Source organism: Mytilus trossulus, chromosome 5 (assembly GCF_036588685.1).
Source record: "Mytilus trossulus isolate FHL-02 chromosome 5, PNRI_Mtr1.1.1.hap1, whole genome shotgun sequence".
Lineage (NCBI taxonomy): Eukaryota > Metazoa > Mollusca > Bivalvia > Mytilida > Mytilidae > Mytilus > Mytilus trossulus.
In genome coordinates this window covers 21735240-21807328 of record NC_086377.1, presented here as the reverse complement: position 1 = coordinate 21807328, position 72089 = coordinate 21735240, and the positions used below count along the sequence as shown (strand labels likewise).

The following is a 72089-nucleotide window of genomic DNA, read 5'->3' as shown; positions in this document are numbered from 1 at the left end:
AAACATAATATATTGACATCTTTGTTTTATTGGGAGATATCCGTTTGCGCCAAAAATGCGTCCTTTTGCGCCACATCATTTTTTCTCCAATGCCACGTTTGCGCCACCTGTTTTTTAAATTGCACGGTATCATTTGCGCCAAAAATAAAACATACGATTGCACCAAGTACAAGAAAAATGACTTCCCTCTCCTTTATTCGGACTTGGAACCAGTAGTTAACACGGCAACTAATTGTTTCTTTTTCTGAAACATACTTTCTTCTTTCTGCTGTTGCATGGTTTTTTTCAAATTTAATGTATTTAGTAGCTTGTAACTTCATTTTATTGCCAAAAAGACAAAAATTGAAGGATAAAATGCATTTGGCTTCGTTACTGCTACGTCTTGTGGTAGATAGAGTTTCAGCCCATACGGATGGTGGAACAAAGCACTGTGTCAACATATGTGGATAATATATAATCAGCAAAAGCTTCTTTTTTCTTCTCTTATGGTATATCTTGTAATAAATATTCTGCAAAGCAATAAGTTTTCTTCGCTGTCTGTACATGGATTGTCTAATTAATTTCAAGTCATTTCATTTCTCCCCAGATGCTCATCTTCATATCTCCGAACATATGACACTTTTTAAGCCAAAGATAAAAATAAACATTAATATTTATGGTAGATATGTGTACAGGTAAATTGGCGCAAATGAGTTCCGAATATTGGCGCAATTGATACATTTTGGAAAACAAAATTTGGCGCAAATGATACCCATAAAAAACAGTAATTGGCGCAAAAGGACTGCTGCCGTTTTATTCACCAGGTTCGTAAACTTATAAATTTTGTTTAATGAAAAGTTAAATAATAAAAGTCTTTCTTGAATAAAGCTCCATAACTATTATGATGAGATGAGAAATAAAATATTTATAGTTAACTGAATAGAAAATACAAAAATATAGAAAGTACGAAAAAGTAACTTAGAGTAACTATATTGAAATGTAATATGTCTTAGAAGTTATAATTTTCAGGCGGTTCAAATTCATTAACGTAAAAGAGTAGAAAGAAATACCCTTGTTTATATGAGAATCGTAAAATAATGCCTTAAATGTTAACCTTCAAAAGATAAAAGTACAAAAAATCTGTAAGAAGAGGTTGGTTGTTTAAAGACTTAAGATAAAAAAAGAAGCAGAAAATGCCGAGGTAAGGCACAGTGTCCTATAAGGAATAAAAATAGAGAAATAAATAAAGAGAAATTTAAAGAGAAATGCACGTGTAAAAATGAATAAAATGTTGGTAAATTGTGTAAGTTTTTAATGGTTCTATAGCGATTACGATAAATGTTGAGTAAAACATGTGTTTTAAGGTTCACGTATGTAAGAATTTAATGTGAGTTTAATCATAAGAATTAGGACGGTACAAACCTAATTTAGTGCTAAATGTGTTGACCTAGCTAGTCATCATGTAAAACCTTGATTATAGCAAACATAATGTATTCTAGCATAAGCAAATCATTAACCATAATGTAAAATCTGAACTGTAATCAAATGTTTTAGAAACTATCCATTGTAAAACAAACAACAAATCCGACTAAAGTAATATAATAGAAAATGAGGGTATGACTTGCGGTAGTTCTGGAGTCGGAGCAAAGTACCCAGGAAATGAGCATACTCCAGCGAGAGGAAATGACTCGGGTATGTTTGGAGTTCGAGCAGACTACCAAGAAAAGCGGGCTTACCACATATTAGAAATAGCGAGACGATAATAATAATGATAATAATATAAAAAAAAACAAACACCAACGCTTCTTAAAAACAGAATAAAGAGATCGAAAAATGTCAAATATTAAAGAATAAAATTGTTTTATTACAAGAATAATCAGGAGAAAACGCAATAAGTCATCTTGGTCATAACAACTTGTATTTAACCAAAACATCTAATATAAAATGATCATAAGTCACAAAGTCAAATAGTCAAATCCAGTAAAGAGAATATTAAAAAAAAAAAAAGATTTTAAAATTTAAACAAGTTTTAAAAGAAATTAATTCATTTGTAAAATTGTGGAGCAATTTCTTCGAACAACAGGGATATATAATGAAGGTAAAATGAGGTAAAATATTTAAAGAAATAAATTTTGATAGTTCATATAAAACTAAATAAATCTTCTATGTAATTGTAGAAATTAACTAATTCTTGTATAAAGCTTTGTGTATAAAAAGATATAATTAGAAAGTCTATAATGTTATGTAACTTTTAATATATAAGTATCAGATGTGAAATTCTTCTTATTTGACACTTAGCATATCCAGAAATCAACGCCACTTTGCTTATTTGAATATTATACTAAAGAAATCGGATACGGGTCACGGAAATTACTAAAAATGATAGGGAATTTTGAAAAAAATGCCTTTTTTAATTTTAATTTAAGTGATAGACAGGTTGCCGGGGCAGAAAATGAATATACACAACAATATACACCATTTAAACGAAACATTATGACTGTTGTTGCAAAAATACAGGTTCCTGAGCTATTTTAAATATCGAAGCGAGAGGCCTTTATCATTGCAGTGTAAAATACAGGCTAAAATGGCTGAAACGTCAAATTTGCCAACTTCGTGTTGAAAATTGGCTAATAGGGCAATACAAAAACATGTTGCCGGGGTGGACTTTGAAACTTGAATTTCCAAAGAATAAGCAAGTCCAAACCTTGTATGTGTAGTCTTAAAACTCTAGGTTCCCACGTAAAATTAAAATGTCACTATTTCAAGAAGAATAAACTCACGAAAGCACGAAAAAATCACTAAATTCACGTTCATTGTTTTGATTTTGACCGCCTGACAACTTTACGGAAATATCAAAGTGATTGTAAATAAGGACTCTGTGACGGGCAACTTATAATATCCGTGTTTTAAAGATTTTAATGATATCAAGCCTATCAAGCCAGTCCATTTCAAACTACTATCACGTGGTACAATTCTCATTTACATATTATGAATATTAATTAGCAAAACCACTACTCATTTCTGGCTATGGCGACATAAATAAGGTTTGACAGCTTAAACTCTTAGAAGTATTTCCTTTAACAAATATATCTAATTCTTTTCTATTGTTCACTTAGAATTCTATCTAACCAAAATAATCGGATTCCCCTAATGGTCGTAAAAACAAAGTATTAAGTAATTAAAAATAGTAACCCCAAAAAGGTGAATAAGGTAAAAGAGATCTAACCAATAGAAACTGTCCTTATAAAAATAAGTATTCTAAAAGTCATTTTGATTGGTGAATAAAACAAGTCCAACCAGCACGTGTTCTTAGGGTTTAAAAAAGGAAACCCTAAGGAATGAAACATTAATTTACTCGTATGGTTGGACTCCAAATAAACATATATTGACATCTTTGTTTTATTCACCAGGTTCGTAAACTTATAAATTTTGTTTAATGAAAAGTTAAATAATAAAAGTCTTTCTTGAATAAAGCTCCATAACTATTATGATACACTATTTTAATTAATTGATAAAGTATTTTGATAATTGTTATTTCAATTTCATTTAAGAATCAAAACTCTTTTATTACATATTAATGTATTTGATTAATTTACTCGTATGGTTGGACTCCAAATAAACATATATTGACATCTTTGTTTTATTCACCAGGAAGCCTCGAAAGAACGCAAACGATAGTCCCCCCATTATCGTAGATAAAGTAAAGAACACAAACATGTAAAAAAAACAGCAGACCAACAACACACTAACCTTTCAATGGGAAAGGGGAGGCAACTGCCTTAGTCAGCGCGTTCCCCCTCTTTCCCGCATAACAATTGCATGAGGCGAATGTCATTTTGATGTTTTAATTTTATATTATCCTCTACTTTGAAAGCATTTATATGTAGCCTTTGGATGTTGTCTGCTCCATTGGCGGGTTGTTTTCGTTAGACACATACCCGAATTCAATTCCCAATTTTATCTGTAGACACATCTATCCTGGATATCCTCTTATGTCTTTCAGTGTCAACTAGAATAAAAGTATTTTACACTCACGATTATAATTTATCAAATAAAGATATGTTCATAGATAATCATCATAAGACCTGTCCTAAGATATATATCTTAAGACAGGTCTTACCGGGAATGCTTCGTACTACCGACCCCTGGACATTAACTGTATCAAAAATGGACAAAACACACTAACATGAAGGAATAATAAAAAAGTTATGAAAATGTTATTGAGGTCAATATCATCTGTTGCGATAATAGAAAAATATCCTTATTTATAGATTTTGTACAAGTTAAAACATTTTTAAGCAATATGTTGTACAGGTTATAACATGTATGAGGTACTTTTGTACATGTTATAACTTGTATTTTTGCATCATACAAGTTATAACATGTACAATATTTTTGTACATGTTATAACCTGTACAAAATCGCAACTTGTACACGACATATATATACAAGAAGATCTCGTATGAATGCCAATTTGACAACTCTCATCCAAGTCACAATTTACAAAAGTAAACCATATAGGTCAAGGTACGGTCTTCATAGTCCGCATTTGCTCACACCAAATCTATAAAGGGCCAGTAAATAATTGGTATAAAACAATTCAAACAGGAAAACCAACGGTAAAATCTATATAAAAAAACACATCAACAAACGACAACCACTGAACATTGGGTTCCTGGTTTAGCAAGGTGCAAACAAATGCAGCAGGTTTAAACGTTTTATTAGGTACCAAAATTCACACATCACAACATATAGATAGACACACTATAACATATATCAATTGGAATGGCCTTACTTATGTATCAAAAGACATACATGCATATTAACAAAATTAACTAAACATGCACTAAACGAATAAATTGCATTTAAAAAAATTAAGAAGCGGAGTTACTTGCGCAAGTCTACAAAGAATCATCAGTGACGCTCGAACGAAAAATTTAAAAAATGTCAATTAAAGTACGAAGTGAAGATATCTATTCCTTGGGTAGAAAATTCTAAGCATTATAAAAATTTCAAAATTCATAATAGGACGTAACTATTTTTTTTTAAACCCAGCTAAAGATCAGAATACCATAAGTAATAATGTCCGTGCTTAAAAGTCACATGTCAAGCTATCTCTGTTGTGTTATGAATTTAGATTAAGTAAAGCGAAAATTCGCATTCACGAGAAAAATTAATATTTATGCATACACGTGAAATTTTGCGCAAGACATAGTATATAAAAATATACGCACTATGACATAGTTGTTGATTAAATCGTAATTATTTGAAACTTTAAATATCATAATTTATGTCGATTTTTTTCAAACAAATGTGATCAAACTTGATCTACAATCACAAACAATATAAAAAAAGAAGATGTGGTATGATTCCCAATGAGACAACTTTACACAAGAGACCAAAATAACACAGATATTAACAATTATAGGTAAAGGTACAGCCTTCAACAATGAACAAAGCCCATTTTTTTCTCCTTACAATATCAGTATGGTATATATGATGAGCAACGTGATTGTACCAAGCCGTGGTGGACACAGAGCTTATGGCGGTCCGGTATCTGGACCCCCTTTTTTGACGATCAATGCATTTGAATGGGGACAAATGGTCGGACCCCCTTTTATCCTGGGTTTGGAATTCCTCGTTTTAAAATGCCAGGATCAGCCCATGCACGGCAAGGTCATTGCTTGTTCAAGTCAAATTATATGAGAAGTTTTTGTTTTCAGGTAGTCAACTGTTTACCCCTTCTACAAAATGTAAAGATAGTCTTAGTAAGTAAGTATTACTTTATTTTGACCTGCGTATTGACAATAAAATTGAGAATGGAAATGGGAAATGTGTCAAAGAGACAACAACCCGACCATAGAACAGACAACAGCAGAAGGTCACCAACAGGTCTTCGATGCAGCGAGAAATTCCCGCACCCGGAGGCATCATTTAGCTGGCCCCTAAAAGAAAATATACTAGTTCAGTGATAATGAACGCCATACTAAACTCCAAATTGTACACAAGAAACTAAAAATAAAACATAAACTAACAAAGGACAGAGGCTCATGAATTGGGACAGGCGCAAACATTCGGCGGGGTTAAAGTAGGGTTAATTCGTGTTGTTTGTTCATTAGTTTTCTATGTTGTGGCATGTGTACTATTGTTTTTCTGTTTGTCTTTTTCATTTTTAGCCATGGCGTTGTCAGTTTGTTTTAGATTTATGAGTTTGACTGTCCCTTTGGTATCTTTCGTCCCTCTTTTAAACATGTTTATGAGATCTCAATGCTCCCCCTATATCTAGCCAATGAAGAAAAGTATAAAACGCATAACAATTCGCTCATTAAAATTCAGTTCAAAAGAATTTCGAGTCTAATGTTACACGATGTAACCAAACATATTACAACGTACGCTCTAATGAGCTTTTCACCGAATATAAAAAAAATATGCAGTAACAAACAAAACAAGACATGCAGCAAGCACATCAAACGATTTCTTCCCATATGAGGTAGTTATTACTTGTGGTATTTCAAAGATGATACTGTATCTAAAATATTTAATAAAATTGAGAAAGGAAATGGTGAATATGTCAAAGCGACAACCACCCGACCATAGAGCAAACAACAACCGAAGGCAACCAATGGGTCTTCAATGTAGCAGTCTGTTTCAGAATTTGAAGTAAACATAAAGGAGCCAAATTAATAAAATTGTCTAAGTCTAGTGTCATTGTCCTGGTGCGTCTCACTTGTATGGTTGGAACCGTTGCGTTGTTGTACAAGTCTAGTGTCATTGTCCTGTTTTCTACTTCAATGTCTCGTCTGTCTGTTACATCATTAATTATAGGTGTATTTTCTTCATGCTGTCCATAATCTGCAAGTGAGTCAAGAGCCCGTTGGTCCCGTATATTATTTTTCCCCTTCGAAATATGTTTATGGTGAAATTCAGGGTGTTTTCGTTTCGATCAGATTCGCTCCCACTTAACAACTGTTGGGGGCATTTTTTTAACTAGGGTCCACTCTACATGTAAGCTACAGCTGCATTCCTGTGTTTTCTAGGTGGAAAGAAAGGACGAAAACCCGTTAAAATTGACGCTTTTTGCCATGATGACGTATTTCGGGGCAAATTCCCGCACAACCAACCCCGCTTTCTCGCCGACCCTATCATCACCTACCTTATAGATTTAAAGGAATGAATATTCTATAGCAACAGGGCTAAGCTCATTTCCATATAATTTGCATATTTTTGCAAATAAACGAAAATTATTCATTTTCTGAAAACAATTCAGCATGGTAAGGGTAAAGGCCCTTGGTGGTACAAACCAATTTTTTTCCAGTTTTATCTCAAATTTGGATGGTTTTATTTTATTTTTTTGGGGGGTCAGCATTTAAAAAGCAGTTAAACTATGGAGTGATATTGTAGATTGTAGATTCAATTACAATTTTAAAGCTGCGCTAGATTATATAAAAATGTAGATTACCCAATAACATTGAGAATGGAAATAAGGAATGTACATTTATCATCAGAATCAGATCTTATAATACAATAAATTTCATGTTATATAGATTTCTACAAACCTTAGTTCGAAGTTTTTTTCTTTAATTTCTGTATAGGACAATGATCACAAAGTATCAGAAATATATGTTACATGAATAATGTTGGCAAAATGTGTTTTCATGTAATTGTATGTTTTATGCAGTCCATCATGGTTTAAATAAGTGTGAAACTGTTTACTAAAAGCTTGTATTCCCTCAATGACAATTACATTAGATACTAGTAACTAAATTCTTCCAAAAATTTAAGAACGATTCTTAATAATTTTGGGAAATACTCCTTCATCTCGTTTTTATAGCATGCAAAGACAAAAACAATGTCTTATATGCTTACTCTGTTAAAGCAAGAGAGAGAGAGCTGAAATAGTTTTCATTGGACCACGCTTCATAATCTATATCTTTGGATCTACTCTTCAACATTTTTGGCCTTCAGCATGACTTAATATGTAAATTTATAACTCACTTTTTGTTTATAAGCTATAAGATCATTGCATGAGGCGAATGTCATTTTGATGTTTTAATTTTATATTATCCTCTACTTTGAAAGCATTTATATGTAGCCTTTGAATGTTGTCTGCTCCATTGGCGGGTCTGTTGTCGTTAGACACATACCCGAATTCAATTCCCAATTTTATCTGTAGATACATCTATCCTGGATATCCTCTTATGTCTTTTAGTGTCAACTAGAATAAAAGTATTTTACACTCACGATTATAATTCATCAAATAAAGATATGTTCATAGATAATCATCATAAGACATGTCCTAAGATATATATCTTATAACAGGTCTTACCGGGAATGCTTCGTACTACCGACCCCTGGACATTAACTGCATCAAAAATGGACAAAACACACTAACATGAAGGAATAATAAAAAAGTTATGAAAATGTTATTGAGGTCAATATCATCTGTTGCGATAATAGAAAAATATCCTTATTTATAGATTTTGTACAAGTTAAAACCATTTTTAAGCAATATTTTGTACAATTTATAACATGTATGAGGTACTTTTGTACATGTTATAACTTGTATTTTTGCATCATACAAGTTATAACATGTACAATATTTTTGTACATGTTATAACCTGTACAAAATCGCAACTTGTACACGACATATATATACAAGAAGATCTCGTATGAATGCCAATTTGACAACTCTCATCCAAGTCACAATTTACAAAAGTAAACCATACTAGAACACACCCGCCGGTATATCGCGGGTCCGTGACTGAATTAAAGTATATAACTATGCGCAAGCCTTATTTTAGTATAAGTATTTTTATCTGATAAAGTTATGCCGATTATACGATACACAGTTTTCTCTGCTTTCAAATCTTTCTGTTTGAACCCGTCGAACTGGAACTTATCAATTATTGGTAATATTAATTATTTGAAAAACAAAAGGTCCTGGAATGGAGTATTTTTTAATCAACAGCATTGTCATATATTAGATAGTTTATTCACGTCATGCCGGCTAACAAATTGAAAACTGTACCTATACGCCTTAATTTTAGTCCAGATTTTAGGCGTATTGTTATCTTAGAAAGTCTAAACTGATTAAAATTTGACAATTTAGTAGTTTCAACCCTGTGGATACGACCCGTGTATATAGCATATTAATCCTGAATACCCCGTTTGGTGGTGCGCCTGTCAGATGCGGAACGTACAAATAAGGTAATCGGTAACAGATGAATTTACTATTGGTATCGGTATCGGACTCGATCCGGAACTTCTTAATTATTGGCAATATTAATTACGTGGAAAACAAAAGGGCCTGGAGTTGTGTAATTTTTAATCTACACCTTTGTACTATATTAGCTATATATAAAGTCGAATTCTTTGATTCGTGGTTTTTACGTGATGACGGCTGACAAATTGGACCTCGTAATTTTAGTATTATAGATAGGTCAAGGTACGGTCTTCATAGTCCGCATTTGCTCACACCAAATCTATAAAGGGTCAGTAAATAATTGGTATAAAACAATTCAAACAGGAAAACCAACGGTAAAATCTATATAAAAAAACACATCAACAAACGACAACCACTGAACATTGGGTTCCTGGTTTAGCAAGGTGCAAACAAATGCAGCAGGTTTAAACGTTTTATTAGGTACCAAAATTTCCACACCACAACATATAGATAGACACACTATAACATATATCAATTGGAATGGCCTTACTTATGTATCAAAAGACATACATGTATATTAACAAAATTAACTAAACATGCACTAAACGAATAAATTGCATTTAAAAAAATTAAGAAGCGGAGTTACTTGCGCAAGTCTACAAAGAATCATCAGTGACGCTCGAACGAAAAATTTAAAAAATGTCAATTAAAGTACGAAGTGAAGATATCTATTCCTTGGGTAGAAAATTCTAAGCATTATAAAAATTTCAAAATTCATAATAGGACGTAACTATTTTTTTTTAAACCTAGCTAAAGATCAGAATACCATAAGTAATAATGTCCGTGCTTAAAAGTCACATGTTAAGCTATCTCTGTTGTGTTATGAATTTAGATTAAGTAAAGCGAAAATTCGCATTCACGAGAAAAATTAATATTTATGCATACACGTGAAATTTTGCGCAAGACATAGTATATAAAAATATACGCACTATGACATAGTTGTTGATTAAATCGTAATTATTTGAAACTTTAAATATCATAATTTATGTCGATTTTTTTCAAACAAATGTGATCAAACTTGATCTACAATCACAAACAATATAAAAAAAGAAGATGTGGTATGATTCCCAATGAGACAACTTTACACAAGAGACCAAAAAAACACATATATTAACAATTATAGGTAAAGGTACAGCCTTCAACAATGAGCAAAGTCCATTTTTTCTCCTTACGATATCAGTATGGTATATATGATGAGCAACGTGATTGTACCAAGCCGTGGTGGACACAGAGCTTATGGCGGTCCGGTATCTGGACCCCCTTTTTTGACGATCAATGCATTTGAATGGGGACAAATGGTCGGACCCCCTTTTATCCTGGGTTTGGAATTCCTCGTTTTAAAATGCCAGGATCAGCCCATGCACGGCAAGGTCATTGCTTGTTCAAGTCAAATTATATGAGAAGTTTTTGTTTTCAGGTAGTCAACTGTTTACCCCTTCTACAAAATGTAAAGATAGTCTTAGTAAGTAAGTATTACTTTATTTTGACCTGCGTATTGACAATAAAATTGAGAATGGAAATGGGAAATGTGTCAAAGAGACAACAACCCGACCATAGAACAGACAACAGCAGAAGGTCACCAACAGGTCTTCGATGCAGCGAGAAATTCCCGCACCCGGAGGCATCATTTAGCTGGCCCCTAAAAGAAAATATACTAGTTCAGTGATAATGAACGCCATACTAAACTCCAAATTGTACACAAGAAACTAAAAATAAAACATAAACTAACAAAGGACAGAGGCTCGTGAATTGGGACAGGCGCAAACATTCGGCGGGGTTAAAGTAGGGTTAATTCGTGTTGTTTGTTCATTAGTTTTCTATGTTGTGGCATGTGTACTATTGTTTTTCTGTATGTCTTTTTCATTTTTAGCCATGGCGTTGTCAGTTTGTTTTAGATTTATGAGTTTGACTGTCCCTTTGGTATCTTTCGTTCCTCTTTTAAACATGTTTATGAGATCTCAATGCTCCCCCTATATCTAGCGAATGAAGAAAAGTATAAAACGCATAACAATTCGCTCATTAAAATTCAGTTCAAAAGAATTTCGAGTCTAATGTCACACGATGTAACCAAACATATTACAATGTACGCTCTTTTCACCGAATATAAAAAAATATGCAGTAACAAACAAAACAAGACATGCAGCAAGCACATCAAACGATTTCTTCCCATATGAGGTAGTTATTACTTGTGGTATTTCAAAGATGATACTGTATCTAAAAAAATATTTAATAAAATTGAGAAAGGAAATGGTGAATATGTCAAAGCGACAACCACCCGACCATAGAGCAAACAACAACCGAAGGCAACCAATGGGTCTTCAATGTAGCAGTATGTTTCAGAATTTGAAGTAAACATAAAGGAGCCAAATTAATAAAATTGTCTAAGTCTAGTGTCATTGTCCTGGTGCGTCTCACTTGTATGGTTGGAACCGTTGCGTTGTTGTACAAGTCTAGTGTCATTGTCCTGGTGCGTCTCATTTGTATGTTGGAACCGTTGCGTTGTTGTATGAGTCTAGTGTCATTGTCCTGGTGCGTCTCACTTGTATGGTTGGAACCGTTGCGTTGTTGTACAAGTCTAGTACGTGTCATTGTCCTGGTGGGTATCACTTGTATGGTTGGAATCGTTGCGTTGTTGTACAAGTCTAGTGTCATTGTCCTGGTGCGTCTCACTTGTATGTTTGGAACCGTTGCGTTGTTGTACAAGTCTAGTGTCATTGTCCTGGTGCGTCTCACTTGTATGGTTGGAACCGTTGCATTGTTGTACAAGTCGAGTGTCATTTTCCTGGTGCGTCTCACTTGTATGGTTGGAACTTTTGCGTTGTTAAAAAGTTTTTCAGAGGATATGATAGATAATCGTCATTAACAAATTGTAGTGCTCTTTTGTTTTTTCGAGAGTTTTTTTTTGAATTTTTCTCTGTACTAAAATGCCCAGTTTATTCTAGTCTGGTTAAAAAGGACCCAATTCTCTTATAAACATTTAGCTGTTGTGATGTCCTTCTACAAAAGTTAATTATATGGGCATCAAATTTTAGCAGGTAATCAATATCAATTCAAGTATAAACTTCACGGCATCTTCACTTGTAAAATATTTTGCGTCAGTTGGGATAGACGTATGTTTTGCAACTTAGGTTCTTTTACCTACATCAATAACTTGAAATATCAGGATTTGCCTGCATCTTATTTATTTTGAACCTATTAATCAGCACTTGAGACTCACATTCTAATATAGATATGAAATTCAAATGGTCATAATCCATACCACTAAAAGATAGAGTATTGTCGTCAGCATAGTTGTATAATGTACTATGTTTAACAAAATAAAAATATCGTTTATGAAGACATTAAACAAAAGAACTTTGGGGGTACTACCCTTTTTGATGGCAGTTCAGCTACTCAGAACACTGTTGACTTTAATTTGCTATCTTTTCTGTCTGAAAGTTATGACTTCTATAAAGATACAGAGTGTGGAGGAACACCATATGCTAATAATGTATCTAATAAAACATCATGGGATAAGCAGTCAAAAGCTTTTGAAAAATCCATAAGAACTGTAGCTGTATAAAAAAATATGTCTTGGACTTTACGCCAGTTTTCCAGTAATATGCATAGCGAAGTCTGACATCTTCTACGGAAAGCACATAGATAAGGATTAAAAATGGAATCAAGGAAGTCATATAACTGTAAATCAAATATCTTTCGTAAAAGTATGAAAAAATAGGTAACACTCTGACTGGTCTGTAGTTAGATTTCAGCAGTGGGTCGATCTTTTATGTAAGGGTGTAACTTGGGCTTCTGAAAGACGATATGGAAATACGCACATGTCTACAGTCAAATTTATAAGACTGGTTTAGTTTAAACAATATTTATTCAGATAAATCAACATTATTATAAACGATAGTATACAAATGAAATAATATTAAGGATTCAGAAACAAGCAATTTGTTTAATTTTACCAGAGACATATATATGTCTCTGATTTTACAAATCTGTCTCCTTTTACAAAATAATACACTTATTGAACAATACATACATATAAATACTGGCATGCTCTGTAATAAATCAAGGAATTGTATATTTAAAAGGAATGGAAACGCGACCGACTTCAAAGAAAATATTATGATGCATCTCTTGCTTTGACCGGGTGTTAATTACACCCCCTCGCTCTAACTGGCTGTTTCGTATGGTAATTTGCGACAACGCTAAAATAATGGCAAACTGCATTATCAAACAACGATTTAGTATCTAAAGCAGCATTTGAAAAAAAAAATGCATATCATATTACATGATGGTATATAAAAAGGCACGATAAATCCCAATCGTGTGTCTTTTATATATTTCTTGTCTGTTATTTCAAACAAAATGGCGTCAATGTGAACTATAAACATGCCGGATTTTATAAAATCATAGCTAATTCGTTTTTATCACCATTTTCATAAAACCAACACTATGCGATAGAAAAAAGACTAAGCTTTTAAATTATATGTCAATGTCACATCTATTTCAAGTAGTTATTTAACTTATATCAAAATACAAAGTGTTGATGTATTTGTTGACAAACAACTTCAAATTTTCAACATGTTTCGAAATAAAATCATATATATTGTACCAATTACATTTAGTATTCGTAATTACGACCTAACTGTAGGAAAATATTCATTCTTTAAAATGATATCTCATTTTCTCACTTTTTTCTTTCTACTTTCAAATATAATAAAGAAATCGTAGTGCACTCCCAGATTGATAGACATATTTTGACAGAATATTGAAACTCAAAACTGAAATTTCGAAAAATCGTAGAAAATTCTTAAAAGTTACAAGAAACTTTAAAAAGAGCGTAGTTGATAGAATTAGGTTTCAGCTTCATAATGATATCAACTGTTTTGTTTTGCACTTCGTTGTTTTCAAGTTTTTAGAAAAAAATCAAAACACAGTATTTTTTGTTTTGTAATCCGGATGAAACTCCCTCAATTTTCAAGACCGAGGTCTATTCTAATGAGAATTTACTCAATACAATATTACAAACGTATGTTTGATGAGGCATTAAAATGATACCTAAGGCCTTACTTTTTGCTGGGAATAAAAGTTTATTCTTGATTTCGGGTTTCTTTCTCATTTATATCGTCTCAAGCAAGATGACCCCGTGAATTAAAAGACCGATTTATATGACAGGAAATGGAACTCCGTCATGATTTTTATATTATTCATCATACTTCCGCCTGAGCCAGACATGGTTTATAGCTCTGCGGGTGCGCTGCGGGTATCCCGATTGATCTCGAAGCGCGTTTCCATTCCTTTTAAATATACAATTCCTTGAATAAATATATGAATATGAAAAAGGTGAAAGAAGAAGACTGGTTTGCTGAGGTGCAACGAAAGATTTATTTGCTAACTATTTTTGCGGGTATCCCATATTCGGACCTGTTGATCATCCCGTTTCTTAGTCTCAGTTTAAATAAAGAGAATTAAAAAAAATCCTGATATACTCTAATGAATGATGCAGCAGCAAATATATACACTTTTGCATATTCGAATTATTATTTATACAAAAGCAATATTAAATGAACTCTTTGAATATATATTTATTCAGAATGACCGTAAGACTTATTATTTTTATTTTTTTTTATACTTTATACTCGCTTGTATATTCTTTGGTTACTTTACAAAATTACTCTTTTTCTTGCGCCCACCGGAAGCGTTGAGTATTGGTCAAGTTTGACAGATCAACGTAGAATGTAGATGTAGACTAAACAATCGAGAAGACCTAAAACTAAAATTGTAAATAAAAAAAAATAAAGAAATACTTCATTTTTTCAACGGATTATAATTTTGAAAATATATCTTATAATATTCACTAAGCATCACTATAGCCTATGCAGAGACATAAATTGAAAAATCTAGAATTCTCATGGCTGTTAAAGGGTCCATTCTGGTCTACGTGTAGTGGTGTTGTGCATGGGAGCTAGGATCAATTATTTATAGAAAACGGCGCGAATCAAACAAACCGATGCAGTTATGATAGTTTCGAGTTAGAAAGTGTTAGAAAGTCTGTTCACGAGTTTAATCAATCATATACAACACTCAACAATACTGAATCTGGTAAGATAAGAACACAAACACGGAAAAAAATGATAATACAATCGCTAACATTTATCCCAAAGGCAGAGCGTAGAAAAAAGTCGAGAACTTCTGAATCAAAAGAATCTAAACATGCTAGAATAGAGTTCATAGAAGATTCTTATTTTCCAAATTACAGGGCCCTAGTCCAAATAATAACTTGTCACAACCCCACATTACATGTACAGTATAACACATTTTTATCATTAAATATGTTTTAAGTTTCAGTTCAGATAAATGATTTCTTGCTTCAAAATAAGTTTGAAAAATTTTAATCAAGGTGACACCTTACTGCTAATCATGGCTGACGGGGCACTTGAAATTTTGACATCAACAATCACTTTTCCATTGTGGCGTCACATATTTTGTTTTATGACGTCATAATTTTACGTGAACCTGTGCGATATCCAGTAATGGCGGACAAATAACAATAAGGTGTATCATACAGCCTGTGTTGACTTCTTTGTTAAAACTCTATAAAACTGCAATGGGACCATTTTGTTTATTTATTGTTATGTAATGTAATTATGACTGGAATAGTTGCATATGATTTTATTTATTTTTTCTGGGACGCCTTTCTACGTCGTAGGAAGTTCTAGGAAGGCGTCCCAGAAAAAATAAATAAAAAGCCTTAGTAGAAAGATGTCATAATTATTTTGATTAACAGGGCCCATAAACTAATTTTAATGGTTCAGTTGTCAAAGTTTTTGAGTTTTGGTCTTATTTATAATACTATATATGCAATAGGTCAACTATACTTCATGTACTTGGTGTATGGAAATATTTTATGAACTATATGTTAGTCGCACAGGTTTTATTTGACCTTGACCTCATTTTAATAGTTCAATGCTCAGTGTTAAATTTAATTGCAGAAAGAGACGGTGGCTGCTTTAGCTAACTACTTAAAACCTTTTACATTTAAGACAGTGGAAGACCTGGATGCTTCAATTACTTAAATTAAAATTGTCCAAATTTATGGAAAAAGGAACAACTTTTTCCAAAGAACTATATATAGATATTTTATTATGGAACATACATGTGAAAAAGTAAGGAGTCTTAATAATTGATATTTTTTTGTTAAGTTTTCAAAGGCTTGTTACTTCTCCCCACCTGTTAAAGTTAGCTAGTCCTGTAGTCCAAATAATTATGTTTTTTATACCCCGCTTTAAAAAGGGGGGGTATACTGTTTTACCTCTGTCTGTCCTTTAGTCAGTCTGTCAGTCAGTCCGTCCGTCCCTTGAATATTTTCGTCGCATTTTTCTCAGGAACTACAATACAAGGATTTCTGAAATTTGGTTTCAGGGTTTATCTAAGTCAGCTATACCCTGAGATACTTTTTCAGATTGATCACTTGACAACTTCCTGTTTATCGAACACTTGTATGATTTTACACATGATAGCCAAGTTGAAAATTTTCGTCACATTTTTCTCAGGAACTACAATACAAGGAACTCTGAAATTTGGTTTTAGGATTTATATTAGTCAGCTATACCGTGTGATGCGTTTTCAGATTCATCACTCGACAACTTCCTGTTTACCGAACACTTGCATATTTTTACACTATTAGTATTATCCACTTGCGGCAGGGGTATCATCAGTGAGCAGTAGCTCGCAGTTTCACTTGTTATTTATTACGTCTTATATTTCAGATTGTAAAGATGGTTGACTCCGTTATGGCAGATTACTTCGGTAACCCTGGATCACCATTGTTACATCTTAACCACAGATACATGCATGCTATAGGTAATTCCAGGTGAGAACTAGTTTAATAACATTTCTGAACAACTTCATAGATATATAATAAGAAGATGTGGTATGATCAGTGTTGAATAGATAACTCTTTATCCAATCACAATTTATAAAAGTAAACCATTTTTGGTCAAGATAAGGTGACTTCAACACAGACCCTTGTGAAGTTGTCTCGCACTGAACAGCAAGCTATAAAGGGTCCCAAAAATAAGTATTAATGTACATGTAGTATAAAATTTATATAAGATAAGAACGAGGTATTTGATACATTTTAATCTCAGCAAACACACATGGCATTGGTAATTCCAGTTCAGTATTAAGGTAATTTCAGACAACAATAACTTTTATGTTGAACCTTGATCTAGGCTATGTACATGTTGTCTGTCATAATACATGTTATCTCCCCTTTTCAATGCATTTTTCAGTGCTTTCTATGTATTTTGGTTTTATTTGTTGCAGTTAATATAGAAACACAATTTAAATTTTAGAAAGAATGGATTTGGGATATGAAATAGATGAAAACATTTTGAAAACAAAATATGTCATGTGCCATCCACTGCCTGGTTTTTCCATGGACACCCTCATAATTCTATGTATTGTAAATTTAAAAATTACTGCATGCATGGATGTTATGGTTAAACAAAGGACAAAAATATTAAACAAAAACTAATGAACTATGAAGATTTGAAATTCCATTTTTGCTACACTTATCCTGTCAAAATATGAACAATATTTAAATCATTTACATTTTTAGCTCACCTGGCCCAAAGGGCCAAATGAGCTTTTCTCATCACTTGGGGTCCGGCGTCCGGCGTCGTCGTCCGTCGTCGTCGTCCTGCGTTAACTTTTACAAAAATCTTCTCCTCTGAAACTACTAAGCCAAATTTAACCAAACTTGGCCACAATCATCATTGGGGTATCTAGTTTAAAAATTGTGTCGGGTGACCCCGCCAACTAACCAAGATGGCCGCCATGGCTATAAATAGAACATAGGGGTAAAATGCAGTTTTTGGCTTATAACTCAAAAACCAAAGCATTTAGGGCAAATCTGACGTGGGGGTAAAATTGTTAATCAAGATAAGATCTATCTGCCTTGAAATTTTCAGATGAATCTGACATTCCGTTGTTAGGTTGCTGCCCCTGAATTGGTAATTTTAAGGAAATTTTGTTGTTTTTGGTTATTATCTTGAATATTATTTCAGATAGAGATAAACTGTAAAAAGCAATAATGTTCAGCAAAGTAAGATCTACAAATAAGTCAACATGACCAAAATGATCAGTTGACCACTTTAGGAGTTATTGCCCTTTATAGTCAATTTTTAACCATTTTTCGTAAATCTTAGTAATCTTTTAGAAAAATCTTCTCCTCTGAAACTGCTGGGCCAAATTATTTGAAACTTGGCCACAATCATCATTGGGGTATCTAGTTTAAAAATTGTGTCCGGTGACCCCGCCAACTAACCAAAATGACCGCCATGGCTATAAATAGAACATAGGGGTAAAATGCAGTTTTTGGCTTATAACTCAAAAACCAAATAATTTAGAGAAAATCTGACATGAAGTAAAATTGTTAATCAGGTCAAGATCTATCTGCTCTGAAATTTTCAGATGAATTGGACAACCTGTTTTTGGGTTGCGGCCCCTGAATTGGTAATTTTAAGGAAATTTGCTGTTTTTGGTTATTATATTGAATATTATTATAGATATAGGTAAACTGTAAACAGCAATAATGTTCAGCAAAGTAAGATCTACAAATAAGTCAACATGAACGAAATGGTCAATTGACCCCTGTTAGGAGTTATTGACCTTTGTAGTCAATTTTCAATCTGCTTCCTTTGTTTAATATTCACATAGACCAAGGTGAGCGACACAGGCTCTTTAGAGCCTCTAGTTTTTTAAATTTAGTATATACAATGTATATGGTTTTTTTAAGTTTAGGAATCTTCAAAATTATTTTGATTCTTGAATATAAGATAATTTTAATTCTAATATGATGTCCTTATTACGCTTTGTTAACAAAGCCGTGTTCTAATGAGCACAAAAAATATGCTTGACACATGGGCAAGGACTTACTGCTTATATTAACGTTATTTCCATCGTTATCCTTTAAAATATATACATTTAGGCAGCTAACATGAACTTTTATTATATATTTTTATGAAACAACATATATTTATCCTGCTAGTAGTTTTTAAACTTATTAAATACGAAATGCAATGCACAGATTCCTCGAGGAGGAATGGGAACAGCCAAACATTTTAGGCATTATATTTGACCACATTTGACACCTCGCTAACGCTCAGTGTAAAATATCGACAAATATAATGCCTACCCATGTTAAAATGAGCACAGAGCATGACATGAAGGAATTATTTCTTAAGTTTAATTATAGCCTATTATCATCTTAACTTGTATACTTATTTACAGAGCGAGGGATTTATCAGAAGAATGTAAGATTCCTGACAAACCAGAGTTTCTAGTCCTTGGAGGAGGTGACATCAGACATGTTCTATACACTGTATCACAAATGTCACAGTTACAGAAGCCACCATCATCCATCTCAATGTATCTAAATGATTCTGATGATGTTGTATTAGCCAGGAATATATTATTATTAAAAGTGAGGCCAAAATATGATAGATTTTTAATATGGTTTTCTGACCATTCTTATTTTTTTTTCACAATAAAAACTCGTTTTTCCACAAAATTCTCATATACTCACAACATGCCATGATCCTGCTGAACCAAAAAATCTAAAAATAGGTAAAAAAAACACACAACTGATTCTGCAAACACAGTAAATATTGTACAGTAAATATGTGTTTCTGTGATGACTGAAAAACATATGTATGAAATAATTCGATTAGAACTCAGTCTCTTTTTTCTCATTAACAAAAATATCACAATATTCACCAGCTTAGGCCTAAATTAAAATATTGTTTGTTTCCCCAATTTTATTTTTCCAAAAAGCTTGAACATTATCGGACAATCCTGCAAGCCTGAAAATCCAAAATGAAAATAATAATATTTGACTTAGGTATTACAATAAAATTTCATGTCGGTCAGGATTGGGGAAACAAACAATATTTTATTTTAGGCCTTACATATTTTCAGATTCTAGAGACCTGTGACTCTAATGACAAGAAGACTCTATCTTTTCTATGGTCTGTGTGGTATAATACCTTCCTGACTCCATTGGAACACACTTGTTTAAAAGATCTGATCCATAATGTTCAACAAAAGTTACCCGAATGTGTTGAGTATGCAGAGGAGTATAGTTTGAAGGATATAGATAAGGTTTGTTTCACAGGATTAACAGTTAAAAAAATATGAATATTTATGTGTATTCCAAACTCATAAGTTAAGAAGAAATTTTGACAACACCATGTGGCAAAATACAAAAAAAAGTTCTTTATTTTGCGATGTATCAACATGATCTAAATTTGCGCCATTTTGAATGAGCAATTTCCCAGCAGCCTATATAAATATAGATTCTACCACTGCATTGATTGTAATACAATATTTATCCTCTTGAGACAGTTAAATTTTCAAATTTAAAACTTGAGGCATGAACGAGTGTTTTAATATTTAAAATTTAACTGTTGAGAGATATGTAATGTGTGCTTGTTTCAGATGTTTCTGGTGCTTTGCTTTTGCGCCAATTGGCATTACATTTGCGCCAGACAAATCTTATATTTGCGCCACAAACCATATTTCATTTGCGATAAAAAATAAAACCTTTCGTTTGCACCAATAATACAGATACAGTGAGACGTTCTAACTTAAAGCATAAATACACTACAGTAAAGTTATAATTTTGGCCTTATCAGTTTTATTCTTGCTTTGCAAATTTTATGGTACACCTTAACAAATTTTATTATGTTGCATATGGTAAACTATTATATACCGTATTTAAAAAAAAAACACAAACTTATTTCCCCTGTTTGTCTCTGTACTTACAATGTTCATCTATACACCTCAAACACTTGAACACAATATAATTCTTAACCTCAGTTTTGTATTAGAAATAAGTATGAACCATTATCCAGGAGAAATACTGTAGAAACAAATCTTATGCACAATATATACAATATATATACAACAATGAATATTTGAAAAGCCGCAAATGAAGTTGTTATATTTTGGCGCAAATGAAATATGTCCTTGTGACGCAAATGAAAGATTTTTTAAAAATTGGTGCAAATGCAATGCGCCTGATGTTTCTGAGTTATGAATTCTTACACTGCTTTCATTAAGAGATACAGTTCTGATTTGAGGTATATATATGGTGTCTATAGAATCAGTGTTATACAGTTGTCTTCTAGATTTCCAATTAATATACACAAATGTATGGTCTTCATTGAGTGAAAAGAGTTTCCTTGAAATTTTGGATTTAGCTTTATTTTTTCGCGTTTAAATTCTTACCGCAAAAATAGCGAAAATTGTCCTGTTTACAGTATATGCCAGTTTTTGGTTTATACTAATTATTTTTTATTTTATTTTAAGGTTTTTAAGTATTGGTCAGAAAATCTAAAAATCAATTCCAAGAAAATAAAAAAGGACAGAGATTCCTTTGTACAGAAGTATGTAAGTTCTGAATACAATGAGGAAACAACATATCACACTGCCATAGAATGTTTGTCTGCAGCCGAAGCATCTATTTTCTGTATAATGCCTGGGTGCACCTTGTTTAAAAAGAGACTAGCAGAACTGAAGTCCTATGTAGTGTCTGGGGTGTCATCTTCTGCACAGACAGATACACTGAACAGAGTCAATGTTACGTTACTGTGTCCTCACTCCAAGGAATGGCGAGTGGAGCCTTCAGGGACACCTTTTCATGCTTATAACCATGGAGTGTAAGTATATGATATATCATCTATAAATTCAGAAATTGTCAGATGTTTTTATTATTGCAAAAAATGTCATAACTGCAATTATCATGAATCATGATAATTTTAACTTATATTTTAAAATTTGTTAAATGAATTAAAACAGGATTTTCTCAATATTTCACAAATTAAAATCACGTTTTAGTCTAAAAAGTAATTTATGATTGTACTACTAAAAAAATAATATTTTATTTCCAGTTTTATTCCGTCTTTGACAATGAGAGAGAACTGTATGGAACAACTCAAACAATGGGTTGCTGGGTGGAGAAAGTTTATAAACAATGGTGGAAAACTGCAGGTATAGATCAAAAATATTGAATTGATGGAGAGTTGTCTCATTGGCACTCATACCACATCCTCTTATATCTATTTGCATATGTTGACTTTTTTTCCAGCATACATGCATATTATCAATTTATATACTGCAGCTGTGCTATTTGAGCAGCCAAATTGCATTGACTGCATGTTCATATGCGATAATACAGTCACTGACCGTTGATCACCTTTTTAGCTCACCTGGCCTACAAGGCCAAGTGAGCTTTTCCCATCACTTTGCGTCCGGCGTCTTCCGTCGTCCGATGTTAACTTTTACAAAAATCTTCTCCTCTGAAACTACTGGCCCAAATTTAACCAAACTTGGCCACAATTATCCTTGATGTATCTAGTTTAAAAATTGTGTTTTGTGACCGGGCAAACCAACCAAGATGGCCGCTACGGCTAAAAATAGAACATAGGGGGAAAATGCAGTTTTTGGCTTATAACTCAAAAACCAAAGCATTTAGAGCAAATCTGACATGGGGTAAAATTGTTAATCAGGTCAAGAATAGATTTTAGATGAATCGAACAACTTGTTGTTAGAGTGCTGCCCCTAAATTGGTAATTTTAAGGAAATTTTGCTGTTTTGGGTTATTATCTTGAATATTATTATAGATAGAGATAAACTGTAAACAGCAATAATGTACAGCAATTTAATACTCAAAAATAAGTCAAATGACCAAAATGGTCAATTGACCCCCTAAGAAGTTATTGTCCTTTATAATCAATTTTTAAAAAATTTCATAAAATTTGTAAATTTTTACTAATATTTTCCACTGAAAGTACTACACGGACAAGTTCATTATAGATGGAGATAATTGTAAGCAGCAAGAATGTTCAGTAAAGTAAGATGTACAAACACATCACAATCACCTATAAACACAATTTTGTCATGAACTGTCGGCTTCCTTTGTTTAATTCACATATATACCAAGGTGAGCGTTTAGTTTATGAAGTTGACAATGGGTTTCTGTGGAGTTTTTTTATGACTTCAGTAAAACTAAGGCCAAAAAAAAATATATGTCTGTTTCCTGCTTCCAAGGCCAAAAAATCAGGGTCGGTAGGTCGGGATTTCTTAAACTCGCTTATTGTGGCACATTTGTGCTGGGAGCAGCCATTTTTTGTTTGGGCATAGTAAAATACGGATCTGGTTCGGACCGGAAACGATTTTTTTCCGGACCGGAACTGATTTTTTTCCGGATTTGAATAAAAAGATTTAGGGTCAGGGGGTTTGAGTTAGGGTCGGTCGGGAAACAGGAAACAGACATATATTTTTTTTTGGCCTAACAGGTTCGAAAAAAATTTAAGTCTTCCACTCAAAAATAAAAAAATGAACAGTTATTAGAGTTGCAGTATGCAGTATGCAGCCTTGCTTTCTACCTGTTTCTAAGCCTTGTACAAATAACATTGATATTATGAGACAATGTATGGTTATTCTATATATAAATAATGGAATTGATCTCTGTGCTCTTGCTTAAAACGTATATTTAAAAAAATCAAAAAATATCCGAAGTATTATTCTGAGACAAATATTTTGACAGTTTGGTACATGTACTATTATCAGTCTTTAACATTATTGTCATTATCAGTTGCCCATTCTTTAGTTGTCTATGTTGTGTCATGTGTACTATTGGTTGCCTGTTTGTCTTTTTCATTTTTAGCCATAGTCTTGTCAGTTTTATTTTTGATTTATGAGTTTGACTGTCCCTTTGGTATCTTTCCTCCCTCTTTTTCAACATTATTGTCATTTAAAACTTCCAATATTTGATCACATGACTGAGTAACCTTTGGATGAAATCGAGGATTCTTAGGAAATTTTCGCAGAACTTTGTAACATTGATACATGTAAGAGCATTGCATGTATAATGTTAAATCTTTGATATACTTTGTATTTACATACATGTATACTATAGATACAGATATCCCATGGTGAGCCTCTGACACTCTGTAATTGAACCTTTGATATAGTTTATATTTTCATGTATATTGTAGATAAAGATATCTCATGGTGAGCCTCTGACACTCTGTAATTGAACCTTTGATATACTTTATATTTTCATGTATATTGTAGATAAAGATATCCCATGGTGAGCCTCTGACACTCTGTAATTGAACCTTTGATATACTTTATATTTTCATGTATATTGTAGATAAAGATATCCCATGGTGAGCCTCTGACACTCTGTAATTGAACCTTTGATATACTTTATATTTTCATGTATATTGTAGATAAAGATATCCCATGGTGAGCCTCTGACACTCTGTCATTGAACCTTTGATATACTTTATATTTTCATGTATATTGTAGATAAAGATATCCCATGGTGAGCCTCTGACACTCTGTAATTGAACCTTTGATATACTTTATATTTTCATGTATATTGTAGATAAAGATATCCCATGGTGAGCCTCTGACACTCTGTAATTGAACCTTTGATATACTTTATATTTTTATGTATACTACAGATAAAGATATCTCATGGTGAGCCTCTGACACTCTGTAATTGAACCTTTGATATACTTTATATTTTCATGTATATTGTAGATAAAGATATCCCATGGTGAGCCTCTGACACTCTGTAATTGAACCTTTGATATACTTTATATTTTCATGTATATTGTAGATAAAGATATCCCATGGTGAGCCTCTGACACTCTGTAATTGAACCTTTGATATACTTTATATTTTCATGTATATTGTAGATAAAGATATCCCATGGTGAGCCTCTGACACTCTGTAATTGAACCTTTGATATACTTTATATTTTCATGTATATTGTAGATAAAGATATCCCATGGTGAGCCTCTGACACTCTGTAATTGAACCTTTGATATACTTTATATTTTCATGTATATTGTAGATAAAGATATCCCATGGTGAGCCTCTGACACTCTGTAATTGAACCTTTGATATACTTTATATTTTCATGTATATTGTAGATAAAGATATCCCATGGTGAACCTCTGACACTCTGTAATTGAACCTTTGATATACTTTATATTTTCATGTATATTGTAGATAAAGATATTCCATGGTGAGCCTCTGACTGTGTGTAATTGTGTCCTTTCTGCTGACCAGAGATTTGACTTCATTGATACATCGTACCTCTGTGACGATGTTGGACTGATGAATCTTTTGTTATCATGTAGTCACAGTCTTAAAAGGTATAACATTTCTATTATTATAAAATTGAGAATGGAAATGGGGAATTTGTCAAAGACACAACAACCCGACCATAGAAAAAACAACAGCAGAAGTTCACCATTAGGCCTCAATGCAGTGAGAAACTGCAGTATCCAGAGGCATTCCTCAGCTGGCCCCTAAACAAATATATACTAGTTCAGTGATAATGAACGCCATCGATATACTAATTCCTTTGTTTCAGGCAAAAGATTATGAATGTTTAGTATTTTCCTGTAAAAATAAAATGCGAAGATGTGTTATTAATGCAGCTGAGACAACTGTCCACTATTTGAAGTATATCAACTATTGGGGAATATACATCCTTCACCAAAGAGCAAAACACAAACTGTTAATAAATTGTAAATTAAACCTGAAATTACATATATGTAAAATAAATCATACAAGAAAACTAACAGTGTAATGTATGTTCTAAATAATAAATGAAAAAACAAATGTTCTATACACCAAGTCTGACAGATAACAAGTCTATCTGTCTGTAGGACTAGACTACTTTAAAAGGAGGGTAGTATACCTTACCTAATAATGACTGCACGGTTCAGCTTGCAAACAAGCTAACCAAAAATATTACCTTTACTTACACACTCAAAGTTATTGGCTGTAAGCTGGTTTTTATGCCCCACCTACAATAGGAGAGGGGCATTATGTTTTCTGGTCTGTTTGTCCGTCCGTCCATTGGTTCGTCCGTCTGTCCCGCTTCAGGTTAAAGTTTTTGGTCAAGGTAGTTTTTGATGAAGTTGAAGTCCAATCGACTTCAAACTTGGTACACATGTTCCCTATGATATGATCTTTCTAATTTTAATGCCAAATTAGAGATTTTACCCCAATTTCACGGTCTACTGAACATAGAAAATGATAGTGCGAGTGGGGCATTGGTGTACTGAGGACACATTCTGGTTTTTAATTCTTCAATAAATCTATTAATATCTGCATTTATTTCAGAGATGGTTTGTTGACTGTACAGTCTGTCAAGTGGACAGAATCTTTCTACACAAACTTTGAAGATTATTTACAAGACAACTTGAAGGCCTCCCCTGGGTTCTATCCTATGATGTTTGGACTCTGTCTAGCTGAAGATTTTACATTGGGAACATGGTAAGTACTGGAAATTCATTTTCAATTTCCTGTTTTATTTTTTACATTACAGTGGAATGGTTTTCTCATGAGTGAGTCAAATAGCAAACTTATAATTTTACTAATTAGCTTTGATAAAAATTAAAACTATTCAAGTCCAATTTTCACAATTATAAAACCCTTAAAAACATATTACTATGGACTCCTTATTATTCGTAAGGTACCAATTATCATGGATTTCTTTGGAAAAGGTGAACCACGAAATTAAATGTTCAAGGAATGACAAATTTTCTAAAGGCTTGCATTAAGACTTAGTCAAAACCACGGAATTAAATGTGCACAATCACACAAGTTTTCCTTCATCCACAAACAGTGATACCCACGAAAATAAATGAATCCAAATTATATAACAGTAAATATTGTTTATGGCACAGTTGATAATATTCATTACAGCAATCCAGCCCGACCCAATGTTCATTTTGCTAACCAGACAAGGAAGAATATAGTAAAAACAAGATGGAAGTCCAGTCTATTTGATAATGGTCAAACAGTAGATATTCACGGTAAGTATGTGAAGTTTAAAGATTTACACCAAAAGAACTTTCATTCATATTTAATGATTTTTTTTTTAATCACTGAAAAACATAGATTCTGCCTCTTTAACAGAAGCTTATATTGGTCAGCACTGAACTAATTGTTGAAATTATATTAAATATATTAAAGAAGGTTATATATCAACTGTCAATAGTTTCTATGTTGCATGTAAATCACAAAAGTTTCAGATAAAGTCATCATAGATAACATGTTTACAAATTTGAACAACAGATACTCGTTTAATTCATAAAAGACTCGTCATCGGTGCTTGAATAAAAAAATCTTAAAATGCCAAATAAATATGAAGTTGACGGACATACATTAATTTGCATCAGAACAGTGTTAAAGAAAATGAATATTCAGTTATTGTGACCATTAACCAGTCAGGGGCGTTACTTAAACAAGTTATTTTTTTTAATTACTTATATACGTAATTTTTGTATTTAAAAATAATAAAATTACTTAATAGAGTTATTTTAATTTTCAATTTTCAATAGAAACATCGACTAAATGTTGTTTTTATGATTTTAAACATCATTTTATATCATAAAATAAAGAATTTATTAAATTTGAGATGAGGACAGAGATAAACGGTTACTTTAAAAATAATGACAAAAATATTACTTGAATAAGTTATTTTATACATTTTTGAAAAAATAAGCAAAAACACTTATCTCAGGCACATATGTAATTGATTTGGGTTACAAATTATAAATAACTTTACTTCCTAATTTATCCACAAGTATCTATCTATTTATATCAGTCTTCCTTCAAGATTTTAGAGGAAAATGAAAATTTAATAGTCACAATAGACCAATCTTTGACCAAGAAGAGTCGGTATGAAAGATAAGTGCGTCAGAAAGTTAATTAGTGTTTCGTAAGAATTAGTTTTTATATATCAAGGGAAAAATAACCAGATGACTGTGAAAATTATCTAAAGCTAGTAAAGTCTTTACTATTGGACACCTATAAAAATAATATTCAGAAAAATAACGTATATAAGTTATATTTAAACTAGCCTCGTTTTCAACATTACTCGTAAAGGTAATTTTAATTGTTACTTGTTTAAGTAATGCCCCTAACTGTTAACTGTACCTTAACTTTGATAATATTTAGCCCACCACCTGGCCTGAATTGGTTATTTTAAGAAGAATTTGCAGCTTTAGGTTACTATCTTGAATATTAATATAGATAAAGATAAACTGTAAACAGCAATAATATACAGCAAAGTAAGACCTACAAATAAGTCAACGTGATTCAAATGGTCAATTGACCTCTTAAGGAGTAGTGTTGTTCCGATGATCGGAATAAGTCGGAAATCAGTTGGTTGGGACTGGCGATGTCGATAATCGATTGGGATTTTGTTCAATTGATTGTCGTTAAAGTTTCCGGACTTTGAGCTTGTCAACGTCCGGTCTGTTTACTGTTTGCATTTCATAAATGCGCAGTCAAACAATATTAACAAAAAATATCAGTCGATGACAGTAACAATGTCAAACATCCTATAATTAAAGAAATAAGTAATTTCCTTCTTTATAAACGTGACAAAAAGCATTTGCAGATTGATGGAATGGTATTTAAGATTAATAACTTTGTATGAAATACTTTCTTTCAATACCGGTACTTGTTACTTGAGAGCGTACAAATAATTCTGATTTTAGACAAAATAATTCCGTTGCTTTATTGAAACGTGTTGCAAGTTGCCTTTTATTAATGTGTTATCCATTTGTAGCATCAAAAACATCATATTCCTTTCCAGATTGCTTGCCAAACATCGTTTACTTTTGTAAATTTCCCAAAATTTGTCCGCCATTTATATAAATATAAGAATCACGAATCGGATACGGTTCAACTATGTAAAAATTCCACATTCTTGCAATTATAAGTTCAGACGAAAGAAAATAATGATTGCAAAAGTAATAAAAGCGTTCTACACGAATTAACTGACATTGGCTTAATACCCATGTTTACTGTAAAATGCAAATGCATTGTTTTCTTTTTTTTCTTTTAATTTTAAATTTCTAAAAGTTAAAAAACTTAATATATCTTTTCCTAATTTGAAGCATTCAAATGTTTATACAGCATTTACAGCTATGTTATTGAAATTTTTTTGTGAGTTTCACCATTGAAATTTAGAAATGTTAGTGTCACTGTTGGTTATTAATGTTGTAATTATGAGATAAAATATGTGCAATATGAATCTTGATTCTTATTAATTCATTGTTTTAACTGCTAAATAGATAATAACAAAGGTACCAGAATTATAATTTAGTAGTAAGTACTCCAGAATATGAAATGGAAACAAAAGATCAAATATGAATATATAAACTCTGCAATGATATGGATATATACACATTAGACAAGTACAATGAGACTAAATGCATGATTTCCTGTAAAAAAAGAGGGCAAGGTGTTATGATCCGATTATAACCGATAGTCGGTTGGTTGCTGTCAACCCATTGTAATAGATAATCGGTTGGTAATTTCAACCGATTATCCAACACTATTAAGGAGTTATTACATTGTATAGACATTTTTTAACAAAAATCAAAAAAAATTGTAAATTTTTACAATACATATATTTTCTTCTGTTACTACTGGGCAAAGTTCATTACAGAAAGAGATAATTTTAAGCAGCAAGAATGTTCAGTAAAGTAAGATCCACAAACACATCACTATCACCAAAACACAATTTTGTCATGAATCCATCTGTGTCCTACTAGCCACTGGACTTTAAGAAACCAACAATGAATCAATCTATGTTTTTTTTTAATATGTACATAGACCAAGGTGAGCGACACGAACCTCTAGTTATGTATCCCAGTATAGACCTAATAAGATATAACACTTCTTTTTCTTCCAAATACGGGAGTAGACTCCTAGGTAGGAGTGTAAAACTTCCCGGAACTTGTGTGCTATGTACATATGGACTTAATTTAAAAATAATATGACAATGAAAAATCGCTAACAATTACATATAGATATAGGAAGATGTGGTGTGAGTGCCAATATACATTATGTACAGTGGTTTTGTAGTTTAATAAGTTGTTGTGGATCCTTCAAATGTTAGAGTGGATATGCCACTTTTGAAGGATTCCAGTGTGTCGGACATTCCTATTCCACTTGTGACAAGATCCTGTCTTTATTTCCATAATCATAATACCTAACAATTTATTTTTATAAATAACTGACTGACTATGGAATATTTCCAGGATCTTTAGAGCTACTGAATGTATTTAAGTTGATAGTAGATACAGCATTTGATTGTGAGCTTTCTCCAGTGATGAATTTATGTGGATCAGGATTAATTCTTCCATTAACTGTCATCTATCTTATAAGAAGTATGCAGCAGAAAGTAAAAGGGGGAGGTATGTAGTGTTTTACTGTTTGACCTTACAGTTATAACCATAAAGAGGCTGTAAGAACAGCATTCAGATGAATCAGACATCAGCAATGACTGTTTTTTGAAATGGAGCCTTGCAATTTTTCATCAGATCATGTCTTCTGGCATATTTTGAAAGTTGTATATCTCTTATATGTAACACATATTTTGATTGGATGACGTTTATCGTTAATCCCACACTGATATGATTTTTTATAAAGATAACAGTAGTTGCAAGCAAAAATTTCAGAATGGACAGAATTCATTTTTAGCTCACCTGGCCCAAAACACAAATTTGACATGAATCCATCTGTTTCCTTTGTTTAATATTCATAAAGACCAAGGTGAGCGACACAGGCTAGTAAGAGCCTCTAGTTTTTATATGACGGCAAATTTTGAAAAAAATTTCGTCGTATATTGCTATCACGTTGGCGTCGTCGTCGTCGTTTTAGTTTTCGCACCCTTACTTTAGTAAATGTGAATAGAAATCTATGAAATTTTAACACAACGTTTATGACCATAAAAGGAAGGTTGGTATTGATTTTGGGAGTTTTGGTCCCAATATTTTAGGAATTAGGGGCCAAAAAGGGCCCAAATAAGCATTTTTTTGGTTTTCGCACTATAACTTTAGTTTAAGTTAATAGAAATCTATGAAATTTTGACACAAGGTTTATGATCACAAAAGAAAGGTTGGGATTGATTTTGGGAGTTTTGGTTTCAACAGTTTAGGAATTAGGGGCCAAAAAAGGGTCAAAATAAGCATTATTCTTGGTTTTTGCACAATAACTTTAGTTTAAGTAAATAGAAATCAATGAAATTTAAACACAATGTTTATGACCACAAAAGGAAGATTGGTATTGATTTTGGGAGTTTAGGTCCCAACAGTTTAGGAATTAGGGGCCAAAAAGGGACCCACATAAGCACTTTTCTTGGTTTTCGCACCATAACGTTAGTACAAGAAAATAGAAATCTATGAAATTTAAACACAAGGTTTATGACCATAAAAGGAAGGTTGGTATTGATTTTGGGAGTTTTGGTCCCAACAGTTTAGGAAAAAAGGGGCCCAAAGAGTCCAAAATTAAACTTTGTTTGATTTCATCAAAATTGAATAATTGGGGTTCTTTGATATGCTGAATCTAACTGTGTATGTAGATTCTTAACTTTTGGTCATGTTTTCAAATTGGTCTACATTAAGGTCCAAAGGGTCCAAAATTAAACTTAGTTTGGTTTTGACAAAAAATGAATTGGTTGGGTTCTTTGATATGTTGAATCTAAAAATGTACTTAGATTCTTGTTTATTAGTCCAGTTTTCAAGTTGGTCCAAATCTGGGTCCAAAATTAAACTTTATTTGATTTCATCAAAAATTGAATAAATGGGGTTCTTTGATATGCCAAATCTAACTGTGTATGTAGATTCTTCATTTTTAGTCCCGTTTTCAAATTGGCCTACATTAAGGTCCAAAGGGTCCAAAATTAAACCAAGTTTGATTTTAACAAAAATTAAATTCTTGGGCCTCTTTGATATGCTGAATCTAAACATGTACTTAGATTTTTGATTATGGGCCCAGTTTTCAAGTTGGTCCAAATCAGGATCTAAAATTATTATATTAAGTATTGTGCAATAGCAAGTCTTTTCAATTGCACAGTATTGTGCAATGGCAAGAAATATCTAATTTCACAATATTGTGAAATAGCAAATTTTTTTTTAATTAGAGTTATCTTTCTTTGTCCAGAATAGTAAGCAAGAAATATCTTATTGCAAGATTTTTTTTTAATTGGAGTTATCTTTCTTTGTCCAGAATCAACTTAATTCTTTGTTATATACAATATACAATGTATACTCACTTTTTACTACCAACTGATAAATTTAAATAATCTTTACCATTCAGTGATAACAAGCAGTTTTTTAACATCTTAATATTTTATGATGTATTTAAATGAGTAGTTATTGTTGCAAACTCAATTAGAATATTTTAATTGAGATTAGTTTTGGAATAAGGGAAAGGGGGATGTGATTAAAAAATTGGGTTCAATTTTTCTCATTTGAAATTTCATACATAAAAAGAAAATTTCTTCAAACATTTTTTTGAGAGGATTAATATTCAACAGCATAGTGAATTGCTCTAAGAGAAAACAAAAATTTTAAGTTCATTAGAACACATTCATTCTGTGTCAGAAACCTATGCTGTGTCAACTATTAAATCCCAATCCAAACTTAGAGCTGAATCCAGCTTGAATGTTGTGTCCATACTTGCCCCAACCGTTCAGGGTTCAATCTCTGCGGTCGTATAAAGCTACGCCCTGCGGAGCATCTGGTTAATGCTGTTGACATAATGTTTTGTAATGGAAGCTTAACTTATAAGTATAGTATACAATAATGGCAGAATATTTTTGGTTGTATATATTAAACTGTTTTGTTTTAGCTGAATGTCTACTGGATTTGATAGAGAAGCGTCTACCAGTAGTGGCCAGTAAGTCTGGGCAAGATTTCAAACCAAGTGAACTGGAATGGAGAGAATTGAGACATCAGTTCTTCCCAGATATAAAGCAGCCAGAAGCTAAAGGTATAAAACTGGTACTATAGGGTTATTGCATGAATATTGGGGAATATTGTCCAGAGTAGTATATGTTCTAGGACGGACAATATTCATGCAATAACCCTTTTATTGTATAGCAATATAATATTTGACAGTAAAAATTGGTTTAAACAAAGATTTTGACGTTGATGATTTTAAGATTTATTGCACTAGTGCAATATGGGAATTTATTGCACGCTAACTTTTGGCTACTTTCTGTGGGAAATATTATACTGCTATACATAAAGGCAACAGTAGTATACCGCTGTTCAAAACTCATAAATCCATGGACAAAAAACAAAATCGGGGTAACAAACCAAAACCAAGCGAAACGCATTAAATATAAGAAAAGAACAACGACACAACACCGAAACGCAACACACACAGAAACAGACCAATCATCAGACAAAACACCACAAGAATAACAAATGTAACATGAAAACCAAATACATGAATTTGGGATAGACAAGTACCGTGCCACGTCTTATCTCAATATCTCAAAAATAAGAGAAAACACAAACGACTCAACGTTAAAATGCAACACAAAGAGAAACGAACAATATTATAACAATGACCATCTTCCTGACTTGGTACAGGACACTTTTAAAGGGGAATAAAAATGGTGGGTTGAACCTGGTTTTAAGGCATGCCAAACCCTCGCACTTTAATGGCAAAGTTAAATATAACATTGAAATGACAACATAATATTACAGGACTACAATACAAATAAATAGGAGAACATATTAGACACAGAAAAACATGATTAATAGATAACAAAAAGCATCAGGTTTAAAATTCAATACGCCAAAAACGCGCCTTGTCCACACAAGACTCACCAGTGACGAAAACTAACCTTATCAGCTGTTCATATTTAGCACAATACACGACAAGATGGCATACATCGCTGCATAGTGTAAATCTACAATAAATGATGTTATTGTCTACTGGTAAACAGCTTTTTCTGAAATCATTATATTTAATCTCCAATTTTGTTTTTTTATGTGTGAGTAGCAATATTTCAATAAATATCTTTATTTGATTAATTTCTGAATTTACAGTGAAAAGAAAACTTAATGCATTGTTCAAGACTATCTAGTGGACATCTGCACATCTTCACAAAATAATTTCATTTTTGTTTGTAGAACCCCTTATTGTTGTTGAGATAGAAGAGTTTTACAATCCCAATGACAAGTTTCCCTGCACTGCTGGTATAAAACGGCCATATCAGCTGTTCATATTTAGCACAATACACGACAAGATGGCATACATCGCTGCACAGTGTAAATCTAATAAAAAGGTTAGTTTTCCTCTCTGGCAATAATTAATTATTTTCAGTAATTTTAATGAAAGAGAATAGATGATGTAATATTCCCAGTTTTAGGCCTATTCATTTGGTTTTCACATTCAGGCATTTTCCTGTATATTCCCAATGTCATAATGCTTATATAAATGTATCATGTCATAGTTTTTCATTGATCTGTATCATGTATATAGCCCCACATAAAGATTACAATATTGGTTATTTAACTTTTTTTTCAAATCTAGTAGTACTATGGAATAGATTATTACAAGCTATATAAAACACATTTTTCACCCATGTTTATTCTGTTGCAAATTTGATTTGTTTAAGAGAATTCTTTTTTTCTTCTACTGAATAGCGGGTTATTTTCAGGCGCACATTTTTGCCTATTTTTCATGGATATAACAAAATTGCCAAAATACATTCTGCCAATTTAAAAGGGTACATGCTTAGGTAAAGATGAAGGCAAAATAATAACCCCTGAAATATTTCATATACCTTATTCAAGGTAAATCACGTAATTTTACACCCTTGAAAATAACGCCCATTACAGTATATTGTATACTACTTGAACCATAAAAAGACATAATGAATAAAATACATGCATATATTTTATATTACAGCAGCTATCGTGTACATCACAACCTTGGTCCATGTTATCATTAATGAAGTACGAACCTACCAAGCAGACCTTAGGTTTTCTATGTCCACAGAAATATTATGAAAACTTTAATGTGATGTTACCGTTAGTGCTTTCACCATTCTACAATGCCATTCCTTCGTTAATGTGTAGGAATTGTATCTATGACGATGATTTAAGAGGATACAGTTTTGATACAGAGGTATGTCAAGGGCGGATCCAGCATTTTAAAAAAAGGTCAAAGGGAGGGTTCCAATTATATGTCCCCATTCATATGCATTGATCATTCAAAAAAGAGAGGGTTCCAACCCCCCGAACCCTCCCCCTGGATCCACCACTGTATGTTGACGTCATTGTCACATTTTAGAGTTCTCAAATATCTTATTTAGTCTGGAGGTTTAAATCCAAATCAAGACTGCAAATCTGGTGCCAGTAAAAATTTGTGGGTCCAGTAAAAATTTGGGTTCCAGTAAAAATTTGGGGGTCTAGTATATGCCAGAACTATATTTGCTATTAATTGTTAGCATACAAGTATAAATAACATCAAAGAAGAAGATGTGGTATGATTGCAATGAAACAACTCTCCACCACAGATCAAATGACATAGAAATAAACAACTATTAGTCACCATAATACCTTCTACAATGAGCAAAACTCATATCACACAGTCAGCTAGAAAAGACCCTGGAATGACAATTAATGTTAAGAGGCCTGAAAATTAAATCATTAATTTTGTTGGACATCAGGACCATCACTCAACTCATTTTGAGAATCTGTCTGATCAGTGGTCAGGACTTACAGGGCTGACAGTTTCAAGGGTGGACTATGAGAGGGCCCCTTGTGTAGGATTATATATAGTTAATTCTTAGACTTTTTAAAAGTATCATTCAAAACTGGTTTGTAAGAGGGTCCCAAATTTTTACATAATTCTGGATATGCACTCTGACAAGTTTAAATAAATTATTTTAGACATAATGGAATTCAAGGAGTTGATTTGTTTGCTATAATGTTTGTTTAAAAAGTATGAGATTTGCCAAATCATATTTGACTATAATTAAAAAATAATCACCTGATGTATATTTTACAGGAAGTCAGATACAATGGTTTCCCTAACAACCAAAAAGAAGTTGAAGAATTTGAAGTGAAAGATGAAAATGACAATACAGAAAAGGAAGACATTTTCAATGTTGTAAGTAAATTTATGAAAAGGAAAAGAATTTAACTTTTGAAGTTCTGAATGAGAGGCAAAAGATACCAGAGGGACATTCAAACTCATACCTTGCAAATAAACTGACCATGTCATGGCTAAAAAAAGAAAAAGACCAACAGACAAAAAAGGGTCTTTTAAACTTACTTCAATTATTTGGTCCATGTCACTGTGACTGAAATGAAGGACAACAATGTTTTGTGCATGGTGTTTTTCTTCATGAATTGCCTAAAATTGTTTTTTTTTTGGTCAAGAATAGATACAATATTTATTCTTTTTTATTCCCTATTTATGGGCATTATGTTTTCTGGTCTGTGCCTCCTTCCATCTGTTCTTTCATCCGTTTGTCTGTTTGTCTGTCTCGCTTCATGTTAAAATTATTGATTATGGAAGTAATTGATGAATTTTAAGTCCAATCAACTTGAAACTTAGTACAGCTGTTCTCTATGATATTATCTTTCTAATTTTAATACCAAATTAGAGTTTTTACATCAATTTTACAGTCCACTGAACATAGAAAATGATAGTGCAAATGGGGCATCCATGTACTGTGGACACATTCTTGTTTTGTCAATAATAGATACAATATTTGTTCTTTTTTCCATTATACAGTGTAAAAAGAGAATGCATTTCGTGCATTTCAGACCAGAACCTCACATACAGATAAATTACCATACATCAAAAGTAACAAAACTTTCCGGCTTATGTATATCTTAAGAGATGTTGGAAGGTCTCCATGAATGAATTGTTGGGCCTAACTGTTTATCTTTTCCTTACAAAATACCCAAATAGTATTTTTTTCAATGCTGAAAATTCAGAATAAGAATTCCATATGAATATCCACAGATGAAGTAATATTGCCAATGAGACAATTATCCACTAGAATTCAAATAAAGTGGCTTTTGTTGATTATAGACAACAACAAAAATGTGATACAATTTAAATGTGAAAACCAACAGTGAAAACTAAACAAAGTGATTTTATACTAAAAAAAAATATGACAGTACGTTGTCTTTTCCTACATTTTTCGCAAATGTCATTCATTTTATACTTTTAATTCAGAAAATGAATTAAGGTTAAAAACTGACACTTCAGCTTAACGTTTTAATTACGTTGTGTTGTAAAAGGAATATTAAACTTCTCATTGATCAAAATTGGTGTTTGTCAAATTGCTATATAAACACTGTATTTTTTCTGACAAAAGGGTTGGTTCAAAAGTTTTTAAATTTTTACATTATTGTTTAAGTGTCAAAGTAAATGCTTTGACAAAATTTTATGAAAATTAAACGAGCCAAATTTATTTTAGTGAAAGTGTTGGGTACCACCTTAAGGTTCTGGAAATCAGAATGAAAATCATTCTTTACCCATGTTTTTATTCAGATGAATTTATATCTGTAGGAAACATGTGAAGCAGAGAGGTTCTATAATATTATTTTATCCTGTAAAAAGCCAAATATAGAAGTAACAGATTTATCTGGAGGAGTAACAGAGGACAATAAGTATATTATACAATACTCTGTCCAATACAAGTTAGTATTACTGTAAATACAATACTCTGTCCAATACAAGTTAGTATTACTGTAAATACAATACTCTGTCCAATACAAGTTAGTATTACTCTAAATTCAACAATTATGGGGATGTTTTAAATGCTTACAATGGAACAGTCTGAGGGCTCCCACTATTATATAAGAAACTCGCATTCATATGTCCAATACAAGTTAGTATAACTGTGACGTTACGCACGATACTGGTGTCACTTCTTACTTTGACATGTATTAACATTTGGATGGCGAATATGTACTTCAGTTAGTAAAACAAAACTGTATCATTATATACCAAAATATTCCGTTTTATATGTATTTTATCATTATTGAATTAGATAGTCGTTTTATAAAATGTGTGTTTGTCAATCCGCCTGTTTAAACCAAAATTGTTATGAAAATAACTTGTAAGATGTAACAAAATTTTACCGTAATCACTCTAGTAATCTCTTAAAAATATTGCAAACATTGCATAAATTCCGCCAAATTTCACTCAGTAACGTTATAACTAACAAATTAATTGTGACGTCTTTTTTGGCGAAAAAGTCATGTCAATAGGTAAAATGGTGGCGGAAAACAATAAAGGTAAGCATTGTAATCATTTGATTTCAACGTCACTAGATTTGCATATAAAAGTTTCTTCTCTAAATAATTGCAATATTTTAAATGACTAACACTATTTAAAAATATAGAAAGACGGCTCATAAACTATACTTCAACGTATAAAAGTTTGCTCAAAATCGTGTTTGTTTTGAAAACCAAACAAGCCATATTTCTCAGTCTTACAAAATGTCCCCTTATTCTACATTCAAAGTTTCCTTACACATTTTCTTAGATTGTGTCATCTCAGTTCAGAATGCGAAGCTTTCACACTTTGTACTTTATGCTTATCAGATTGCTCATGGATTAAGCTTTAAAATGGTACCCATTGTATTGGTATAGCCGTTTAGTTGATTAATAATATTTCTAACTTTCTGAGACTTACAAAATGTCCCCTAGGTCTTTTTTCGTATTTCAACGTAAATTTATCTTTTTTTAACGTCACCTTTCTTATGCGTCAATTCGACATATTTAATTTGCAATGTGTTTTAAATTAAAGATATTTTTGCAACTGTAGGTTCCATCATGAAATCAAAAGGTAAAATTGACAAAATGAAAATGTATAGAGAAAGGAAAAAACAACAAAAAAGTGAGAGAAATAAATTATACTACGAAATGAAACAAAATGAGAGAATAAAAGAATACAAAAATTCCATAGCTGCTGTAAAAAAGAGAAGACAAAAAACACAACTCACTTAAGCAAAAAGCTGAAGCTAGGAGATTAAAAAACTTGCATAATGTCAGAAGGGTTAGGGAAAAAAGAAAAGGTGAAGAAAATCTTGAAATTGTAGAAATTAAAGATGTAACGAATTTTACAAATAGAATGCAAAAATCCAGATCAATGAAAAAACTTAAGAGGCACTTCCTTAGACTCCTAGAAAAAAAGGCTGAACTTTTGATAAACCTTTTGACGGGGAAAATATCTAAGCAGTCACCTACAATGGCAAAATTAAGGCAAATGAACATTGTTAAATCCCCTGACGAAATTGAAAATGATGAAATAGCAAAACATGTCTTAGTTGATGTTAAAAAAGTCCTGACTCATACAAAAGCTCAAAGATCAAAAGATTCCTTAGTGACCAAACACATAATTTTAGCAGCTGTAAGTGGTGAAAGCGTGACCGAAAACAGATGTAAGAAAAAACTCGCTTCTAAACTTGAAGTACTGATAAGGCGATTGTCGGGGGGTAAGCGGATACGGACAAACGTTCTCCGTTCAGAGCAGTCCTGCTGGACAATAACAAAACGAAAAGTGTGATCAGACGCAATATCCGATGAGGACAAGCAATTAGCTTACAATTTTTTGCTGTCGACGGAAATATCTAGACCAACAGGAAATAAAAAAGACGTTAAAGGAGAAAGGCTAGAGCCCCTTGTATATGCGAGTCATATGATTCATATCTTAGAAAAAACACAAACTGAAGTGTATACTGCTTTCTTGGCCGAGTATCCTGATATAAAAATGTCCAAAAGGTTTTTCGAGAAATGCAAACTTTTTTGTACGCCCTGTTAGAGAACAGGATCGCACAACATGCTGCTGTCGGTACCATATTGAGTTCAGAACTATTTTTTCAGAATGTATGAAACAAAGAAAATTGATTCTCGAATCTACACACGATCGTGCTATTGTAGAGGCACGCTATCCCATTTTCAAAAGTCAAGCAGTTGTTTGCTTGAACTTAATATCCTAAAGGTACAAATAAAGAGCATTATAAAATCAAGCAATTTTATTATATTACGCATACAAGTACATGTAATCACAAAACTGGCATACTTGGCCAATATGTAATGTTTCTCAAAGCCTGAGGGAACAGACACACTTCGCCAATTCAAAAATTAAAATCGAGAACACCCTTGCATTTTTCACAGCCTTAGTTGCCTTATATACAGACGATGAAGGAGAAGACTTTTATCTAATGAAGGCAGGATCATGTCAAGAAAAACTGAAAAGGTCGGAAACTGACGATTGGCAGTGTCAGTACCCAGAAGGAACTACCGTTATTCGTGGATTATATTACAGAAAAACAGGACCTTTATCGTACAGTTTAATTAAAACTAAAAATGTAATTGTGAGTGTCAAATCTGTCTTATATGTAACAAATGATATTTTGACGGACTCCGTAATTGATTTGTCCTTGGCCATTCACGAAGAAATAATTGGACTGGCAGAGCAAAGCAGTTTATAACAGACTATTCGGAATAAAATTGAACGAGTTGTTTTGTCTTTGAATTGCTCTTATATTTTGTATATTTCTAAAAAAGTAAAACAAACAAACATTAAAAAAGACAAACTAAAGAAACAATTAACGTAAACTGAAAGGGAAATAAACAAAACAAACATACAATCGAATAAAAAAACATCAAATTCAGTCTTTCAATGCCGTCGTTTTTCAACGTTTCATTTTTCCATGTAGAAAACGTCGTAATTGGACGTTACGTTTGGTGACACCAGTATCGTGCGTAACGTCTGTACATTCAACAATTATGGAGATGTTTTATAAAAAATAAAAAAAAATTGAACAGTTAATGAGGGCTTACAATAATATAAGTAACTGAACTTCATACTTCTGGTACTAATTATCACATTAATTGTATTTTTGTCTGGGTTTATTTACGATAGAAAAGCATGTATTTCTAAAATATGTTTAAAGTTTTTGAAAATGAAATATGGGATACTTTATCATGGCATACAGCTAACTTATGCAAATATTGCATTACATTGCCCTGAAACAGATAAAAATGAAATTAATGTAAAGTTTGCCATCAATATATAATCCTTCTAATTACAAAAATAAAACACAATAAATTATTGGCAGATGGCAATTACTAAATGGGTTCCTTATGTGGAACAGACACACCAATACCTGATCTGGCCAGAGTATTACAAAATGTACTTTGTTAAGTTTGGAAAATAGGTCATGTACTGCTTAAAAAAAATGAGACCCGTTTAAATTGTATACTGTAAATTCAGAAATTATTGTGAAAAATGCCACAGAGTTGTAAGCACATCAATTTGAACTTGCATTTTGAAATATTATATATGAATTAAACAGAATTTTTCTCAATTTGTAAAAATCAAAATTGCATTTAAGTCTAAAGTGACAAAATCGCAATAATAAATGCATGCAATAATTTCTGAATTTATAGTATTATGGGGTAAAATAAATGATATCTAGTTTAAAACAGCCCAATTATTAACATTTTAACTTTATTTAGTCTGCCTGCAGAAGAGGAAACAAGAATATTCAGTGGTTCAATCATGGTAGCACATCCTGTGACAGGAAAAATAATGGTTCTGCATAAAACCAACAAGTACATAAGAGCAGAGATTGGAAAGGACTTCAAACAGCTAGAGGGACCACAGTTGGTATCTTACAGACAGATAAAAGTTTCCAACTACCCTAAATTAAAGTGGGACATGCAGAGACTAGTAGAAACTTTGAATGGTAAGAGTGATTTCAGAGGAAATATATGTGTCTGTCAGTTATGAATTAATACAATCTCTATTGCTGTCACAAATAAGTTTGACTGCTACTTAAAAAGAGGCATTAGGGTATAAAAAAATTCGGCAACCATTTAAACATTTTTTCATAACAAATTTTATTTATTACACTTAGTCTAGTAGTTGTTACTTAATGATATGGTACTAAAATCATCGCAAAAATTGATTTGTTTTGGCTCCCAATAACTTTTCAATCATTAAAAAGTTTCCAAATTATCTCCCTTCAGTGAAAAAAATGCCATTTTTGGCATCAAAATTGAAATATCTTTTATAAATCATCATTGACCTATAATTTTTTTCAAATAAGCTGATAAACTTAACTATTGTTTGAATTTAAGCAATTTCTGTGATTCAGTTCTTTTTTTATTTCAATATTACTTTTTTTCTTCCTATTAGCATGATAAGTTCAACAGAAAGAAGTACCTTAACAAAAATGTATGCTTCTTTAGAAGGCAGTTTGTGAGCTTAAATGAAGGTGACCTCATATTTTAATTTATTTTTCTATCAGGTTTAGGATAAAGTTTATTAGGGCCCCGCCAAAGGCGGGTCGCCCTATAGTGATAAGTCTGTCCGTCCGTAACACTTTCGTGTCCGCTCCATATCTAGAGAACCATTATGATTTCATACTTAAGGAGGCTCGTGGGTATAAAATTTTCAGAAAAAAATCAAAACATTTATTTTTCATTACAAATTTTATTAATTACCTTAAGAAGTTGTTACTTTATCATATGGTAAAAAATTATTCAAAAAAAAACAATACGTGTTGGCCCCAGGTGACTTTTAAAATGTAGATATCATTGAAAAAGCTCCAAATTATCTCCCTTTGGTGCAAAAATGCCATTTTGGCATTTAAATTTAAATATCTTTTTTAACTCATCGGTAACCTATATTTTTTATTGTTATTTTCGAAAAAGCTGTACATAAACTAAATAATTGTAAAATTTTAGTCATTTCTGTAATTTAGTTCTTTTTTAATTTCTATATTAACTCTTTTTCTCCTATTAGTTCAACAGAAAAAAGGGACATTAGCAAAAACGTATGCTTTTTTCGAAGGCAGATTGTGAGCGTTAATGAACGGTGACCCCATTTTTTTATTTCATTTTTCTATTAGGTATAAGATAAAGTTAATTTATAGAAAAATATAGCGAAATCTTATATTAAATAAAAAAATTGATTTAGACCCGCGAGCCCCCTTAATACTTAATATGATTATTAACCAACACCAGAGTGTGAGTCATGTTGTATGTACAACTTCCTAGGTCAAAGGTCAAGGTCAAAAACTTTGGTTTCAGTTGACAACCCCATGTCCTGTGGTGAAGATCGTGTCCACTCCATATCTAGATAACCATTATGATTTCAAAGTTTATACTTGACATCCATTTTATCAACCACCAGAGGGCGTGTCATGATGTATGTACAACTTCCTAGGTCAAAGGTCAAGGTCAAAAACTTTGGTTTCAGTTGACAACCCCATGTCCTGTGGTGAAGATTGTGTCCGCTCCATATCTAGATAACCATTATGATTTCAAAGTTTATACTTGACATCCATTTTATCAACCACCAGAGGGCGTGTCATGATGTATGTACAACTTCCTAGGTCAAAGGTCAAGGTCAAAAACTTTGGTTTCAGTTGACAACCTTGTGTCCTGAGGTGAAGATTGTGTCCGCTCTATATCTTGAGAACCGTTATGATTTCAAATATTATACTTGACATCCATTTTAACCAACACCAGAGGGTGTGTCCTGATGTATGTACCACTTCCTAGGTCAAAGGTCTGTCTGTCTTTTGGTCTGTCCATCGCTAACAAATTTGATCCACATTATATTTTGAGAGGACAGCTGTTATTATTTCATACTTTATACCTGACAAACATTTTCAACTTAACATATATATTAACCAACACCAGAGAATGTGTCATAATGTATACATCCTAGGTCTAAGGTCAGTCTGTCGGTCTGTCCATCCGTTCGTTGTTCTTAACAAATTGTGTCCGCTCTACCTCTCAAGAACCGTTAATATTTCATACTTTATACTTGGTGGGTCATAATATATTGAAGGCATAATTCTAAAAATATGTGACAAATATCAATTGGGCAGCACCTTTAAACATATTGTTCAAACATCAATCCATATATCCAGAAGTCACCTTAGAGTAGTCAACAATGAGTTCACATCATGCAGTCATATCACTATTATACTATGAAAGTAAGATGATAATATTCATCAGTTTTAACTTAAAATCTTAGATCAAAATCACACATGAGACTATGTAATAACTTCAAATAATGCTTCATATCAGATTATCCATACAACTTATTTACCCCACGTTAATGACAGCGAGGCCCACAGAGATGGCTCCCATCTCAATGATATCTAGTTTATTGAAATTTTATTTTAAAAAAATGAAGATTTATACCCGAGAGCCCCCTTAAGTTATATATCAACATAATGCTAACTCAAACTTGTGCACCCAAAACCTAGATTCAAATGGATGGACATATTTGTTCAGAAACCAGGTAAGTAAGAGCCAGCAAAATATTAATTAAGACATTCCTTATATATAATTTTACCACTCTTTTATACTATCAAGTAATGACAGTTATCAAAACATAATTATTATTTAAGGTGATGCACCTTTAAAAACATCTAACATTTTACAATTATAAAACTTTTTACGTAACAATGTAATATTAAACAAGAACTCCCGTTCACAGTTAGGAAGTATCCTCTCCCCCCACCCCTCAGTCTCCTGTATCTTTTCATGGAACAATCCTAAATCTTTTGATTATTTGGTTAAAAAAATAACAATAAAATGACAATGATAAAATGTTCTTATATTTATGCAGGTATGTTTGATACCACTAGACAGATGCAAAGGAAAGGAATGATAGCAGGAGGATCAGACAAGGCACCAGATTACTTTGTGGAATTTAAAAATACACTACAAATTATACTCTTTTGGGTTAAGAGTCCCCCAGTTGTCAGATCAAAGGTTTGGCTTCTTTTGTTTACATTTTTAGCTCACCTGGCCTAAAAGGCCAAATGAGCTTTTCTCATCACTTGTTATCTTTTACAAAAATCTTCTCTGAAACTATTGGGCCAAATTAATCCAAACTTGACCACAATCATCTTTGGGGTATGTAGTTTAAAAAATGTGTGGCGTGACCCGGCCTATCAACCAAGATGGCCACCATGGCTATAAATAGAACATAGGGGTAAAATGCAGTTTTTGGCTTATAACTCAAAAACCAAAGCATTAAGAACAAATCTGACGAGGAGATAAGTTGTTTTTCAGGTCAAGATCTAGCTGCCCTGATTTTAAGGTGAATCCAACAACCTGTTGTTGGGTTGCTGCCCCTGAATTGGTAATTTTAGGGAAATTTTGCTGTTTTTGGTTATTATCTTAAATATTATTATAGATAGAGGTAAAACTGTACACAGCAATAATGGTCAACTGACCCCCTAAGGAGTTATTGTCTTTCATAGTCAATTTTTAACAATTTTCATTAAAATTTGTAAATTTTTACTAACATTTTCTACTGAAACTACTGGACCAAGTTCATTATAGATAGAAATAGTTGTAAGCAGCAAAAATGTTCAGTAAAGTGAGATGTACAAACACATCACCATCACCATAACACAATTTTGTCATGAATCCATCTGCGTCCTTTGATTAATATTCACATAGACCAAGGTGAGCGACACAGGCTCTTTGGAGCCCCTAGTTATTTACCTGGTTTATGTATTTTCTTAATTTCTAGTCCTTAATCAAGGGTGTATTATTAAAACTTCAGTATCACGGGTAGTAAGGTCGTCATATCGAGGAGCGTTTAGTACAGTGATTTTGTCATAGTTTGGATAAGTTTGACATGACGGTGTTAAGTCTTTTTGATGACAATCAATGCAAAAATGTAAACAATGGGATATTTTGTAAACAGAACTTCTGATAATTAATTCAAGCTGGTAAGTACCTTTGTATAAAGTAAATATGTTAGTACACCACAAGTTGTATCATATAGTTAATGATTTAACACAGAACAAAGCTTGCGTATGTCAAAATTTAAAACTTGCTAATTGGTTTATCGTGCATAAAAAAAGTTATTTTCTTACAGTCTGTTACATCACATATATCTTCGTGATATAACACTGCGGTCAATTATTCTGAAAAATACCTACTTTTGCATTCAATTCAAAATAACTGAAATATCTGTGTCATGGTTTGGTTCATTCGTGTCATGGTTAAGTTCATGTTCGACATGGTTCTGTTATGTAATTCTTGTCGTGTATAATGAGGAACTACTATCAAAATTAACAAAAATTGTTCCATTTGAAACACAAAAGGACATAAAAACGCACATACAATGTAGAGATATGTTATAAGTAGATGCATTATGATTGCCAATGATATAACTGATATATCCACCCGAGATCAAATGACGTAGATGTTAGCAACGTTTTGTCTTCAAGAGTCCTTTAACATTTAACAATGAGCAAAACCATATTTCTTAGCAAGATATAAAAGGCTGTGACAAAATTAAATGTATAGGAATTCCAATTAGAAAACCATCAGCCTAATTTCTGTTCAAAATAAATAGCAAAATATGATACACAGTTACATACAATACTCACGGCATTACCGACACTTAACTTGAGACAGTATAAACAAAATATTGCAGAGTAACACATGTTTGAGGGATCCCCAACCTCTTCTTCACCTTAACCATGCCACACATGCAAAACCAAATCGGGTTTAAACAAGAAAATCAAGTAAGAGAAACACTAAAAACACAAAAAAAGTACTGATATTTAGTGGGACCTAGTTTCAAATAAATAACAAATGATAAAAAGTCATGATTCTAAAATAGCTTCTTTTGAATTTCAGGATGTAATTCTGCTGCCAATATTGTGAGCATCTTTGGATTGTTTCTAGCAATAAATAACGATATATATTTAACACTGTAGTTTCATTGAATAGCATTTTATGAAACAATATTGAGAGGATCCTATTTTTCAATATTTGTTTCTTAATTTTATTTTTTTTTATTGTTGCAGTCATATTATAAACTCAAATCCCAAAGAACTAATTAAACAATACTACGTTTATTTATTTCAGTAGCCATGCAATGTTTGACCAACCCCGAAGATCTACTGCTAAACGTAAAAGTGCAATCGTGAACCTATATGATGGATTTGCACATGGTGCTCAAGGAATTTTTCAGTACCATAAAAGAGCATGATATGATATCTAAAAATGTCATTATCTTGAAAATGAGACAATATATCATTTAAACTTTATGAATGCTAGAAGTGAATCAGTATCACCAACAGCTTCAAATGACCCGTCTAATAGAGCAATAGATGCAATTGCCTCTGATAAATTGTATGAGTCCAATTCAATGCATTTGTGTAAAATTTGGAGCCTTAACGTGTAAATAAATAACACAAAAAAAAACAATTATGAATTTGACTGCGTTGTTTTTATGTTACACAATTTGAAAAGAAGTTATAAACTACGAAATCATGAAAATATAAGTTTTCAACACAGACACCAAACAGGCATTCATAAGTGCTAACTATTGTGAAAGGAAGGGTTTTACATATTTAATTTCAAAAACATATTTACTGAATTCCGAAGTTGCGACTCACTAAAAATGTCCAGAACCTAGTGACGCGACAAGTTGTCCTACCTCATACTTAAGACTAGATAGCAAGAGTTTTTTTTCAGATAGTATAGAAACTTTATTACATAAAAAGTAAAATATATGAAATAATTTAATGATACTATACACGATGCATTTATACAATATTACAAAGATTTTTTATTGATTCGTAATAATAATTGATGAACTTGAACATTATATCGGCTTAAATCCAAAATTGGAGTTGTGATTTTTCATGTTTTAAATTCGAACTTTGAAAGTACTTTTTATTGTAATTTCACCTATTATATAGTTTTAAAACCAATAAAGCAATTGTCCATGTCACGCGTAACTATTCGGTTTCGTAAATGGTTGAAGACTTAAGATGTCCTCTTAATATCTTTTGGTTAGTTTTGTAGTTGGGTTACTGTGTCATGAACCTTTAACCCCACATCTCCTTTTATTCATCATAAACTGGTTCAAAATTTAAAATAAAGAAAAACCAACAAATGTATAATTCTAGAAAAGAAAATTAAGAATTACTTTTTGACTGGCCGCCACTTTTGAGTAAAAGTCTTTAGCTATTTGACTAGTGATGCCGCTCATGATACCCCCGGCAGAGTCAAGCATGGACATATGGAGAAAGATTACATGTGAAACAGAAGCAACGCTTTGTCTTTTTTTTTTGTAAAATTATATCGAAAGCTAGTTTAAAAGAGAAGTGACTTTTAAATTTATATTGTAGAAAACTTACGAAAAGTAACATGACATGTTTAATTTACGCTTTGACGATTAAATCCACTAAATTTGGTAAAACAGGCTTTTTTTCTTCTCAGGCAGTTAATATATAGTGTTACTTCGTTCAATAGCTGGCGCTATCAATCAAATTTTCAGTATTAAAGTGAAACACATATATATTTATTTCGATCTAAACCATGACAATCTTGACCAAAACCATGACGAATTTCTAGACTCTTAACCGAACCATGTCAATCTCTTAACCAAACCATAGCAATTCCGATTTCTTGCTTATTATGCGTTAATTTCGTGAAACAACAATACCAATATAGATCGTTTGACCTCCAATACAGATTCAAGCATCTTATTTGCTGTTTATCTGCTCTTGTGAATAGAACTGAGGCAATAGTTTGGGGAAGCAACATAAATTAACCATGTCAAACTTATCCAAACTATGACAAAATCACTGTACTTAACGCTACTCGATATGACGACCTTACTACCCGTGATGCTTAAATTGGAATTTATAAAGTTAGATACTGTTATATAATCATTAGATTAATAAATGCATGACATGCACTAGCTGTAATGTAAAAAAGAAGATGTGGTATGATTGCCAATAGAACAGCTCTCTACAAGAGACCAAAGATGCAGAAATTAACAAATATAGGTCATCTTACTGCCTTCAACAAAGAACAAAGCCTACACCACAAAGTCAGCTATAAAAGGCTCAGATATCACAAATGTATACAATTTAGATGAGAAAACTAACAACCTTATAATATTAATGAACTAAAAAATGAAGAAAAAACAAATATATTTATATGTAAGACAGTAACAAAAGACAACCATTGAATTGTAAGCTCCTTATTTGGCACAGGCACATGTGTACATAAATTATTCTAGTCTTTGATCAAATTACTCCAAACCATTGACGTAATAATTTTCTCCAATCCAGGTGTGCTCATATTCGCTGATCCGTGACAAGAGAATGGTAGATCCTACTGCTGGTCGTCATAGAGACCAGGAATGTGGGAAATACCCAGATGAAATCTTCTTGGCTGTTACTGGAGAACATGAAGTAGATGGAAAAATGACACTTAAAGTTGTTTGGATCGACTTTGAAATTTATAACAAACTGGTAAGACTAGTATCATAAAATCATAGTTTTGAAATTTACTTGAAAATTTACTGTTACAGAATCTAATAAAATTAAGAATGAAAATGATAAGTATGTCAAAGAGACAACAACCCAACCAAAGAGCAGACAACAGACGAAGGCCACAAATGGTTTTCAACACATTTAGAAAATCCTGCACCCACTGGTTGTCCTCAACTGGCCCCTAGATAAAATTGTGTGAATGCATTCTAGGTAATATTTCCAAAAGTGTACATCAAATCATTGTTATTGACTATAAACAAGGTTGCTAAATATTAAAAACTCAACTAATTATGTGACATTATGTTCATTTTTGTAGAACACACAAAAAAAAATTCCGTACATTATCATCTAAGTGTAAGGCCAGAATTTTTTAATTTGTTGGTTTACGGATCCTCCGACCCAATTTTGCCGATTCCTAGAATAAAGATAAAATTGACTTTTCATGCTTTTTTAATCCCGCCGACCCAAGCAAATACATTATCCCTGAAAAATAATTAAATTCTTCTATTTTTATGAAATGAAATGCATGAATCACTAACAAAATTGATAACACTCTCTGTTGTGAAAAAATAAAACTTCCAGTTTACGTTTTTAAAAATAAACAAATCAATTATAACTGACCTTGAAATGTCGTTTACACAAATAATTTTGCGGATCGAAATCTGTGTTTAAAACCAGTTACACAATAAGTTCATTCCCTTATTTGTCATCAGTCTGTAAGATGCATAATCTCATAGAAATAGACTTGTCCAAATGTGGACAGGTGGAAAGCACCTTGGAAGTAAAAGTTCTGAATATCAACAAGTCATTTAGATTTTTCTCATTTAATGGATAATAAAAAAAAATATTGTCCATTTGGATAAAAAACGGGAATGCATGACACCAGATTAACCCGATATTCTCGTTTTTTCCGTGGACGAGAGTATTACCTTTTTGACACGTGTGTTGAAACTTATTTTCGTACAACGTTTTTTACATGTTTTTCTTTATCAGTTTTCGTTTTTGAAGATCATTACTCACCAAGTTTTCTGGAATTGATTTTAAAGAGCTACGCGAATTTGTTTTTCTTGATTGTGAAATGATGATTTAATTTCATCTTTGTCTGTGAACACCCCCCTTTTTTACGGCAAATCATTAGATAATGTCATGCGATATTTATGACAGCTGAGCAAGAATATTCATCGAAGTAAAATTTGAAGTGATGACAAAATAGCATAAAAAACATTTTGTTAGAAAGGTGAAATGAATATTTATTTTGCATTTTTTTTTCTGTCCGACCGACCGACCAACCCGACTATTTCATGGAAAAAATCCGTAAACCAACAAATTAAAAAACCGTGGCCTAAGACTGAATTTTGCCATGACTAGTGTTATTTTGCATTGATGTAACTTAAGACATTTGTTTACAGGAGACATTTATAATGGTCATACAGTGTTGATTACATTTCAGGAAGCAGAGGGCAAGGTTGCAAAGGGATCACATCTGAAATTTATGAGAAAATATTGGTATGATGATGAGGACAAAAGTCATCCCATGGGAAATACAGCAGAAGTAGGTATTACAGTTAGTGAAATGAAGATGTTGATATTTATCACATTAATGAGGGGCCTGATTGGGGAGAGGGAGGGGGGTCTCTTCACGATTCACAAGTTGATTTTTTTGTCAATCAAGATTCACAGAATATAAATTTCTATGATCACAGATCACAAAAATATATAAAAGAAAAATTATCTGTAGAAAAACTGATCACCATAGTGTAATTTGTGCCAATCACAAAGAAAGAAAATAACCCATCAGGCCCCTCTTTATTATTTAGAATAAGGAGAAAATGATTCAATGAAAAAGTCTAACCAAAAATAATATATTCTGTTCATTTAAAATCACTATTTAAATACAAAATGAAACAAGTCAGTGAACAATTGAATGAATTTTTGTATTCATCTCCTTTTTGTGTTGCAGCAAGCATGAAAAATATCAAATAACATTTCACAGAGAGATTCACATCAATAGAATATATGTTCTAATCATTATCAGTATAAAATATATATGGGTTGTATTTGAGGACCACTTGCAGCCATTTCTATTAGATTTCCATGGAAAAACTTTAGTCCCACCCACTCAGTCAAGTTCTGTTCACTTTTGCTTAGTTTAAATATTAGTTGTTATTAGGGTTGATAAAGATGAACCCGTAATGGTAAGTTAATATATTTGATATGCACTTGCATAATTTTTGATTTTGCGTATGTGTAACCACATATAATTGCATGGAGATTACATGGCCCTGTCCATTCAGGCCTGATTTATTAACTTCTAAGTTTAAATGTTTTGCAAAGTATTTTCATTTTATTTTCTGTGTATATAATATGATATTTAATTACATGAAGTTGAGACCTATCTCTGTGTTACTGAAAAAAATGTATGCATAGCTTCTTTGTTTATTTCATTTTTTTTTAAAGGCAGTGCTTTAAGGCCTGACTTTTAAGTCATGAGGTTCATCTTTTCATACGCAATCTATGCAGGGGGTCTTTTTGCCAGAAATAGATCCGGAAATGTTCGAATTTCTCCTCTTGTTTTTATGGTATGATATGGTTTTTGTTTCTTTCATTTACATTAGGGACTAAAGAAACAATCAGTGTGTATTGTTCGTTTTATAGAACTTGTTATTAGTGTGTATTTTGCATTATAAGCAGTCAACCTGACTACAAACTATCATTACGTGTATTCCGTGTGGAAAGAGGTCGGGTCAATTTCGAGTGTTATCTGACATCTAAAGATTCTTTCAGACGTTGATAAAACAATGAAAAGTCGACTGAACATGATTAATATTGCATCTTCTATAATTCAAAGCGGAATTCAGTTTATGAACGAGAAACCGTAAAGCATTTTCAATTTCGGTATTAGTTATGTATGTTGTCTACGTATTATCCTGGTTCCCGGTACTACGTTCCGGGTATTAGCTATTTGATATATGTGATGTGTAACATTACGATCGGGTACCAGCCAATCTACATGTGTATGTGTACATGATTTCCCGCCAAAATGACCGACATACAGCTATGGAAAAATAGTCCATAACGTTCCGTATAATGATATGCAAATTCATAATTAATGGTAACTTTTTTTTATCTTTGTATAATAAATATAACAAAATGGATTCCACAAAATTGAAGATAGCATTATTTTACGAGGATTTCTCATATTTTTCTCACTTCCGGGCGCAGTAATACGTATGTTTTGAAGAAGTTCGAAGAATTTGACAAAGTGAATTGAGAAGGAAACGGATAGATATACGTCCTTGCTATCAGGTAAAACAATTTAAATGTACAGAACAAACACATTTACTTCACACAAATAGTACAGGCTTAAGCTTTTTATTGTCTTATACACGACTGTAGTCTAGTGTTTAAATGACGGCGGTGACCTACACGGTACGGGTCATACTGGGTCAAGTCTAAATATGTAAACATATCCACGTGCTATTAGGTAGAAAGCATCGTAATGCAATATCTACAATTTTTCCTCCTTTATACATCGTTTAACCAGATATATTTCTCCTTTATACATCGTTTAACCAGATATATTTCTCTTTCAAATACACTTATAAAACAAGGGTTGTATGTACGTATCTTTTCTAGTGTTTTTTTGTCCTTATTAAAGTTCATTTGTTGATGTTTAAATATTTTTGAACGACTGAACACAGGAGTGAATGAATGCAACAATTATATATACTGAAGACTTGGGCTGTACAATGATAGTGTACGCATATCATGCTGATAATTATTCTATCAGTAATTATATTAATTTAGGATGTAATGACAGGAATTCATGAGCTATGCCTCAGGCTTTCTGAAAAAATATCAATGACAATGTAAACAGGAACGAAACATTGACACGAATGATGCTCTCTTCTATGTTATAGTTATTTAGGTATGTGTGTTGCACAAGTTTCAAAAAAACTTAAGTTATAAAACTTTTTTTCAGGGCACAAACCCACATTAAAGAGACTTGTCTACTGCCATACCCATCCTATTTTCATGCACCATTTGCAAGCAAGAGACTGAATGGTTTGCAAAATTAAAAATCAGGACGGTGTCCAATTAAAACAAAAGAACTGAACTGGATGAATATTGTAGGAGAAATCTAGAGGAAAGTTTTTATTTGTGAAATTGGTTTTCCTGAAAAGTCATTCATCCTAGCCTGCAGGAAGGAACTATAACTGTCCACCACCAACTGACATGCTAATGTTGAGATTCACTTATGGAATTACTCAAATACTATCAATGTCTATGTTTTCAGCACAGATTTCACAAGTTATGACACAGCTGTGCTTTTTTATACCTGTTAAAGAGTAGTATACTAAATTTTATTTTTTTATCAATAAATATATATTGTGTCATTTAAGAACTTGTATTTTGCCAAAAGATGCATACTAGTGAATGAAAGTGGTGCAGTTCATTTTGCTTTGGTATATAGAATTGAATTACAATTGTTCATGTTATTGGAATGCTTATAAAAATAAGGAGATGTGGTACAATGTATATGATATTTAGTGAGTTTATCAAGCAAAAGTGAATAAGAAATAGGTATAAGCAGTTACAGGTACTACTGTACAATCTCAAACAATGAGAAAAACTCATACCGTAAAGAGAATTTCATATTTACAAGTAAGTTTTGTTTTTGCTTTGAATAATTTGTCTTCTATTGTTTTAATTGCAAATATGGGAAGTGGTTAAAATGCTAATGAGACAGCTGTTATGGCCACAGAGCCTTAATTGAAAACTTCTTTTTCATTCATACCGGTAGATTTTGCCTGGTGTTAGAAACATATCTGACAACTTTTCAAAATGCACATGGGGGTTTTATGTGAAAGATGGTTCATATAGTCATACAAAACCTTCAAGGGGGCCTTCAAATGGAAGCAGGACAAGTCGCCCCACTGGTTTATCGCCCCACTTTTAAAAAAAACGCCACAAACTGATTTATCAAATCGCCCCACATGTGAAATTGGTTAAATCATGTTTACTATAACTCCTGCCAACTCGCCCTACTTATAAAAAAACGGTAATATTTAGATTAATATATATATATATATATATAATTAAAAATAAAAACTCGCACCACTTTAATGAAAACTAATCTACACAGAATACAAGCAAACCGAAAATTAATTTAATTACTATTATTGATATATACTGAAATTATATATAATTCTAAAAAAAACAACTGATTGTTGAAGAATAACTGTAAGTTTTGAAGCTTAGTTATTTGCATAACAATTGAAAAGAAACCTGTTAACTGTATCATAATGCAATATAAGGAATTGAACTTATATTCAATGGGATAACATCTTTTTCCATAAGTGGGGTGTGTTGGCATTACTAAATTCATCCTGGTTAATAATATATTTATCTAGATTTCACCGATTTCCATTAGGTGGGACCAGTTGGCAGGAGTAATATTAATGGGATTTAACACAGTTCACAAGAAGGGCGATTTGGTAATCCAGGTTGGGGCAGTTTTTTTGTCAAGCCTGCGACTTTTTTCGCAGAAAGCTCGACATAGGGATAGTGATCCTACGGCGGCGGCGATGTTAGCTCAGTTCTTAAAAGCTTTATATTTTAGAAGGTGGGAGACCTGGATGCTTCATGCTTTGTATATGGTTGCCTCATGTTACGAAGTTTCCGTCAGTCACATGTCCAATGTCCTTGACCTCATTTTCATAGTTCAGTGACTACTTGAAAAAAAAGTTAAAATTTTTTGTAATGTTAAATTCTCTCTTATTATAAGTAATAGGATAACTATATTAGGTATGTGCATACCTTGCAAGGTCCTCTTGTCCCGTCAGACAGTTTTCACTTGACCTCGACCTCATTTCATGGATCAGCGAACAAGGTTAAGTTTTGGTGGTCAAGTCCATATCTGAGATACTATTAGCAATAGGTCTAGTATATTCGGTGTATGGAAGCACTGTAAGGTGTACATGTCCAACTGGCAGGTGTCATCTGACCTTGACCTCATTTTCATGGATTAGTGGTTATAGTTAAGTTTTGTGTTTTGGTCTGTTTTTCTTATACTGTTTGCAATAGGTTTTCTATATTTTGTGTATGGAATGGTTGTAAGATGTACAGGTCTACATGGCAGGTGTCACATGACCTTGACCTCATTTTCATGGTTCAGTGGTCAAAGTTAAGTTTTTGAGTTTTGGTCTGTTTTTCTAATACTATATGCAATAGGTCAACTATATTTGGTGTATGGAAATATTTCATGATCTATATGTCAGTCACGCAGGTTTTATTTGACCTTGATCTCATTTTTACGGTTCATTACTCAGTGTTAAGCTTTTGTGTTTTGGTCTGTTTTTCTTAAACTATAAGCAATAAGTCAATTTTATTTGTTGTATGGAAGAATTGTTAGCTGTACATGCCAACCTGGTATGGTTTATCTGACCTTAACCTCATTTTCATGGTCCAAAGGTCAATGTTTAGTTTTCTTTGTTTATGTTAAGATTGTGTGACAGTTGTAATAAAGCTTAATTATTAGGACTATCAACATAATATCAATGATTAGTAAAGAAGGCGAGACATTTCAGTGTGTACACTCTTGTTTTTAAAGTGGGGCGAGTTAGTGAAAAAGTGGGACGATTTGTCATGGATTCCCTTCAAATATATTCTAATGTGGTTTTTGGCTTCTTCGTGCATTAACAAGCTCATAGCCATTGTTGAATTAATTGTTTTCTTTAAAATAGTCGACAAAATTGCTCTTACAAAATTGCCATTTGGGAGCCTCGAGCTCGATGGGGGAAATACTCTGCAAATACAATGTACTGACAGTTGGCAGGTATGGTCATCAAAAAAGTTGACATGTTTCTATGTACATTTACCATTATGTTACTTGATGTTCTTGCTATACACACAGTACAGAGACTAGTCAATCTTTGTGAACTATTTTTTATGGGAGTCATAGAATATGCGTATACAATCAATAATTAAAAATAGTCTATTTATATTGAAAAGAAAAAGTTCTTATATGTCTAAAGAAGAGGGACGAAAGACACAAAAGGGACAGTCAAACTCATAGATTTAAAGCAAACTGACAAGACCATGGCTAAAAATGCATTTCATGGGAGGCACAGAAAATATACTGTAAACAGTAGACTATAGATATAGGTGAACTAGGTACAAAAGAACTCTAAATCTTAAATTCTACAAACCACCTCTGTTCTATGGAAGATAATGATATAACTGGACTAGAAATACACACAACCTGTAATTAACTGCCTTTACAGCACTTTGGCGCTTTGATTTAATTCCTTTTCATGATTTCTAGATGTCAAAAAAGGAGGATGCTTTCTGAAATCTGAATTTGATTCTTGTATTTTATCTAGAGAGTTTACAAGGTGTCACACTTTTGAGTTCTGTTAATTCAGAAATTATTGATATGTTTGATAATTGGTGTAAAAGTGACAGTGTAATAATTGCGATATTTAAACTCAAATTAAGAAAAAAAATTATGAATTAAACTAGATTTATCAAAATATTGCAAAATTTTAAATTACATTTTAGTCTGGGATGACAAATTAGCATTTATAAATGCACACAATAATTTTAAAATTTTAACATTTACATGTCTAGGATATTTCTACAATGGATCTCAAAACATTTTTTTTTTTCAGGCAGCAAGGATATTTCAGACAGTGTTGCGTATCAACTCTATGAAATGTGTTCAAGGAGGAGATAATGGATCTGGTGTATGGAACTTTATATCATTCCTACAGCCTGTTTATACTGTGGGAGAGAAGGACAAGGCCACAAAAGAGGGGATGTTTGGTGAGACAAATCATTACTTTGAAAATATTCCGTAATTTATAGACCATCTTAAAAAAAATTATTGACATTCATAATGTAATAAAGGAATAACTGTAAAAAAAAATACTGTCTATGAAGAAATATAACATAAAACATGTGGTGCTCCCTGAATAGACTACTATCAAGTTCATCTGTCACCGGAAAAACTCTTATCAATTTTGCATGCCTTTGTGACGTCATTTATCAGATAGAGGGTATCGCCTGTATCCCTGCACTATTAATGTTCATTAAGCGTCTTAGAGATCATTATTGGGCAAGATACCTAGAAATAATGTTTGTTTTGTAAGTACTTAATCACAATTCCCTAATGACAGCAGCGTTGATTGTCAGTCAATTATGAGAATTTATTTTGCCAAATAATTCGTGCAAAATAGCATTATAGTTTTCCAACCACTTGTTCAACATTGGAATGGAAGTGACGATGCCCCTAAACGCACGAACAATGTTCACTAATACCAGAGTTTTTGACGGAAATGGATCGAACTCGAAGTTGTCTATTAGACTTTTAGAGTGTTATTTAAACACATTTTATTTTATTTTTGAAAACAAACAATCATTCCTTAATATTAAAATCTAAATTCCATTTTATTAAGAAGTAAATAAAATAAACAAACTTTTGATGACATTATGGTCACCTACAAAATTATGTCCATGAGCTGATATTCAAACACTTTTAGCGAAACAGCAAATGTGTTACATCCTAAATAAAATTATTTAAACATGTAAAATTTTAAACTAAAAAGTAAATATTATTGCTATTTTTGTTATTACATTAGATTATTAATTTGACTTAAGTTCAAAAAGGTAAACTGTCAAATATTGTAATTTAAATACCTAGGATTCATTAAATCATTCTGATTGTCTTCATGAACATGGCCAGCTGAAGGATGCATCCGGTGTCATATGGTATTTTGAACCCCATGGTAAAATGACCCCGGGGTCAAAATACCGCTATGGTAAATTGAACCCCCCCTGTATGGAAAAATTGAACCCCCATGGTAAATTGAACCCCCCTGTTTTTTCCATTCTAGATGATTAATAAAACATTTAACATAACATAAAAGCTAATCAAATATTAAAAATCATTTATACAAGAAGGGGAGGTCAATTTTCAATGATTGGTTAAAAGAAAAATATTTGCTTGGTATAAGTGCTCTGAAGTCTTAACCAACAAAATTTCATTCAAAAAACTTCTTAAAGCATTAAAACTAGACCATGTAGCTTGGACACTATACTTCTTTGAAATTTAAAATATTTATATAGAATGGTAGACTTTTAAGTTTTAATTCTCCATGGTGAAAAAGGGTGAGGGGGTAAAATTACCATGGCTCACTTGATTTTAAAAATTAAATTTTCAAAACATCTTTTCAAACTAATAAAATAAATACAAACTACTAATTGGAGTATAATAAATATGTCAAGGAGTTACAGTAGCAAGATATTTTAACATGAAAGGTCTTTAGATGTATAGTAGGGGGTTCAATATACCATGGTCAATAACATGGCTAAGTAAAATTTTCAAAATATCTTTTCCAGCATGTTAAATATATACAAACAAACTACTTATTGGAGTATTAAAACTATGTTGTGGAGTTAGAAAAACTTGGATTTTTAAAATTCAAGGTCTATAGGAGGGGGTTCAATATACCATGGAAGGGGGAGGGGGTCAAAATACAAAGGAATTTTTTTTCTTCAAAATATCTTTCAAGCATGTTTTAAAAATGCATTCAAACTACAAATTGGAGTAACAAAAATGTTAAGGAGTTAGAATAGCTAGAATTTTTGAAATTGACAGTCTATGGTAGGGGGTTCAATATACCGCAGGGGGTCAAAATACAATGGCTGCGTAAAATTTTCAAAATATCTTTGCCAGTTTGTTAAATGCATACAAACTACTTATTGGAGTATTATTACTATATGTTAAGGATTAAGAATAGCTGGAATTTTTGAAATTGAATGTCTATGGTAGGGGGTTCAATATACCGCAGGGGGTCAAAATACCAAAGCTAAGTAAAGTTTTCAAAATATCTTTTCCAGCATGTTATATAATATATGCAAACAACTTATTGAAGTATTATTACTATGTTAAGGAGTTAGAATAGCTTGAATTTTTGAAAATCAAGGTCTATAGAAGGGGGTTCAATATACCGCAGGGGGTCAAAATACCATGGCTAAGTAAAATTTTCAAAATATCTTTTCCAGCATGTTGAATACATACCAAATACAAATTGGAGTATTGTTACTATGTTAAGGAGTTAGAATAGCTTGGGTTTTTGAAATTCAAGGTCTATAGTAGGGGGTTCAATATACCATGGTAGGGGGGGGGGTCAGACTCAAAATACCATGAAAATATTTTTTCTTCAAAAAATCTTTTCCAGCATGTTAAATGCATACAAACTACTTATTGGAGTATTATTACTATGTTAAGGATTAAGAATAGTTTGAATTTTTGAAATTGAATGTCTATGGTAGGGGGTTCAATATACCGCAGGGGGTCAAAATACCATGGCTATGTAAAATTTTCAAAATATCTTTGCCAGTTTGTTAAATACATTCAAACTACTTATTGGAGTATTATAATTAATAATTTCCATGGTATTTTGACCCCCCTGCAGTATATTGAACTCCCTACTATAGACCTTAAATTTCAAAAATTCTAGCTATTCAAACTCCTTAACATAGTTATAATATTCCTACAAGTAGTTTGTATGTATTGAACATACTGGAAAAGATATTTTGAAAATTTTACTTAGCCATGGTATTTTGACCCCCCCTGCGGTATATTGAACCCCCTACCATAGACCTTAAATTTCAAAAATTCTAGCTATTCTAACTCCTTAACTTAGTAAAAATACTTCAATAAGTAGTTTGTATGCATTTAACATCCTGGGAAAAATGTTTTGAAAAAAAATAATTTCCATGGTATTTTGACCCCCCTGCAGTATATTGAACCCCCTACTATAGACCTTAAATTTCAAAAATTCTAGCTATTCAAACGTGTGCGGAAATATCTCATTACATTGAAAACCTGTTGATGACCTTCTGCTGTAGTTTTTTTTTCTACGGTCGGGTTGTTGTCTCTTTGACACATTCCCCATTTCCGTTCTCAATTTTATTATGGACGTAACTCTTGTCAAAATAATAGATTTTTTTGTGTCTTCTCAAACCTGCCTTTCAGAGACCTGCCACTATCCCAATTTATGAATTTTGAAATTCCTTATTTTCTACTGAGGACACCAAAACAGTATTTTTTGTCTCATTGGCACTCACACCACATCTTCCTAGATCTATTTAAATCAGTCAACAGGGTATTTAAGCACAATCATACTCATGCATTCCCTATTTCCATTCTCAATTTTATACTCATTCAAACTATATAGAAGTAGATTAAAAACACGTATGAAATGAAAGAGAAGCACCAGTTTTTCTTGCGCTTTAAAATCCCCCATTGAGATTTTGATAAGTTGACAGGTATGGCCTCTTTTTAACTTATTGATCTGACAAGTAAATACATATTGTTAGTTATTTCTGTATAAAACTAGAGCATAAACAATAACATATAGTTTTTTAATTACAGAGAAGAACTTCCCTAAGATACAGAACCATCCATTAGCAGTGTTCCATACAAGATGTCATGTCTGTAGTACACCTGTAGGGCGTGGCATGAAGGAATGTACAGATTGTCGAGCTGTCCAGTACTGTACACAGGAATGTTATGACAAAGACAGCCAATCACATGCCATGTACTGTAGTAAATCTGTTAAAGGTGAACATGAGGCAGAATTAGGGAGGGCCAATGTGTTAGCCTTGGGTTATGGGTTTTGCTCATTGTTGTAGGCAGTACAGGGACATGTAGTTGCCAACTTCTATGTGTCTTGCTTTTTTGACGAACATGATTACAGTAATCAACCATCTTGTAATGTGAACATGTTTTTAACTCTAACTTCTTCGTGGATACACAATCAGAACACCTCTCCTCTCTTGAACTTTTGGATTTTCACATATTAATAAAGACTTTCTGTTTTGAATTTTTCTCTGACTTCAGAGTGTGATTTAACTTTTTGCACATTTGTCTCATTGGTAATCATACCACATCTACTAACTTTTGAAATGACTTCATAAAATAAATTGGCTTTGCTACATATCTATATTATCAAATGACTATGTTTTATGTTTCTGACAGGTGCAAAGATAATGCGACAATTTAAAAGTGACCAAGCTGCAACAGAAACTAGAAAAAAGGAGAGGTGTTCAGAATGTACAAAAAAGAAGTTAGAGTTGAAAAGATGTTCACGTTGCAAAATGGCTGCTTATTGTAACCAAGCTTGTCAAAAAAAGCATTGGCCTAAACACAAAAAAGTGTGCAAATCTTAAAATTGAAAAAAATGTATACAAGAAGAACAACTAAAATGTTAAGAGATATGACAGTTTTGTGAACCAAGAGAAGATTGCCCAAAAAAAAATGCATAAACTGATATCAAGAATGAGCTCTGAGAAAAAAGAACAGTTTTTGAGACCATAGTAACAATAATGGTGAAAGAGATGAGAGTGAAAATGTGAACACTAACACTGTGTTGATATACCTACCTACATCATATTATTTGTGTAGTAGTAAGGAAATTATAATCATGAATAAATTTTGAGTCGTGTAAAAAAGACGTAATTAAAAAAAAAAAACACAATGTTACATATAACTTTATAGAAATATGATCCAATAAAAATTGCATCTCAAAAAAATGCAAAGTATCTGCTCATAAAAAAGGATGAATGCTATGCAACATTTGTATTTCTGAACAAAATCTTTAGAGCAATATAATTTGGTATCCAGTGTTATCCTTTGAACCATGTGTCAAACTTTTATCACGCTTAGTTTAATTATGACCCTTGGTGTAAGGAACACTTCAAATAAATATGAAGTCAAAAGTTGATGGTCAATGGAGTCAAAAGTTGATGGTCAAATCAGCAATTCCTAGAATAGTATAGACGAATTGTTTTGTTTTACATCTTTGTCCAGCTGTCATTAAATTCATTTTCAGAATAGGTAAATCAAGAAATATCTGTCTGTCACATATCTATAATACTTCACCTCTTTTTCATGGTTCAGTGAACAACAAGTTAGTTTTTTCATGTGAAATTCTCACTGAGTACTTGGATAACTTTATTTGTTATTTGAGTTCCTTGCATGTTTTCATGTCTGTTAGATTTTTGATTTGAGCTTCACTGATGAGTCTTATGTAGACGAAACGCGCGTCTGGCGTACTAAATTATAATCCTGGTACCTTTGATAACTATTTACACCACTGGGTCGATGCCACTGCTGGTGGACGTTTCGTCCCCGAGGGTATCACCAGCCCAGTAGTCAGCACTTCGGTGGTGACATGAATATCAATAATGTGGTCATTTTTATTAATTTCCTGTGTACAAAACTCTGAACTTTTTGAAAAACTAAGGATTTTCTTATCCCAGGCATAGATTACCTTAGCCGTATTTGGCACAACTTTTTGGAATTTTGGATCCTCAATGCTCTTCAACTTTGTACTTGTTTGGGTTTATAAATATTTTTGATTTGAGCGTCACTGATGAGTCTTATGTAGACGAAACGCGCGTCTGGCGTACTAAATTATAATCCTGGTACCTTTGATAACTAATTAGATAGGACTTCCTTGGCCACGTTTCATGGATTTTTTACCAAGGTTGTGTTTTGTGGCCATGAATGCTTCTGGATACCATTAGAAGTTGGGCTACTATATATAGTTGTTGTAGAGAATGAATGTGAGGTGTACACGCAGTTATCATAAAATTTTCACCACATTGTCATGGTACAATAAATTCATTATAGAAACCAGGACTCAAATTTTACACTAGCACCAGACGTGTGTTTTGCCTACAAAAGACACTCGAATCAAAAAATGATTAAAAGCCAAATACATTACGAAGTTGAAGTTTCTGAGCATTTGATTTTGCCATTATATTAGGGACTGTTCATTTTAGTTTTTCCTTGGAGTGCAGTATTTTTGTCATTTTACTTTATACTAAAAATATATTATTTCATTCCAATCTCAATTTAAATGGGTTTCGTGAAACTGTACAAAACTGTGATTAATGATCAATAGTGTTCAGACTCTCTTACTGTGATGCAAGATCTTTATTTTCAAATCGAAAGAAAAAAGTTTTCAAAAATTTAAGGTGTGACCAGAATGTTATACCTTATACCTTACATTTTTACAGTATTCAGTCGTTTAATATTTTTAAATATATTAACTATACTCTAAAATTGATTATCATTGTCAAATCTAAAATTCTTAAATGTTACGTTGAGTCGTTTGTGTTTCCTCTTATTTTTGAGATATTGAGATAAGACGTGGCACGGTACTTGTCTATCCCAAATTCATGTATTTGGTTTTCATGTTATATTTGTTATTCTCGTGGTGTTTTGTCTGATGCTTGGTCCGTTTCTGTGTGTGTTGCGTTTTGGTGTTGTGTCGTTGTTCTCCTCTTATATTTAATGCGTTTCGCTCGGTTTTGGTTTGTTACCCCCATTTTGTTTTTTTTTCCATGGATTTATGAGTTTTGAACAGCGGTATACTACTGTTGCCTTTATTTTAAACTACAGTGTTGGCAAGCATTGTGTCTGATTTTTGATTGATTGGTAACCATGTTGTTTTAATATCCATGCTATACATCCGTTAAACATTCAACCTTTCTAGATTTTGAATAAGAAAGACTACAACAGTGGTAATAGCATCAAATAACCTGTTCTTTCATGTGATTTTGACCTAAGAATAATTGACCTGATGACTTTATTGTGTCACTAAATTGATGAATATAAATAGGGTGAGTTTTAGACAAGTTACACGCATAACGAAACTGCACTCAAAATGATGATGTGAGGGAACGAGACTTGATGGTGGATAGATACCCAAGTCAAACTGAACTGCTATTATTAGCTGTTTTTTAGCTGTTATTTGCCAGTTCTTCATATTTTTAGCAGTCCTTTAGCTGTTTTAAGCATTCAATCTAATACCAGTTTGAAAAACTGCCACATTTCACCATTTCTTAGCATTCGTCTTAGCATTCATCTTAGCATTCGTCTTAGCATTAATCTTAGCATTCCTCTTAGCAGTCGGGACAACAGTTATGACAGCAGTTCGATAGCAGTTGACCTATCAATCTTTGTTATAAAAATGCTTGATTTTGGCTATGTTTTCAGCTTGAAGTTAAACATTTATTTGAAGATTATTTGATCATTTTCAAATGTGCATTTTGGCACCATGTTGTGTAGAAATACTTGCTAGTGAAATATTGTATTTTTGTCAATTATAAGCTTAATCTTGGATGAATTGAATACTTTTACACACCTGCAGTACAGTAAGTTGAAAGTTACAGTTAATGCTTGTGTATATTCTGACATAGCTTTGTAGAGGGAAACAGAAATCATACAGAAAGCCCCCAAAAAGGGGGGATAGTTGTTTACTTAAATAGAATATTTGATATTGACAGGATATTGTATTAGAATACTAGCATATATATGTTCCGGACCATATGAGTATTTGGACCATACGCGTATGGTCATGACCATATGGGTATATACTCATATGGTCCGACCATACGCGTATGGTCGGACCATACGCGTATGGTCGGGGTAATTAACACTCTGTTACAGTTTACTTCTAAACTCTTCATATGGTATGACCGTTCATTCAAAAGACGCTATCATATAGGTTATTGTATCATTATATTATAATAAAAAGATAAGCTAAATAAAAATAAGAAGTTTCACATTGTTTATTTTACTTAATTGTCAAATTTAAAGTAAACACATTTAATACCGATGGTCATTACCGATGGTCATTACCGATTTGTTATTACGAGTAAATGGCAATATGTCGACTAAAAAATTAAATTCCAAAAATTTCTTAATGAACTGTTACATAAGAAGTCACTGGAAAGTAGCATACTATTAGTTTATTTAAGTTGTGTTGTGAAGATGGTGTACTGCAGTCAATCATTGTACGATACTTGAGATCTAGAGCTTCTTAAAAACACCGTAGACATCAGAATTGCAAAAGACCTCGGTATCACTGTACGCAGCTGCAAAAAAGGCTTGTTTTTCACTCGCAAACGAAATGTGTAAATAAAAAAGATCGTGCACAAATTTCTTGCAAATGCAAAAAAGCTATGATACCGTGTGGAAGTGAATGTCATCCAAGCCTACATGCACAAATGTTACTAGCGATGAAAACTGACTATGGCATCAATATTGAATTTTTACGTAGTTTTTTGGATTATAAAATTAAAAAATTGTCATGTTTTAAACCATCACTGTTTTTTTAGATAAAGTTCTTGTATTATTGAAACGTTTATAATGTCATTTGGAAAAAATAAATATACCTATATGGTCTAAATACTCATATGGTCCGGCCCGTTAATAACCAAACGAGTATTATACTCATATGGTCCGACCATACGCGTACGGTCGGACCATACGCGTATGGTCGGACCATATGAGTATACGCATATGGTCATGACCATACGCGTATGGTCCAAATACTCATATGGTCCGGAACATATATATAAACTTAAACTTTAAGATATTATTTGAAAAAAAAAGATATGATTATTTTAATCTATTATTTTGTTAAAAAACAAATCTAATCATATTCGAGAGTTGAGAAAAGGGGGAGGTAATTTATAGGAAAACCTAGACTGTGAATAGCTGATTGGTTAAAATTGTCCAAACAATCCATTAAATGAAATCAATTTTTAATATATAATTTTACTTTAGTTTGTTTCAGAAAAAAGAAACATAATATATATTACGTACATGTATCAAGAATTTAATTGTTTAAAATTCCAAAAGAGAAAGAGAATATAACTGTTTTCTTTTGGTCCACATTTAATTGAATAAAAACAGTACATTTGGCATGTTTGGTAATAAAATAATGATAACAATTTAATAATTTCTTATTTGAAAATCACTTAGTCAAGGTAGTAATAAGCCTCTTAGCAGTAATAGCTCTTAAATTAAGTTGCTTTTTTAAAAGTTGTGATAAATATAGTGCTTTTTTAATTGTTCCTATATCATTACGGCCACTTACATAATTAATAAAGGGTCTAAGACCAGCTAAAGTAAGTGCTACTTATTTTTTTTATACATTCCCTTAAAATTAAGTCTGTTATAAGATTGTATAGTTACTGCTCTAATTACAAATATAAGTTTAAGTACAACTTTTAGAAATTTCACAAAGAATTACAGTAAAATATTAGAATTTTAATAATTTTTGCTTTCATATATCTTGTACACTGTATCAGAGACTACAATATTGTATTATATGTCTCTGACTGTACATTGATTACACGTACCAGTATTAATGTGTCACCTTTGTATTGCAACTTTTAGCAGAAATGATAGCATTCTGCAATGGTTATTAGCAGTTTATAAAACCATATTAGGATGTAAAACTTAGCAGTTGGCATGAATATTCATTATTGACAGCTGTTATTATAGCAGTTCTCATGAATATTCATTATTTGATAGCTGTTATTATAGCAGTTCTCATGAATATTCAGATCTCATTTAAATTTTTCGTTAAAAATAACTGCCAAAGAACTGTGAAGGCTAAATAAACTGCTAAGAAACAGCTATGGAATGCTATTGGAATGCCCTTATGCAAATTAATCATTGCCTTATATTTGGTAACTGTGAATGCTAATAAACTGCCAAATAACTGCTGTCAAATGGGAACTGTGAATGCTAATTAACTGCTAAAGAACAGCAGTTCAGTTTGACTTGGGTATAGGAAGATGTGGTGTGAGTGCCAATGAGACAACTCTCCATCCATATAACAATTTAAAATTTAAACCATTATAGGTTAAAGTACGGCCTTCAACACGGAGCCTTGGCTCACACCGAACAACAAGCTATAAAGGGCCCCAAAATTACTAGTGTAAAACCATTCATACAAATGGGAAAACCAACGGTCTAATCTATATAAACAAAACGAGAAACACGTATATATTACATAAACAAACGACAACTACTGTACATCAGATTCCTGACTTAGGACAGGTGCAAACATTTGCAGCGGGATTAAACGTTTTAATGGACCCAAACCTTCTCCCTTTTTCTGAAACAATAGCATAACATCACAACATAGAAAAACACGATAAAATATCAATTGGCAGACTTAACTGCACAGTTTTATCACTGCACAAGTTTTTAACGTTTTTTAAGTGTTATAGTTGACTTTTATCTACACAAGTGTAATATATTGTACAGATATGCACCCGTTGTCCATTTAACCCTGTAAATTGAACATTTAGCCAAAGTTTTCGTTATTTTAAAGACACTTGAATTGGCACGTTTTATCACCGGCAAATCTACGCCATCTTGGAAAATTTTTACATAGTGTAAATAGAACTTTTAGCCAGTGAACTTTTTACCAAGTACTTTTAGTAAATGCATTTTTAGCTCACCTGGCCCAAAGGGCCAAGTGAGCTTTTCCCATCACTTGGCGTCCGGCGTCGTCGTCCGTCGTCGTTAGCTTTTAGAAAAATCTTCTCCTCTGAAACTACTGGGCCTAATTAAACCAAACTTGGCCACAATCATCATTGGGGTATCTAGTTTAAAAAATGTGTGGCGTGACCCGGTCAACCATCCAAGATGGCCGCCACGGCTAAAAATAGAACATAGGGGTAAAATGCTATATTATAACTCAAAAACCAAAGCATTTAGAGCAAATCTGACATGGAGTAATATTGTTTATAAGGTCAAGATCTGTCTGCCCTGAAATTTTCAGACGAATCGAACAACCCGTTGTTGGGTTGCTGCCCCTGAATTTGTAATTTTAAGGAAATTTTGATGTGTTTGGTTATTATCTTGAATATTATTATAGATAGAGATAAACTGTAAACAGCAATAATGTTCAGCAAAGTAAGATTTACAAATAAGTCAACATGTCCAAAATGGTCAGTTGACCCCTTCAGGAGTTATTGCCCTTTATAGTCAATTTTTATCTCTTTTTCGTTAATCTTAGTTATCTTTTAGAAAAATCTTCTCCTCTGAAACTACTGGGCCAAATTAAACCAAACTTGGCCACAATCATCATTGGGGTATCTAGTTTAAAAAATGTGTGGCGTGACCCGGTCAACCAACCAAGATGGCCGCCATTGCTAAAAATAGAACATAGGGGTAAAATGCAGTTTTTGGCTGATAACTCAAAAACCAAAGCATTTAGAGCAAATCTGACAAAGGGTTAAATTGTTCATTAGGTGAAGATTTAGGGTTGCTGCCCCTGAATTGATGACTGGTGATTCTAAGGAAATTTTGATGTTTTTGGTTATTATCTTGAATATTATTATAGGTAGAGATAAACTGTAAACAGCAATAATGTTCAGCAAAGTAAGATTTACAAATAAGTCGACATAACTGAAATGGTCAGTTGTCTCCTTCAGGAGTTATTGCCCTTTATAGTCAATTTTTAACAATTTTTCGTTAATCTTAGTTATCTTTTACAAAAATCTTCTCCTCTGAAACTACTTGGCCAAATTAATCTAAACTTAGCAACAATCATTTTTGGGGTATCTAGGTTAAAAAAAAGTGGCGTGACCCAGTCAACCAACCAATATGGCCGCCATGGCTAAAAATAGAGCATAAGGGTAAAATGCAACACAATTTTGTCATGAACTGTCAGCTTCCTTTGTTTAATTCACATATATACCAAGGTGAGCGACACAGGCTCTTTAGAGCCTCTAGTTATTGAGAACTTTTATCCAGTGAACTTTTGACTGAATTTTAACCCATCCATATATACTTTTTAAATTGCCAAACATAGCGGTTTTGTCCCTGCTGGGTTTCAATTCACTCAATCATCATCATGTCACATACTAGACGTAGTCACAGAACACGAAATGCACTAATAACTTATACCCCTACAAGATCAGGGAATGAAATAGCCAACTCAATCACAAGGCGTAGATCTAATGAACAGATTCAAGCTAACATAGAAATTTCTCGTAATGACATAGCTACAAACAGTACGATAAATGATACGTCCGTCCCATATACACTCAACCTAAATAAAGCCATGTTTGGCAAAATGGAGGCTGCAAGTAGGGAAAATCAAATCAAAGTTGAATTAAAACATGACAATTTGGTACTGGAGCTCACAGCTGCTTGCTACGAAGGATTTAAATCAACAGTCAAATGATGTCTGGTCTCAAATCACATAAATTTCGACACAATTAATAAAACTGATCGAAAAGGTTTGGTCGTTGAGGAACAATTGTCAATCAAAAACACTAATAAAAGACGACAGTATAGAATAAATTGTTACAATACAAGCAGTAGAATTCTTGTAAATGGAAATGGACTGGAGCTTTTTATGGTAAACATCTTACCCGAGGTTGTTGACATACTCAGTCAAAATAAAAGTCTTGACAATCTGAACTCACTAATTAAACAAATATGTGGTAAATTTCTGCAAACATCAACATCAGGAAATGGTACATCCACAACGCCTTCGAACCTAGTAAAAAAGAATGGAAATATTATTGTTAAAAGGGCCAAAATTGCAAATTCCGTCACAGAAAAACCAGATGGTTATATGCGTATTAATGTAATAAAAGTTAATTTAAAACCTAAACCTTTGTTAGTAATTGGTGTATATATGCCCTGCCGAGGGGTGCTGAGGCTGACAACGACTACCGGGAAACTATTGTTGAACTCTCTGAAATTGTGTTAAAATATAAATCGTCATGTGACATCATTATTGCTGGTGACATGAATGCTAGTACAGCTAGGGAAAAAACAAATACTAGAGACAAGATATTTTTAGATTTTATACAAGAACATTGTTTATATATTCCAAATGACCTTAATGATGGAAAACATACTTTCATCCAAGTGGAACATGTTCAACTCAAATTGACTATATCATTGAAAGTAAGCCAGGGTTGGTAAATAACTTCAAAGCTCTACAGCGTCACCCGCTTAACACCTCACAACATGACCCAGTCACTGGATCCATAAATGTTGAACTTGATACTTGCGACCCCAAGCCAGTCATCTCAACCTTACCACCAAGAGTCAAATGGGATAAAGTAAACAAAGACAAATATGAGAAAATTGTTGCAAACAGGCTTTCAGAGGTAAACATAGAAGTGACTACAGCTTCTTATAGCGACATATCAAACATCACTAACGAAATATGTGCAGTACTTGACACTGACGCCAGAGCAAAGCCCGAAAAGGAAGACATAGCGCCCAACGGCCTTGGTCTCCGGCAATAAATGAAGCATGTAAACACAGCAAACAAAAATTCTGGGAATGGAAGTGTGATGGACGTCCACAGAATGCAGATAGTCTAACCTTTCTTAACATGAAATATGCAAAGAAGAAATTACGCTCTACCCAGAGGCAGCATGAGGCTATACTACGAAAATCTAACTATGAGAAGATCATGAAAGCACACGAAGGTGATCAACAAACATTTTACCGCCTTATAGCAAACCAAAGGAAAGATGGATCAACACAAACATCATGTCTTAAAGTTGGTGACGAACTACTAACAACTCCATACGAAATTCGTAATGGCTGGGCTAATTACTCTCAAGAATTGGCTACTCCTCATCACAATAAAACTATTTATCACAACCAAGTTGAACTTGACTGCTTATTTTTAGAAGATATTTTTAAATCTAACCAGAAATCACAAATCAATGTTAGTGAAAACTTAGTGAAAGAAGTTATCTGTCAATTGAAAAATGGAAAAGCCGCTGATAGCGCTGGAATATGTAGTGAACATCTCAAATACGGTGGAGAAACCCTAGTCCATATACTTACAAAGCTAATAAATCTTATATTTAGTCATTGTACCTTGCCAGAACTTTTCGAAATGGGATTGGTCAGTCCAGTATTTAAAAACAAAGGTAAACCTGCCACAGACCCAAACTCATACAGGAAAATCACTGTTTCAAGCGTAATAAACAAGGTTACTGAGAAATTACATCTGAATGACAATAGTGGCATTATTGAAAAAATACAAAATTACCTACAACGAGGTTTCACAGCTGGTGTATCTCTAATATTTGCTGCGATCATCATTACTGAATTATTTGCTGAAGCAAAAGACAATAAACTTCTACTTATCCTAGCATTATTAGATGCACAAAAGGCCTTTGACAAACTGTGGCATAGCTCTTTATTAAGGAAAACTTATCAGATAGGAATCGATGGTGATAAATGGCTTATGTTAAAGGCATGGTATCATGAACTTGTAACCCAAGTAAAATGGAGTGGTGGTTTATCTAGATCATTTCCTGAGAAACAGGGTGTTAGACAAGGTGGGGTGTGGTCACCTACGGCATATAAAATCTTTATAAATCCGTTACTGAATCTGCTTCAGCAGAATGGATTAGGATGTTATATCGGCTCCATCTATTGTGGAACACCTTCTGTTGCGGACGATATCTGCTTGGCATCAAATTGTCCATATGAGTTACAGGCTATGCTAGACCTTCAAGAACACTATGCTTGTCAGGAGAACTATACAATTAGTGAAACTAAGTCTACAGTTCTTGTAACCGGAAATCAGTCAGACACTCATGATTTTCTGCTAAATGGCTCGAAACTTAAACAATAAGAAACTGCCACACACCTAGGCATTTCAAGAGACAGTAAGTCTAAATTTGACTCGAGTACTGTTGTACAGGAGCGTATTTGCACTGCCCGCAGAGCAACCTATGCAATGATGGGAGCTGGACTACATGGTGCCAATGGCCTCAATCTAAGCG

At 32.6% G+C, this 72089-nt stretch overlaps 1 protein-coding gene and 1 long non-coding RNA gene across 5 annotated transcripts; both read left to right on the top strand.

Moving 5' to 3' along the window:
• The first annotated feature begins 14884 nt into the window (after positions 1–14884).
• LOC134718660 (uncharacterized) lies at positions 14885–61741 on the top strand. 4 transcript variants are annotated; one of them, XM_063581315.1, is made up of 22 exons: positions 14885–14977; positions 16966–17069; positions 19493–19685; positions 20180–20362; positions 21572–21921; positions 22153–22252; positions 25289–25434; positions 26414–26566; positions 26999–27108; positions 30352–30507; positions 32945–33085; positions 34240–34394; positions 35021–35243; positions 36129–36226; positions 37643–37773; positions 41605–41834; positions 44738–44883; positions 49227–49409; positions 50881–50982; positions 57104–57257; positions 60874–61062; positions 61480–61740. In XM_063581315.1, exons 2-22 carry the CDS (start codon positions 16975–16977, stop codon positions 61668–61670), a joined length of 3429 nt encoding a protein of 1142 aa, XP_063437385.1. In that variant the 5' UTR covers positions 14885–14977; positions 16966–16974; the 3' UTR covers positions 61671–61740. The 4 variants fall into 4 exon arrangements, with proteins under 4 accessions (XP_063437385.1, XP_063437386.1, XP_063437382.1 ...); XM_063581316.1 differs by lacking the exon at positions 14885–14977 and adding an exon at positions 15592–15751 and having other exon boundaries at positions 35021–35239; positions 36125–36226; positions 61480–61741; XM_063581312.1 differs by lacking the exon at positions 14885–14977 and adding an exon at positions 15593–15751.
• LOC134719510 (uncharacterized) lies at positions 38139–38991 on the top strand. The gene is made up of 2 exons (XR_010107606.1): positions 38139–38373; positions 38906–38991. It is a non-coding gene; the product is annotated as an uncharacterized LOC134719510 (long non-coding RNA).
• Positions 61742–72089: the final 10348 nt, after the last annotated feature.

Coding starts and splice junctions, on each gene's coding strand:
- LOC134718660 (XM_063581316.1), top strand. CDS start 16,975: ATGGTTGACTCCGTTATGGCAGATTACTTCGGTAACCCTGGATCACCA. Junction 22,253..25,288: donor ACAATGGTGGAAAACTGCAG/GTATAGATCAAA, acceptor TGTATATTGTAG/ATAAAGATATTCCATGGTGA. Junction 41,835..44,737: donor ACTAGTAGAAACTTTGAATG/GTAAGAGTGATT, acceptor ATATTTATGCAG/GTATGTTTGATACCACTAGA.